Here is a 72,089-nt window from a genome sequence, read left to right as displayed (position 1 = left end):
TATTTAGAAAATATGGGCCTTTGTACGAGTCAAAGACTGAAGTTATGAAGAAAAGTAGACGCGCTAAAGTAGTTTTCAAGAGAACTTCTGATGCTGAAACAGCTTTCAGCAATACGGGGAAATGTAGCATTTTTGGGACTGCCCTTGTTAGTTACCGCCTCAAGTTCTTGCCTCCAACTAAAGTTTCTTTGCGTCAGACCAGGAGATGCAGAAAAGAAGTGAATCTCGAGAATGAACTGCTACTTGATGCCTAAAGATTAAGGTTTTGAATTGCAGCCTTCTCAGCCAACTTGAAGAGAAACCAGTATGTACTACTTTCGCTTTAAGTGATGTATGTTTTCACCTCATATTGATAGTTTAACTTGGTAGAGTTAACTTGCAAATAAATAGGACTTGGCTGATACTTTCTTCATAGACATGGTAGTAAAGATACTTGGAATTAGTTTGTACATGGTAGTTTATCTGTCAAAGGGCATATTGGAGTGAAATCATGTCCTCATTTACTGCCTTTCGGATTTTGTAGGACAATATTTATGTTGTATTACTACATCGTGGATTGTTGCCTAAGGTAATGGATTTTCTTAACTAATTTTTTCTGTAGTGTAGTAATTATACTAAAAGAAAATTTTCGTTGAGAAGAAAGATCAGAGTCCAATGATCATAGTTTTCTTTTGTTAAGTTTAAAGTAGATTTCTCCAAGAATGGATTAGATTTGCCTTCTTATGAGCAAAACTAACTAGAACAAACCGACAAACTTTGTAGAATAAAATTGAGCTTGCCTAGAAACTTGACTAAGAGGAAGAGATAAAAAACTTAAGATTAAATCCACATTATCGTCAGACCTAACAAGAACCAACAGAAATGGGTAGATTCAAACTGAACTTGAGTGTAAACTCAATGGAGAGGAAGAGAGATTAGAAACTTAAGAAACTAGAGTTATTAGTGGAGTTCGTCGCCTAATTCCTTGCCCAAATAAATTTATGACCGTTTTCCTTTCCTCCAATGTAGTAGTGAAAGTATGGGTCGAACCATAGAGAACCCTTGATTTCTCTATTAAATTACCTATAATATAAAAAAAAAAAAATTAGAAGAGGGGAGTTTTTGGTGATTGTGCAAAGGTAAATTACATCAAATAAATTAAGAAAGTTTTTAAAGAATACAAAGTCGGGGAAAGAAATGGATTTGGTCGTGATTCTAATCATTGGATACTTATGATTTGAACCTTCTTTGCAATAAACACACGACTATTCATTGAATGCTCAAAGTATTAATTTAATTGAAGGAAATTCAATCAACCTAAACTTTTTAAAGAAATTTGGAGCTCAATTTATAGTTGGCAGACAGAGGCTTAGCGTCGCGACTCTATGGATATCGTTGCTACACTGCATGAATCTTTCATTAACCAACTTTACTCACGTCGCTCAGCACTTTGTGTTTTCTGTCGCCACCTAATGTGCACATGGGAACAAACTGCTGCATGCCTGTTTTTAGGGCAGTGTCACAACCCTATGCTGCCATATTTTCAGAGCATTTTTGTAATTTTCGTATTCTCTTTGTTTTTGCTCCAAATTGACTTGGTTTTGCTCCATGTTTGAATTATCACTAGATTTTGCCTCCTGTGCTGTTGGAACCTCTAAAATAACAATTTAAAACACATTTACTAGCAAAAATGACCTTGAGCTAAGATGAATAAAACGGTGCTTTTTGAGAGTACCAATCAGCTTGAAAGAGAATTTTACAACTTATGTATTCATTGTGTAGGCATTTGAACAATTACGACTCTCTTGAAAGTAGGTTACAAATAATCACCGGTCGCATTTGATAAAATCACGAAGCAAGGAACAAATACCTAATGGTGATATCCTTGTTTTTTTCCTTGTATATGAATTTATTTGGTGGCGTGAGGTATTCTAAGTTTATAAACACCATCTGCAGGAAGAACGGTAGAAATTGTGTTAGTCTAAAGCAAGTATATGTTCTCATAAATGTCATCCATGAAAACAATGATATTTTGTTGATGAGATGAAACATGGGGGTAATTCCTATCCAATTAGTTATGAGATCAGATAAACTATCACTACAAAGGAGGATTCAATTTACACCAAGAGCTAAAAAGGTTGTGGATGGGAGCAAAACGTGGCGGTCTTATTCTCTATCTGAACCACACGTGAGATTTGTTCAAATTGTGGTGGACAATAGGTAGATTAGCGAAAAACTCAGCCAAAGATGACCACTTGTTTTTTATTGACCTATTTGAAGATTTTGAACGTGAGTTTTCATGGATGACATTTATCAGAACATATAACAACATGTTTTTCTCCCTTTCTGGATCAGTATGATGCTGTGATATTGCTCTCATTAACGCTTGAATTTTTTAACTTTTATATTTTAGTTTCCATTCCATTCCATTTCTTGAAACATTACTAATGTAAGCCCTGATTGACATCAAACCATCGGGTCCAAACAAAATATATGCCTCTCAGTTCACATTGTTGGGAATGCTATTTTCTTACCAAGGCTGACGACTGGAGATGATAAGCCACAATTCCAATTCTCTCAAAAATCCGATAATGACTAAGTGTTAGGGGTAAGCGTTTTATTTCTTCGATTTGCCTAAGATGATGATTGGCGATATGGTAAAATTTTGAGTTTGTTTGAAATATATTAACTGCCTTCGACAAATTCCACAAAAACAATGTTGACTTTCTCAGATTCATTGATGATAACCAGCTCTAATCTCAGTTGTATCCTTTGCGTTTGAAACAACACCATCCAAAAGCACCTAATGATTTTTTTTTTCCTTGAGTAGAAAACCACGTTGCTTCAGTACTTAATAAAAATTGCAACCATTGATTTTGCTGAGCAACCTACTACAACCAACATGAATAATGCCTTAATTTCGGCCAAATTCGATAGGGATGGGAAAATGGTTGTAGCAATCCAGTTGGCCTGGAACTTAAGACTTGTTTCGCTAGCATATTGGCTCACATATATATTCATATCATTCTTCATTTAAAGGCTACAAGCCAGCCTTTGTACAACTAAACAATAAACAGTCCTTAGAATTAATTTTGTTTAAAACTCGCGATAAAACAACAGACAATAACACAGTGAGCTTTAAATAAATTCCAACAATAAAGTAATAAACCAAGAACAAAGGAAATTATGCTGTATGAAAAATTATTCTCAAACGTACCCAACAACAAATTCAACAACCTTGCCATAGGACCAAGCTCGTTGTTGAACGTCGATGCAATAGACACTGTAGAATCAACTTGACAGTTGTTGCCTTAGGTTCTACTCACAACTTGATTCATTGTTGGCCTATTTGTAGGATCTGAACCAGTACAAGCAATTACCATATCTACTGCTCTCTTGACAGAGTTAACATTACAGAGTTAACATTACAACTTTCTCTTATTTATGGGTTCGATCATAGAGCAGATATCTCCTTGATTAATGTTGAAATTGTAGCCACCTAATTTTGTCCGATCTTATTTAAAATTAATTCAATTGCTAAATTAATTTTTTCTTTATTTGGCTATTTTTTTTTTTAATTTTGGGATTAACCAACTTTTGTAAAAAGAATATGTTATTTCATTACTCTTCAAGTTTTGTGGATAGTTTGGTTAGAATAACTAAACAATTTCGTTAGGGTAACTGAGTTAGATGGAGAATTACTCAAACTTTTTGAAATTAGTTTTGTTAATAAAGGCTCTATGTCATTTTAAGATGTATGTCCAAGTTGGTATTATTTCAAATTCGAAAAAATCCCACCATTTTGAATTTTTAGCCATTTGAAGAAATGATTTTGACTATAAATAATTTTTTCTTCTTCCTCCATATCGCAACATAAACATAACCTCCATAGCTTTATTTCTCTTAACCTTCATATCTTCTTAAAAAAACCAAAAGATTTACAACATCTATTTTATCTTCTCTTACAATGCTAAGAATCCAACGCACAAAAAACTCTAACTTAGTTGGAGGTGTATAGTAGGGCTTTGGTCCTAATGATCTACACCTCAAACAACAAGTAAATTTATTGTGTTGAGATTTCAATCTTTTTTCTTTTCTTTTTTTCCTCATCTTCGTTTTATTTTGTTTATTTTCCTTCAAAGTTCTTTATTTTTTTTCTTATTCTTACTATTCTCATTATTTTATTTATTTTTCTTTGTCCTCCCATAAAAAAATACAAAAAAAAAAATAAAATTAAATGATTAAATATTTGTTTATTATTCTTGTTCTCATTTCTCTACTTTACTTTCTCTTATAATTATTTATTTATCGTCTCGTCAGCTTCACTTTTCTAGTTATTTATTTATTTATTACATATTTCTTTATACCTTTATGTTTATCTCTTTTTTTATTTATTAGTATGTCTTTCCTTTGTTAATTTATTCTTAAGTTCTATTCTCTATATATTGTATCTTTACTTTTCTTTTCAATTAGCATTTTTATTCTTTTTTCTTCTTCTTTTTATAGCATTATTTATTACTTATTTAATATTTTCTCATATTGGTTATTGTTTATTTAATATGTTCTTATCTTTTATATGTTATTTAATATATATTATTTTTTCCTTTTTTTGTGGTCAATTTAATATGTTATTGCTAATGTTTTTTAAAATTTATTAGCATTTAAAATTATTTTTCTTTAAAAAACCATCCGACGATGGAATCTAAGTAATTTGGGAGTCCGATTTTTAGAATTCCTGAGGTGAGAAAATCAATTTTTTGGAAGTTCGAGATCGATCTTCAATATGTTTTTATTAAAATCTCAATATGTTATTTTATATTTGCATAATTTATTATGATGCTTCTTTACTCTTGTTTCTACTTTATCTAATTTTCCCAATGAGCTTCTTTTATTTCATATTTAAAATTTTCAACTTTTTTTTATTAAAATTTCAATGTTTTAAAATTCTTCTAATTAAAATTCTCCAAGTTTTAAAATCTTTCTCAAGACTCCTCTTATTAAAATCCATTTAAAAATTTTTTCTTTTAAAGTTAAAACTTTTTATGTCTTCTCAAACGTTCAAAATTTAATTTATGATTTAATAAGGTTTTCTAATCAATCTTTTCTAATAACTTATACCGTTTTCCCTAAACAAAATTATATGACGAAATCTAGGAATTTTGAGAATCCGATTTTCTAGAATTCTTGAGGCGAGGGATCACATCTTTGGGAGTCTAAGATTTGATCCCCCAAAGATGTGATCCCAAGAAAAAATGACTTAAATTAATGTTTTAAAAAAAAAAATCTTTATTAGAAGGCTATTCTTACGATGGACTTTAAAAAATTGTACTAATTTCTCACTTTCTTGAGGTGAGAAAATTTTATTCAATATAGTCTAATTGATGGAATGCTCTCAACTTATTTTATGAGATCATTATTTCAAATTGGAGTAATGAGGGGTAAAATAAGACATTAGTTTTAAAAGAAATTAAATAATATTTTCAATTCAAAATTTGAAATTTGGCCACCGTTTTCTAAACGGGTGTTGTGAGGTGCTAACACCTTCATCACGCACAAATGACTCTTGAACTCAACTCTAGTTTTCGCAGACCATTTTTTTAATGATTTTATTTAGAAAGTATTACTATATTTCGATGTTCAATATCACTGTAAAAAAGATTAGTGGTGACTTCTATTTTGTTTTAAAACTAAACCAATTTGGAGATGTCGGTCGCTTTGCATCATCTCGGACACGTGGCGACAAAAATTGACCAATTTAATTATGATTTCTTTCACTACTTCTTACTAACAGAGATCTTCCAGAGTTCCACAAAAACACTTCCAAAGGCTATAAATATCTTCGGCAATTTCTGATATATAATACCTACAATTAAAAACCAACAAAATGCTGTCAAATAATGCAATTCGATATTTTTAATCTTGTTTTATAAAGACCAATTGGAAGAACTTATTAAGCATCAAGATAGCCCAGGAGTGTGCCAAGATTCTTAACAATAAAACACCAAACACACTAACTAATGGCTAGAAACAAAGACAACACTCTGCTAGTTATATGTTTATAGAGCCAAAATAGCATAAAATAGTCACAAGATGATAAAGAAAGCAATAACAAACAACCATAAGAGCATATACCAGCCCTTCACAGTGAGCTGGGAATTTCAAGAGCCTATAGTAGCCTTTATACCAAAGACAACAAAAGATGACCTAACCACAAAAAGACCTAAATGATTTTATATATAGCCTTCCTTAAATTCTACTCCCGCAGGCCCCACAGCACGACCTACAACAATCTTCTTTTTCATCACCCATTTCTTTACAATAACTAATCATTAAGTTACTTTTTTACCCCTCCTTTTATAAGTATTAATTATAGGAGATCTTACAATACCCCTTGGCTCTAAATTCACCTTGTCCTCAAGATGAAATGTAGGAAATTGCTGATTCATTTGAAAAACTAATTCCCATGTTACTTCAACCTTGGGTAGTCCTTTCCATTTCACCGACCATTTATTAGCACCTAGCTCTTTCTTCCATCTGATCCCGAGCATGGTTTTTAGCCATAAATGGAGCTCAAACTCCTTCGCCAATATGGGGTGTTAATGTTGCACTCCTTGCCGCTTCTTGCACTCTTTGTTGCTTCCTACACTTCAGCTTTAGCTGCAAAATGAGGAACACATCATCGATGGCAACTTCTGATGGTAATTCCAAACGATAGGCCACTTCCTCAATTTCTTCTTTGATTCTATAGGACCCATAGTATCTCGATGCCAACTTCTCACACTTCTTCCTAGCCAAAGAACGTTACCTATATGGTCTCAACTTCGTGTATACTTCATCTCCCACTTTGAATTTGAGCTCTCTTCTTTTTAGACCAACAATTTTTCTATCCTATTTTGAGCTGTGCACAAATTCTCCTTTAGACTTTAGAGCATTAAGGGCTAGGTCTCTCTCTTTTAACATGGATTTTACCTCGCTATTTGAAGTCTATTGATATTCGTATGATAGTAAAGGACGGGGTGGTTTGCCATAAACCATTTGGAAAGGGGTTGTCTTTGTCGAAGCATGAAAAGTGGTGTTGTACCACAAGACTGCCCAAGGAATGAATCTATACCATCTATTTGGCTACTCATTGCAAAAAACATCTTAGATAGGTCTCCAAGCATTTATTCACTCTCTCGGATTATCCATTAGTTTGGGATGGAAAGTCGTGCTCCTCTTTAAGATTGTTCCCAACATAGCTAATATATAGTTCCCTAAAAATTGCTTAGGAAGATCTTGTCACGATATGAGATAATGGACTTAGGGATGCCATGTTTCCCATTAACTTCATCAATGAACACTTTGCCAACTTGTTTAGCTGAAAATGGATGTTTGAGAGTGATGAAGTAGGCATATTTGCTTAGTCGATCAACCACCACCATGATGACATTCACCCTACCAGCTAAGGATAGTCCCTCTATAATGTCCAATCTTTTAGTATTTTCTCCGGAATTGGGAGAGGTAAAGCTTCAAACTTATTTCTTTGACAAATATCACACTGTTCAACATACCTTTTAATGTCATTTTTCATGCCCTACCGGTGTAGTTCCCCATTCATCCTTTTGTAAGTTCTTAGGAAACTCGAATGGCTCCTTAAAATGGAATCATGGAAGGTACGTAGTAGGTTTGGTATTAAGAAGGAAGTTTTTGAGATAACAACCCTTCCATTGTACAACAATCTCCTATTCTTCCATTGATATCGATCTTCCTCTTCCGGATTCTCCTTCAATCTCTCTATTATTTTTTGCAAATCCCCATCTTTCTCTACTTCATTTCCTATCACTTCCATATCAACTATCGCATGTGTGGTCATGGAATTCAACTCGAGCGGTTTTTCTAATTTGGACAAAGCATCAACGACCTTATTTTGTAATCCTGGTTGATATTGAATCTCGAAATCATATCCTAAAAGCTTAGTTAACCACTTCTAAAACTACGCCTGAACTTCCCTTTGTTCCAACAGGAACTTTAAGGTTTTTTAATCAGAAATAATGGTGAATTTCCTACCCAACAAATAATGCCTCCACTTCTGACCAACAAGTACTATGGCCATAAACTCTCTTTCATATATTGACTTGGTTTGTGCTCTTGAAGACAATTTCTGGCTGAAGGAGGCAATTGGATACCCATTCCGTGAAAGCAAAACCCCCAAACCAAAATATGATGCATCTGTCTCAATGACAAAGGGCAAAGACCAATCCGGTAAGGCTAAGACTGGTATGGTAGTCATGGCAGCTTTTAATTGTTCAAACGCTACTCCTATAAATCTTCTATAATAGCCCATCAAGTCTAAGAAACCCCTCAAACCTATCACATCTTTAGGTTGGGGCCAATTAACCATACTTTTGACCTTGTCCTTATCGACTTCTACCCCCTTGCTGGAAATTTGGTGTCTTAAATATTGAACCTTTGAGTGCCCTATCACACACTTCTTTTTGTTGGCAAATAATCAGTTATCTCCTAAAAACCGCAAACACCATTCCCAAATGTTTCTTATGCTCAATAAAATCAACACTATAAACAAGTATATCATAAAAATGACTAATACACATCGCCTTAAGAAAGGTTTAAATACCTGGTTCATAAGGGATTGAAAGGTGATCGGTGCATCAGTGAGGTCGAATGACATGACAAGGAACTTATAATGGCCTTCATGAGTCCTGAATGTGATCTTCTCAATGTCTTCTTCCTTCATTCTAATCTGGTGGTACCAAGATTTCAACAGCTTTGAGAAAACCTTGGCTCTATGTAGCTCATCCAACAATTCTTCAATTACAGGAATAGGAAATTTATCAAAGATGGTTACATGATTTAGCTTCTTGTAATCCACACAAACCTTCACCCTCCATCCTTTTTCTTCACTAATAAAACTGGGCTGGAACAGAGGTTGTGGCTAGGTCTAATCACACCAGCTTTAAGCATCTTAGTAACCAATTTCTCTATCTCTTCTTTCTGAGCATGACCATATTTGTAAGGTCTAACATTGATGGATTTTTGCTCAAGCAAGGTAAGGATGTGATGATCAATACTTCTCTTAGGGGAAAGTTCTTTCGGGACATTAAATATGTCATTATATCTTTTCAGCAATGCTTTGATCATAGGAAGATCTTCCTTATCACCCTTGATTCCTATTTCTTCATCATAGTCTTCTTCAGATTCAATCTCATAGTATTGCATCTCTAATAGAAACTCTTGGTCTTCTTCTTCCCATGTTTTTTTCTAAGGTTTCAGTGAACATTCAGCCTTAATGAGAGTAGGGTCTCGTTTGAGAACAACTTGTCTTTCCCTAACCCAAAATGTCATGGTTAAGAATGACCAATGAACCTTCATGGTGCCAGTGGAATTTAGCCACTGCATACCGAGGAACAAGTCCACACTGCCCAATTTAACTACCAGAAAATCTGCCACTATCCACAGCTTATTCAACTTAAGCTTTACTCTCTTGCACATCTCTTGTCCCTTACAACAAGTGCCATTACCAATTGTGACTCTAAAAGGAGTTACTTCTATCGAAAGTTTTCTCTATTCCACTATTTTCTAGTGTAAGAAATTATGAGTGGCTCCATTATCAATCAAAATCACCACTTCCTTATCTATCAGCACCCCCTTCAGCTTCATGGTACCCTTAGATGAGAGACTTATGATTGTTTTGAGCGCAATTTCAAAACCTTCCGCCACATCTAACTGTTTTAACTCAACTAATTCTCTCATATTTTCCTAACAGGGATCTTCTTCCTTAGTGCTCTCTTCCTCGTTAAGGATGAAAATCAATAGTTCCCTCTTCTCCTTAACCTTACATTTACGGCCATGAGAATATTTTTCATTACATCTGAAACATTATCCCTTGTCTAGCCTTACACGAAACTCTACATCTGACAACCTTTTTATGGGTGGTTCATTCTTTTGGTAGCTGCATTTGATTGGTACAATCACTTGCTTCATTTGAAATTCGGTTTTCTTGTGAGGTTATTTCTCATTCCCTCCCTTGCCTTTGCTGCTGGTGCATTCTCCACTCTTAGGTTCTAGCAACCTCAACTTTTCTCTCGCAAGCTTCAACTCTCGCAAACTCTCGCAAGCTTCAAGGCCATGTTACGGTCGTTCACTAATTGTGCTTCTTTCATACACTGCTCTCCAAGGTTTGTGGATGTCTATTAATAACTTTAGCTTAGAGTGCAGGTTCGAAACCAGTTACAAAAGCATCTCTACGAACACTTTCAGCCATGTGAGGTAAAAGAGCCAAGTAATTCACAAACTTCTTCACTTAATCATTATAAGAACCATCTTGTTGTATACAGATTAGCCTAGCTCCCAAACTCTTTTGCCTGGAATCTCTAAAAATTAAAACATTCTACTTTTGAAGTCTTCCCATGACTCGATCCTCTTTCTATTGGGACTCCATCTATACCAATCAACCTCATCTTGCCCAAAACTCACTACAGTCACCTTCACCTTTTCTGTTTCTGGTAGGTTGTTGATCTCAAAGAAGTGTTCAGCACCGTAAACCCATGATTCAGGGTTTTCACCTAAAAACATTGGCATTTCCAATTTCTTGTATTTGCTTCGGTCCACTGTCCCTTAGTTTTCTTCACTAGTACCATCTAACTCCTCCATTTTTCCTTTAAGTTTCATTACATGTACTAGATTCTTCTCTCTTTCGGTAGCTATGGGTTTCTCTCATTTCTTTCGCTAATCTATCCATGGACTTCTTCATTTTCAACACCATTTCTTTAAGTCCCAGGACTTCCTTCTTCGTCCCTTCCATTCTTTCTTCTATCAAACATTGAGCCATTAGATGAGTAGTAACCCCCAATTTCGAGCTCTAATACCAATTTGTCAAGATTCCTAATAATAAAACACCAAACACACGAACTAATGGTTAGAAACAAAGACAGCACTCTACTAATTATATATTTATAGAGCCAAAATAGCATAAAACAATCACAAGATGATAAAGAAAGCAATAACAAATAACCATAAAGGCATACTAGCTCTTCACAGTGAGCTGGGAATCCTAAGAGGCAACAATAGCCTTTACACCAAAGAAAACAAAAGATGACCTAACGACAAAAAGACCTAAATGATTCTATATATAGTCTTCCTCAAATTCCACTTTTGTGGGCCCCACAACACAATCCAAAGTAGTTTCTTTTTCGACACCCTTTTCTTTCCAATAACTAATCATTAAGTTACCTTTTTACCCCTTCTTTTATAGGTATTAATTATAGAACGTCTTCCAGAGTGCCAACCAATTTGGTAGTTACGTACATGAGTGGCATCTTCATCAATGGGGAAAGCTCTAGATAGGCCAAAATCAGTTAGTTTTGCTAGTAAATGTTCATCAAATAGAATGTTGCTTGGTTTGATATCTCTTGAATTAGTGGGGGGCTACAGCCATTATGTAAATATTCTAGAATGTTTCATCTACCTATTCATTTGTATCTCTTGAATTAGTGGGGGGCTACAACCATAACAACTAGTAATGTTCATCAAATAGAATGTTTCATCTACCTATTCATTTGTATCTCTTGAATTAGTGGGGGGCTACAACCATAACAACTAGTAAATGTTCATCAAATAGAATGTTTTATCTACCTATTCATTTGTTAAATTAATTGGTCAACTTTGGTTTTAAAGTGGGGTTTTATTTGCAATGAGTTATTTCTAACAAATTGGCAATTACAATATTTGTTTGCCACAAGTTGGGATTTGAATATGAAAATATTATATTTCTTAGCTTAATTAGTTCTATTCACGAAAGCTCACAATGTCAACCGAAGACATTGACAATGAACAAACAGTTGTCAATCCAATTTCATAATGCTTAAACTTGATAGATTATAGATTCATGATGACCAATCAACTATTGGCTCCTAGGCTCCTTTATTTGACCAATGAACCAATAGTTGCTGATTTGTTGGCACATGGCGGCAGACTACGTCAACCACGAGACTTTTTCACTGAAATATCACACTAGTTATTGATCTTCCAATGATGAGTTTTAGAATCACAATTTTGAAACCTATAAACATCGCTAAAAGGTTGCATGGAAGCAAAAGCCTACTTAGACTTTTCCATAGAATATGAAGTTCATCAAATATAACCGATTGAAATCCCTTGTTCAATATCTTTCATAAGAGCTCTGATATATACCATGAAATCTTTCGCTCATTTTAAGAACACGAGATACAAAAAAACTTCGATATCATGGAATCTTTCACTTAATATTTGGAAATTCTTCTCTCAACCTTAATTCAAAATTGTACATATAAGAAGAGGTAGTTTATAATACCCCATAGTTACAAGTAAAACAGAAAGAGCAAACATAAGAAACAACATACGGCCTTTTCTTTTAGGGGAAAAATCTTATATGAATTATAGATATAAGAAGTATCTCATATGTATAATTTCTCAATATACACAATTATATAAAGTTTGTCAACAGTTTTATACAGATAATAATTAGTAACTACATATAATTCTGCATATATATAAACACTAATTACAATCTTAAGTGTCAATGGTCCAATCCCACTGTTTAGTTAGTAAATCTGAACTCTAGATGTTAGTTTGTTAAACTATATAATTGATGAAACAAAACACTTCACATACATTGCAAATAATAGTTCCAATCTTGTCACATACAGAACAAAATGAAAATTCTTTTTTACATAATAATTGAAAGAAGAGAGAACAAATTATACAAGGTTTTTTATTTTTGTTATACAAAATAATCTATCTAGCCACAGGACCAAGCTCAGAATGGAATTTTGAGGAAATGGAAGTTGTAGAGTCCATTTGCGGAGCTCTATGATTTAACTCAAGGTTTAAACATTCTTTGAGTTCACCTACAACTTGACTCATTGTTGGTCTATTCATTGGATTAATGGCAGTGCAAGACATTCCTACGTCTACTGCTTTCCACACTGAGTTTGTATTGCATTCATCCTTGATTTTTGGGTCAATTATTGAATATATATCCCCTTGGTTAATGTTTGAATCAACCCATTGAATAATGTGACTTTTCTCACTTGTTTTCACTAGTACCGGTCTCCCTGTCACGAGTTCTAGAATCACAATTCCAAAGCTATAAACATCACTCTTCTCTGTTAATTTGTACGTTGTATAATACCTATAAATCAAAAAGGCAAATCAAAGTTAGTTATTGTTTTAACTTTGATTAAATTGACAATAGTTGTTATTTTTTCGTATTTAGTCAAGATCTATTTGAAATGACTCTCTTAAATAGGCATGAAATTGACTTACTCTGGATCAAGGTATCCCGGAGTTCCAACCACCTTAGTTGTTACATGGGTGGCACCTCCTTCCGTAGGAAAAGCTCTAGATAGGCCAAAATCAGAAAGTTTTGCTTGTAAATATTCATTCAATAAAATGTTGCTTGATTTAATGTCTCTATGAATAATTGGTGGCCTGCAACCATGGTGTAGATATTCCAATCCTACAAAGATTCAACATTTTCACGTTACGATGGATATAGACGTATACTCTTGATCGAGAAGTTAAAGTTTGAATGAAACACACACACACACACACACACACACACACACACACACACAAAGTTTGTCTACCTTGTGCTGAATCCAATGCTATTTGAAGTCTGTCTTCCCATCTTAAAACTTCTCCTCTTCCACCTGCATTTATAAATCAAAACATGGTATTGAAAATATGTTAAGGAGTACATTAACTGCAAAGTTATTTCTTATGGGATCTGGTTCATTAGCGTTGGTATGATTGAACTCGAAAAATCTTAACTGCATTAGAATTATCAACTGGTAATTAATTATATTACCTAAAAGAATTGATCCTAGATTTCCTTTGGCCATGTATTCATAGACAAGCCCCATTTTTGTCTCCCCTTCATTGCAATACCCAACAAGGTTTGTTAAGTTTCTATGATGAACTCTCAATAGAAGATCAACCTGTTTCATGATGAGTTAGCAATTTTTAATAGGAAAAAAGTTTGAAATAAGATTAGTGCGTAATTAAAGCTGATATAAACTATTTATAATGACCTCAGCTTGAAACTCTCTATATCCTTGAGCTGATTTTGGAGAGAGCATTTTGACAGCTACTTCAGTGTTACCCATGAGACCATAATAAACTTTACCAAACCCGCCTTCACCCAATAATTTGCTAAAGTTATTGGTAAATTTTAATATATCTGAATAGGAAAATTTGCGACTTGGTGATTGTAATGGCTGCTGATGATCATGTGAATGAAGTTCAACTTGCGAATTTATTGGTGAATGTGGATCCACTATGCTTGGACCTATAACACAATTACAAACCTTAACTAATAAGAAACATCATTACTGAAGTTTTCATATAGAAATAAGTAATCAGAAAATTTATCTATAATAATCTTGTTTCTCGTTTCTTTTTCGTTTTCTTTTTAATACAAAAAAATAGAATGATGTTTACGTCTTTCTTGTTATTGTTTTTGTCCTTTTCTACCACATGAATATAAACATGTTGGTTTTTTTTTCTTTTTTTGGTTTCTTGTTGCATTGGAAATAATTTCTTTGATAAAGGAGAGATGGGGCACTTAGGTGCACCCAAATATCTCAACTAGGATTAATTCACCTTTAGCACTTACATCATACACCATACATCCAAAAGGATCATTCTAATAGGCCCTAAATAGTGAAAGTGTATGCACGAAGGAATAAGAAGGGGAAGGGTAAAGTGAACTAACACTTAGGTTGTATTTCAGTTGGTCTATTGTGGGCCCTTAGGAATATTATTTGTTAGGAAGAGCATTAATTGTCTATTATATTACTATTTTCTCCTTTTGTTATATATATCGTTGATAGAGTTTGGGTAGGTCATATTTTGCTATTTTGGCTAGTAAGTATTCTTAGTAGAGAATTAAATTTGGAGAGATTGGGAAGCTCTTGAATCTTCCCCAACTCTTGATAAATAAAATTGAGGCCACATAATTTTGGTATAGAGACACTGTTTCTGTGGTAAGATGAAGGCCACAGTTATTGAGTTTAAGGAAAACTTGACGGGAGTAGCCGCAAGGATGACTGAGATAGAAGGAAGAGCAAAGGCTCAAATTCTACGGTCGGAGGAACCACGGGTGACATTTGAAAGTAAGATGGAAACATAGTTTGTAGAAGCCGAGGTTTGACAGACGATGGCAGAATAAAGATTGAGAATGATCTTTCAAAATTAAGCGAAGATGTGAAGTCATTAGTGCAAAGTATGGGAATGATGGGTAGTAGTCGTTGAAAGGATCGACATTTGAGTAAGAGGACTATCATTGACAAAGGGAAATGGATAATGATGAATCGAAACAAGGAGAAAAAGGTGAGCAAAACACTAACCTGGTTGCAGGCAAGGGAATCAGTATGCTTTATGCGTCGAATGACTGTGAGGTACTCTTCTTTTTTATATGAGATTATGGAAACTTGAGGTGCCAATATTTAAAGGAGAGGAAGGAGAAAGCATTGATGGATGGCGCTGCATTGTGTAGTACGCTATTTTATAGTGATTCGGTTGACGAAGAGAGACAAGTTAGATGCAACAGTCTTGTACTTGGAAGGGGAGGCACTGGATTAGTATTAATGGAAAGAGGACCAGACGACTATTGACAATAGGGCGGAGTTTAGACAACTTTACAGAAGAGATTCAAGCCAACCAACCAAGGGGGGATAAACACGCTCATATGATGAAATTATAGCGAAAACTCCCGTTCATGAATATCGCTGATGATTTGAACAGTTTTTGGTAGATCTAAAAAACATGAGTGACGCTGCACTAAATAGCAAGTTTGTGTGTGGGTTGAAGGAAGAAATCCAAAGTGACATTCAGAAATTAAACCTAGTGGGTTTAGAGGTTAAAATGATAATGACCCAAGTGATTAAGGATAATCATGTAGTCCAACTGAAGTGAATTTAAGGGACTGGTGAAAACTCTAATTTGGCTTCGAAGGCTTCCATTAGTGGACTTAGTGGGTCATTGAGTTAAATCAGTTCGAATGGGTCGGACCAAAAGCATCGGGTGCACGAACTATAAAAATTAACCCTTAGCCGCCATTCTGCTTCATCTTTGACCACTGTTATCTCTCATCGCAATTTTGGAGTAAAAAATTTAATGTCCCAAGCGTACTAATGAATGATTTATAATGAAATAAGAGCTAAGAAAGGCAAAGGTTTGTGCTTCCGATGTGATGAAAAATTTAACCCCATGCATCATTGTAAAAGGAAGGAGCTGAATATTATTGTTGTTCAAGAGAAGAAGATTTGAGCGAGGTTGAAGCTAAGGTTGAGGAGAGTGAGGGCACCACCATTGAAGAAGTTGCAATGAAAATAGAAAACTTATCCTTAAATTCATTGGCGGGTCTTAACTCTCCTAAGACGATAAATGTAAAAGGGAAAATAAGAAGGACATGAGGTAGTTGCAGTTCTAATTGATTAAGAGGCTACACACAACTTCATTTCAGAATAGGTTATCACGATGATAAAAATTTCAGGCGAAACTTTGGATGCGTGTGGGTTGTTCTTGGAATTGGTGTGTGTAAGAATAGGTATGTGTAAGAATGTACATCTCACTATTCCCAAGTTATCAATTAGTATTCATGACTTCCTTCCACCGCCTTATAGGAGTGCAGATGTAATCCTAGGGGTTACATGGCTAGAAACATTAGGGAAGGTCATGTTTGATTACAAACTGTCCGAGATGGAGTTTTTAGTAGGGGAATGGTTGATTATTTTGCAAAGAGAGTTTAGTGAGGACATAAGTCGCTTAAATCTATGATGAAGAACTTCAAGAAAGAGAATCAATGAGTATTAATTGAGTAAGTGCAGTCGAATAGTGGGGAGTAGCTGAATCAAGTGATGTGGTAGTGGTCGGATTGTATGAGTCAATTTCATCCAATAGTGAAAACAATCCTTCAATCTTTTATTCCTATGTTTGAGCCACATAATCAATTACCCACCCTACCATCCCGCTATCAAGATCATGTTATTGAATTGGCACTAGGGGTGGGGCTGGTAAATGTATGATTATATCGTTTCAACAATGCCAGAAGGATGAGATCAAGAAGTTGGTTAGTGAAATGTTTTTCTGGCAAGGTTTATCCAACCAAGCGCGATTACTTTCTCTAGTCTTGTGCTCCTTGTCAAGAAGAAAGACGGTAGTAGGGGTTTTTGTGTCAATTACCAAGCCCTGAACCAAACCACTATACTAGATAATTGTCTCATTTCAATTATTGGTGAATTATTAAATGAGTTGTTTGGTACCACACTATTTTCAAAATTTGATTTTAAATGATCAGGTTATCATCAACTTCTAATGTTCACAAACCACTTTTTGCACCCATGAAAGTCTTTATGAATTCCTTGTAATGTCATTGAATTGAAGAATGGCCCAACAACCGTTCAATCGATGATGAATGATATTCTCCAAGCCCCACCTACGCAAATTTGTGTTGGTCTTCTTTGAGGACATCTTAATATATAGCAGATCATTGGAGGAGCATTTGCAACAATTGGTAGTGGTGTTGGAAATGCTGGCGACACATCAGTTGGTGGAAAATTTTAAAAAGTGCCAATTTCCTATGTGTCGAATTGAGTACTTAGGCCACATTTCTTTGGAAGGAGTGGCAGCAGATCCGTCTAAAATAGAAGCCATGATCAAATGGCCAGCTCCTAAGAACGTGAACAAACTTCGGGGTTTCTTGGGCCTAATAGAGTTCTATTAGAAATTTGTGGCAAATTATGGCTCTATCACTTTACCATTGTCACAATTGCTCAAGAAGGGTAATTTTTAGTGGAATATTGAAACAAATGTTGCCTTTCAACAATTAAAAGGTGTTGTGATGTTAGCTTCGGTGTTGGGTATATATTCCTCATTTTTCACAACACAGTTTGTGTTAGAAACGGATGCATCGTGTGTGGGTTGTAGGAGTTGTGTTGATGCAACATGTGGTTGGAGGAGAATTCCAAAAGTGGATTGCCAAGCTATCAGGGTATAATTTTCTGGTTGAATACATGTAGGATTAGAAAATAATAGGCGACAGATGCACCGATATATATATTGCTAGTAGTGTTTGGGTAGGTCATCTTTTTGCTATTTTGCCTAGTAAATTTTCTCAATAAAGAATTAAAGGAGAGATTGGAAAGCTTTTGAATCTTCCTGAATCTTATAAATAAAATTGAAGTCTAGACCTATCACAATCTTGAAATTTTGAAATAAAAATGTAAAAATAAAATTATCTTAAAATAAAATTTTAAATAAAAAGCCACACAAAATACCATTTTTTGTTTAATTGTTTTGTTTTCAAATATACCAAAATAAAGCAAAATATTTACAAATTATACTAAAATTATAGAATCTATCAATGATAGACATTGATGAGTGAGACTTCTATCCATGTCTATCAATATCTATCATTGACCAATTTTAAAACTTTTTATATTTATAAATATTTTCAAACCGGAAGTATACGTATGAAAAAGAAAAGTTTTTGTGAAATTTCTTGTTTTCTGATGTAAATTAAAATAGAAAACAAAAATAGTTACCAAATACTTCCATTTCTCAAAATATTGAAACAAAAAATAAGAAACTAGAAACAATAACGTTATGAAATGAACGCTTGACTTACCTTTAGAGTTTCTTTTCTTTCTAATGAAGTAAATTGAAACTAAAACCAATACTAAAATGACCACAGCTCCACCGATCGCAGCTACGATAGGAACTACTATGTTATTCTTCTTCTTTTCACTTGGTGTCTCTTGTAGATGAGGGTTTCCATCAAAACTTGAAATTTAACATTCATGAAAAAAAAAAAAAAAGAGTTACTGAATTAATAAATTAGAATAAAAAATATTAAGGAATTTTAATTTATAATTAATAAAGCATGGATTTATAGGGTTTAACGAAAACCCTAAGGAAATTATACCTAAATGAAAGAGAACCTTCGTTCTTTTTCTCGATAAGTGCAGAAGGAATTTGTCCTGATAGGTTGTTTCCAGATAAGTTTCTGCACCAATTACCAAATTAATAAGAATAAAAGAAAAATCTTCTCAAGTATATATATATATATATATATATATATATATATATTATATATATATATATATATATATATATATATATCACATGGAATACAAAAGTCAACTTACAGAAAAGTCAACAGGGGCATTTTAGCAAGAAAATCAGGTACTGGTCCACTTAAGCTATTATTTGACAAATCCCTGAAATTATTGAGCAATTTATTTAATATCTTGTGAAGGCAACGAGTTTTTAAAACATATCCAATTCAAACAACTAAGTATTATTTTTGTACAGAAACTTGGAATAATGAGACTTAAAACGCCATGACATGACATAATTAGAAATAGATTATTATTTAAGATCAAGCAAATCTACATAATTAGAATAAATGAACATTATTCTTCTTTTAATTTTTCTCTCAAAATATAAGGTAGAAAATTTAAACAGCACTTACAAAAGAGCAAGGTTGGCAAGGTTTGATATGTTGGATGAAATTTCTCCACTTAATCCACTTGATGATAAATCTCTGGTAAAAATATTAAACACATATATCAACCCTAAACACTTCCATATAATATACATATAAAAGAATTAAGATACCAATTTCAACAAATTAATTAATAGAAAAATTAAATAAATGAAAATATATTATATTATATCATATTTATATATACTTACAGGCCAGTGATTGAAGGAGGATTTGAAGCATCATAACTGCAATTAAGACCTTCCCAAGCAAATGTTTTTGGGGCACATGGATCTCCTTGCCAGTCTTTTGTAATCCCATAAAATTTCTTTATGGATCCAATGGCATCAACTGCAAATTACACATTATTCTCATTCTTGGGTTATTTAAGTAAATATCTAAAGATGATAATTAGTTGCATGCATTTATGCATAAACAAATATAAAAAAAAGCTTACCATCTTGTTGTTGTGTGGTGAGTTGAAGGAAGTTGATGACTTTATAAATCTCAACAGCATTCAAAATGGGAGGAAGTGTAGAGCCTTGAGACATGATGAATTTAAAGTCATAAGTAGTACTAATTGGCAAAGGAACCAAGCTGCGAAGCACATATTCAGTAAGATATTCCAAATGAATATCATCTTTAGTCCAAAGATTATCATTAAGATAGATCTTGAATGATCTTGATTGATTGGCTTTCAACACTTGAATTTCAGCAAAATACAAATAAACATAGTATTGAGTTGAAGGATCAGAATCTCTCCAAAAGAATTCCATTGGGGCACTTGCATTTTTCACTGTGGAAGCTGTACTTAACACCTTAGAAGGTACTATGAAACCAGGTTCGTCTTGGTTGTTGATTGTAAGTGAAGTACTAAATGAACTCCAATTTGGAAGTGTCCCTGGCGGACTCCAAATACGATCATATATGTCGTCTGGAAACCTAAATAACCATAACAATATATAATAATACTTTCGTCATTCAATAACTTTCAAATTTGTGTTCAAACTTTCGATCTTTGTGTCTAGTAATTCGTTTAAAAGGATGCAATGTGAGGACTTTTCAACTTAGTACTATTATTGTTCAAACACGCTTAATTATTACCACGTTTTGATGGAATCTTGTGTATATCATTCTCATATATGATATATATATTTTATGGGTATTCTAAAATTAAACTACCTTTTATGGAGTTTTAGAAAAATTTTAAAACATTAGATGAAAATTGGGACAACTTAGAACAGTGTAAGATCTCCATCTCAATAACATTGGGGAGCAACACACTTGAAACACGCCATATCCTTGATCATGGTCTCAATTTCCATTAAAAATTTTAAAAAAGGAATTTTTACGGAACAGAATATTGCAACATTAAAACATAATAAGTATTTTAAGAAACCAAGAAAGTACAAAAATGAATGAGTATGTAAGTAGTGAAGTACTGACCGGATGTAAGTATCATTTGGAACACCAACATCCAACCTCAAGAAAGTAGTAAACGATCCACTGGCAGCTACATAAGTTGTATTTGGCAATGGCCTTAATTCAATAGATGAAATAAATGGCACTCCATTTCCTATATTCACTAAGCAAATTTGCACTTCATTTGATGTTGTGATATGAATTATCTCCTCATGATCAATAGTTTGTTCCTTTGGTAGATTCACCGTTATCCAAATATTTGGTCCAAAATAGAGATCAAACTGTGGAACACTATTCTTGCCATCATAATTTGCATACAAAAAACTTGCTCTAATCAAATATTTAGTCCCAATTTTTACTGGAATTTTGTAGCAATTCCTTATCCCTTCAGGAAAGCTTCTTAATGTCCACAGTTGTTTAAGAAGACTATCCAATCTATAATCTGTTGCCACAGTATTTACCATTCCTGTTTCCACCATATTTGAATCTGGAACATACTTTATACCCGTTGTTGCTGCTGTAAAGCTTGAATTTGCCCCACAATCAATACTGATGAACCCTATTGGATCACAAAAACAACATACAACAATAATATTAGAAGATTTAATTAAGGATCCAATATATAATATCTAAGTGAGCTTTTTATTTATTTGATATCCATAAGTATTGTCTTGATGACAGCTTATAACGTGCTTGACTAATCTCATGGAATCACAACCCACCTGTTCTTACAACATTTACATGCCAAGAAAACTTGTAGTAGGACTTTAAATCCTAGGCAGGTGGCGCCAACAGCGAAACTGTTCGAGCTTTAGAGGGCTTGAATATTCGAGGATTGAACCACGTGGTAATTAATAGCTCTTTATTAATAATGTTATGTTTTATATCTAGCACTAAGTGAACCCATGAACATCTTAGTTTATGAAGCTCAAACAAATCCATTTGATATGTTTCATTAGCTAGGCTTTGATATTCGTCACAAATTTAGCGTGAAGTGTCTACTCTCAGCCAAAAGTTAAAAAGTCAAAATTTTGTTGATGAACTCAAAAAAGAAAAAATATATATATAATTTAAGAATGATGAACTTTGTGAAAATCCACCATCTTAAAGACATATTATTGAGGGCTCCATATTTGAAAAAGATGGCAAGATGAGATCACATGCTGCTCTTTTTACTAATTGGCTTTGAGATATTATATAATGTGTTATTAGAGTTGATGAAGCCTAAACCGGTATTTGGTTCAAGAAAAAAAAAAGTGAAGAAATTGGAATCCCCACCCTTCATACTATTGAACTAAATAAAAAAGGAAAAATTCAAGATTTATGTGCTCTAAAACGACTCCCTCTTAAGAAAACATGTTAAAGATTTCAAAAGATGAAAAGAACTTAAAATTTTGATATATACCCAATTAATCATTCCTTTCCTAACAGATTAACTTCGAGATGGAACCATGTTTATCTTAAGCTCGTTAAAGAAAAATAAGGGTAATCACAAAGTTTATGATACAATAGTTAGAAACACAATGGATTGGTTGAAAACAAACAAAGAAAAAGAAATATAGAAAAGAAAATACAAACCGTTTTGGGAGGGTTGGGCATGAAGAAGATGCAAATGCAGAAGAGAAAAGGCAAGAAGGAAGGCGTTGAATGAAAACGTCCCCATTGGATTAATCTGATGAGTAGAATGTGAGTGAGGCATTTCGTCGAACAATTTATGCACTCTTAATCTTTTCCCTCAAATATGAATTGGTCAAACTAATTAAGAGTGAAAAAGAATTGAATGAGATGTGCATTTGAAATATTTTCAAAGTTATGAGGTAATCTAATACCACATGTTTTAGTTATATGTAATATTTTCCCAAGTCAACTATACACAAATTTCATTTGGCAGATAGTGTAATGTAAAATCATATGTATTTTCCGGGTGAGGCTCAACCTGCTGCCCACTTGGTTTTGAATGGTCAACCAAATTTTGATTTATATATACATATATTTGATGAATACATGCACCCCAGCTTTCCTAAGTACACACATTTGTTTTACCTTCATTTTCAAATAACAATCATTGGGACAATTCAATTAGTAGAGATATGAAGAGTTGTTTAATTAGTTGTTTTGTATTTATTCGGTGCGAGCGTAAATCTTTGTGCCTAAAACTACTTTGTCTTCTCTAGATAGTTAGGTTATATAACGACCCGAACTTTTAAATTAAGCTAAGATCATTACTTAAAAGATAAATGTTAAAGACATTTTTGATTTAAAAAAAAAAAGGCTAACTAAAATTTTTATAAAATAAATACTAAGGTGTTCAGAAAAGCGTAAGATTATCAAAATTAACAAAGATAGTTGAAAAGGTGACCCACGGGTTTTAACACTTTCTAGAAAATAGAAACGAATAAAGGTAATAAAATCTTGAGTAAAATGATTAAATTTAAAATACAAAAAAAAAAACGATAAATAAGTGTGGAAGCTGAACTAGGTCCCCATACGGCATGTCACGGATCCCTCATTGTCGCTTGCCAGCTTTTTAAGTCCTTTATCTCAGCCTAAAATGTTAAACATGAGAAAGAGTGGGTATATAAATATATTCAGTAAGGGACCTAGTACTAGTCCCACTAGGTAGTCTGTTAACTTTTCATTAGAAACATACAGTATCGTGTGTCCAATGGAGCACACCTGAGTGAGCGAGACCATACGAACACCCCTAAATCGTGTGAGTGATCCCATAGGAACACCCTTAGTCGTGCGAGTGATCGCAGGTACACACTCCATAAACATATCTGTGATACGAGGATACACCCCTAATCGTGCGAGTAGTCCCGTCGGAGCACCCTTAGTCGTGTGAGTGACTCCATATACACAAGATAACTACCCCCTAACCGTGTATGTGATCCGTAGGTATACCCCTAAATCGTGCGAGTGATCCCGTAGGAACACCCCTTGTCGTGCGAGTGACCTCATAGATAGGACCACGATACAGGTGGGGTAAGAAACTCATCATATAAAGTTAACAGACACACCATAGTCCAAAGCATGTAATATCATCATAAGCATCATAATACGACCTGAGTATTAATCTTAACGTTCTTATTCACGAGATTATATAGCACGTATCAAAATCAAACATAACATAACGAGCATCATCATCAACCATAACATCAGTTGTCATCATAAACACAATATCAATCATTGTCTACAACATCCTCTATGCATCTTAACTACCATAACTACGTAACCGTAAATACATGCGGTCTCTTAAATTCAGTAAAGGTCTAGTAGTAGAATCTCTTACCTAGAGATTAGTTACACTGATATTTTTCCTAACAGTCGCGGTTACACTTCCCAAGGAAAATCCTAAACACAAGTGGATCCAAAATCTAAAATAAATAAATAAGTAACAGTCGCCTAGGGACCAAATTCCAATTATCTCCACTTACCTAAAGTTGAAGACGAACCCAATTTATCCTTGGTTTAGGGAAATTCTACAGCACAACTCCCAACTGATCTACCACGAAAAATAATTCAGTTAAGTCCATAATTAAATTATTTATGGTCAAAAATAACCTTTGATGGGTATGACAAAAACCCAATCAAAAACTTACCAAAATTAATTGAAAGGACCAAAATAGGCTAGGCGGCTTGAAAGAGGCTTGGCGGCTCAAGGCTGAAGAGAAGGGCGGCTCAGATAGATGGCTTGCACGCAGAGGCGGCTTGCGTGCAGCTCAGATGAACGACTGGAGGGCGCGCTGGGTGTCACAATCGTAACTTCTCAACACGATCGTGCGGTACTTGTTTAGCTTGATCAACAAGTCAGTCGTTCGAAATTCGGAATCCGCGGATAAACTCGCGGTATGACGTAGCCTCCCTTCACGTTCTTGAGAAAATGGTTTTATAAAATGTGAGAGAGAAAATAAATTGTTGAAAACATCATAAAAGTGAGCATTGAAGACTGTCAGTTGTAAAGAAAAAGCTTAGTTTGCAAAGAGTGCGACAAGGCTTGGTGGGGGTGTGACTACTCATGTACCCCTATAGTACATATTGAGATTTTTGGTCTTGGCAGACTTGCATATGAAAAAGCCGAAATGTCCCACTGTGGCTCGACGACACGAAAAAGAAAGAATTAACCTAAACTACTTTCAAGACATAAAGATAAAGCAATTTAGGGGTGTTTGGGCATACAACCATAGACAAATAATACCTTGGACAAGTATGTTCTTGACACTGGGGATGCGGCTCACACGCCGCACGGCTGGAAACTCAACTGCAGCTGGGCGTGGGTTCGTGTACGTCTCGGAGCGAAATCGTGCGGCTGGAAGGCGCGGCTCACACCCACACGCTCGGCTTGGATGAAGCTCCGACCGGGACGACTTGGCTCGGACTGACCGAAACAGCCGTTTGCACAACGGCGGCTTGGCTCGGCGAACGACAGATGATCAGTGGACCGGTGGTGGCACGACAATCGTGACGGAGAGTGGACAATCGACGAGCGAAGGCGAGAAGATGGGTGACGTGAAACGTCGACGGCTTGCAGAGGCGAGAATCGGCTTGACGGTCGACTCTGTGGCAACCGACGGTCAGAGATGGGGCAGATGACGGAGATCGTGCGTGGCTGCTGGTGGTGAAGGAGGCGGCAACGTTTAGGGTTCTTTTTTTTTTCCTAAAGAGGAAGAAGATGATGGCACGTAATACGAGATATTTATAAGAATAATAATATCACCATTATTATTATTATTATTTCTCTATCATTTCCCAAATATCTTTCTTTTAAATTCTTTTCCAAAACAAACCTTCTCTCTCTTCATTTAAAACCCACTAATTTCCCTTTTACTCAAAAATTCCACCAATCACATCACTGTTTCTCCAAATAAAATATCAACATTATCTTTTACTAAATAATAATTATATTTTCTATCATATAATTATTATTTTAAATTTCATTCTCTCTCTACAAATATATATATATATATATATATATTTATTTATTTATTTTTCCTTTTTCCAAAACAATATCCTCACAAAACCATATTATCCACATAATATAATTATCCCAACTCCAAAGTTAATTAATTGCCAAATCACATATAGTTAATCAAATTTCTCCCAACTACAAATCTCACTAAAACAACTCCAATCAAAATCTCATTAGCACCCAAATTAATTCCAACACCAATTAGAATTAAACTTAAGATAATTAAAATAAATTGTCTTAGCTTGGGTTGTTACAGATTAGGTGATGCGATATTTTAGGATGTTTTATTGTTGTTCTAAGTGGCTTTAGGGACAATTCATCGCTTCAAGAGTATTTTCTCTTGACTTGTATATTTCTTTCGTATGTATGTTTAACAAGGATATGCACTGTGCAATATTTGTATTAAAGAAAAAAGTCTTCACACATAACTCTAATAATTAGCACGGTTTCTTAAGATATTGATGAAACGATCAAAGATTGAAATTCTCCAGTATTCTTTTTTAACATTAGATAAAAGAGATAAAACTTTGGTATGGACTAGTCTCATTTAATTTTTTTTCAACTCTAAACAAAAATGTTAAAATCTAACATTATTTGATTATATAAATCAACTTTATTTATGGCTTTGACTAATAATATCACACAAAGTATTATTAAACTCTAATTTTTCTGCTTTCTTTGTTCAATTTAAATAACAATCTACTAAAATGAAACTAGATAATTTAATGTCAAAGTTTGCTTAATCAATAATATCAGAATGACTTCCATAGGTTTGATCATCTATCTCATTCGTAGTTTTTATAAGAAAAAACAGATAATTTAAAATAAAGTTATCGTTTTTAAAATTAAAGTATATAAGATAAAAAAAATGTTATATCAATTATTTATATGTATCCATATTGTTTAATTGAATTTGATTAATAATGATTTTTTTAAGATTAATTTATAACAATATTATAGATGAATCATGAGTGTATTGGTGAGAATGTGGAGATAATATATATATATATATATATATATATATATATATATATATATATATATATATATATATATATATCTTGATGATTAGTTGTCTTTTTAGAATATAAAAATCCTTTAGCATGTTTGACTAGTTCTGTCCCATTCAACATCTCAAATAAATAACTAAACAAAAATAAATTAAAAAAAATTATTAAAAATTAAAATTCATTAAAAAAATATTTATAAATATAGTGAAATTTCAAATTTTATCAAAAATAAACTAAAAAGAATCTATTGATATAAAATTTATTTGAAAATGACTCTAAGCTAAATAGTAAATAATATGATGGATTTCATGGATGGAGAAATTATTATGGAATCATATAACAAGTCAGCTCAATTGGTTCATTGTGTATTTCCACGGCTGACCTAACTTTAGTATAAACATAATCATTTTTCCTTGAAAATCCTTCTTTTTTTTTTTTTAACAGAAAATAACTGGATTTGTAAATAATTATGTAAATAGGTACGAAGACACTCAAGTCTTAATTGTTAAAATCAATTCTTTCAAAAAAAAAAAAAATGTACATAAGCCAAAGTATTCGGATTAATAAAAAAAAAAATGAATCTATCGTAAGGGTCAAGCCAACTCGAATTTTTTGGATTGGGTTGGCAGGTGGTCTTTTTTTTTTCTTATCTCTTCGTAATTTATTTAGACAAATTTTTATATTATTTTTCAATATGCAGAGTAAACAAATTGTTATTGAAAGGGCAATGTGACATATATATACGTTGTAAAATTGTGTTGGACCGGGTCAACCCGACCCCTTACTTGCACAAACCAGCAACCCGACTTAACTTTTTTTCTTCTAATTTTCTAATCCAATACAACCCTTACGATTTGAGTTGGATAATTCGAATTGGTTGGATTACCGATTTTTTTAACACCCATGAAAGAGAAAAGGAATACTGAATGTCAATAAAAACGTGGACGCTCAATTTTTGCAAAATGTGGATGAAACAATATTCATGCACATCAATTGATATTTTTTAAAAACTATAAAGACTAAAAAGCTATTAGAAATACTTAAATTAAATCTATTATAATCAATATTAGGTCCATAGCGATATAAAGTCGATATTATTAATATTTAAATTTAATAATATAAATTTAAGTTATTCTTTAATATATCAAAATGAATCAAATTATTTACAAATTATAACAAAATTTTAGAATTTATCAATAATAGATACTACTATACTTTTGTCAGTGTCTATTAGTTTCTTTCATAGATAAAATTTAAGGAGATGTTTGGAGGAGAGAGTGATTTATGATAGAATTAGTGTTATGATAATTTTATAGTATTATAATATAACTAATATTATGATAGTATGTGTTTGGAAAAAAAATTATAATAGGTAGTGTTATGCTAGTAGACGTTTAGGAGAAGGATTATATAGTGGTTTTTGAGGAAGGATTATGACAGTAGTGTTATCATATTTTTTTTTCTAAAATATATAATGTAGATCTAATACACAAATTTCATAAATTTATTTTATTAAATAATTTTACTTATGGTATTCGTCCAATAAACTTAGCATCAATCATGATGTTTCATATTCTTTTTCATGCGTATATATTGCACATCGAATTAAAGAATCTTCCTAAATTGAACGTTCATATTAATATATAATTTAAGTTGTAATCTTGTGTTTTGCACTAATCTGTTTTTTCATGCATATATATTTATCATTAGATGCAATATTTTTTTTTTTTAAATCATTCTCCTTAATTTTCTTAATTATGTAGTTCATGCCATAAATTTGTTATTAAATCATTACTTATCACCATCTTTTTTTGCCCACACATATAATGGAAAATATGTAAACACAAACTGCTATTATTAAAATTGCTTACATATATAAGATTCTTAATCCATTAAATTTCAACCTATCTCGACATAATGCGGCATACTAGTTTAAGCATTCATTGCTACTATTCGTAACTTTGGTAATAAAACAATGCAAAAGACATTTCAAATACGTATTTCCACATTGCTCATCTTATTTGTGGCTAAGATATTTTTCTAAAAATGACTAAAAAGTATCAAAGTTTAATTGTTTGTGTTCTAAGCATCGTTTTTTTTTTTATTTTGTCACATGTCAGCACAAAAATGAGTACAAAAATCTACCTTACATCCAAACATTTTTTTTTTACCACATATTATCGGTAAGTATTTTTAACCTTTAAAAAAGTTTAATGAGTATTAATGTAACTTAAAAAATATTTATTAAACAAAATATAGTAAGTATTAACTTTTATAAACAACAATAAAATTCAAGATAATTTTCTATAATTTAGTTAGAAAACAAGACCTTTGTTAGCTAAAATTAAAATATTTGGATAAGATTGATAGGAACTCAAATATTGGTATATTGATTTTAGGTTTGAACTCAATTCAATAATTTAATCAACAAAAAAAGACTACTTAATTAAACATAATTCAATATGGAAATTTCTTGAACCATTCCTTTCATCTCTCACAATTGTTGAAGTTGAACTAAAAGAAGAATATATTAAAACAATATATAATATTTTATGGAATATGATACATGCTGCGAAATTAAGATCGGATTTTTACCCTAATTGCAACTAACTAATTAGTGATTAACATCCCAAAATTAAAAAGAAATTAGGGTTAATGAAAAACTCACCTTTAGAGCCTCCCGATCCTTGCAATCTCCTCCGAACTCAAGTCCGGACTACCACTAGTATTGACCCGCTATTCTCCAAACTTAGAATCGGGTTGTGGGACCCGTTCAATGAAGGTAATAAAGAGAGATAGATGGAAATTGGATAAGAAATTTTAGGGTTTGAGATTTGGGAGAGAGAAAAACTTTTAAGTTAAAGGGGTCTTTTCAAAATATAAAAAAAGGGCAAAGTATTTAGATTGTATAGAACAATTCCGAAAATGAAAAAAAGCCCATAAACCCACCGTGTAAAATACCAAAAATTCCCCGTCAACAATGCGTATAATATATTTGGTAACGCGATTTGGTACACTATCGTTTAGATTTGTCTACACGATCGTTTAGATTTGGCTACCCCAAATCTAAACCATTTTTTTTTCAAATTTTGGTATACGATCATTTAGATTTGGCTACACGATCGTTTAGATTTTGCTACACAATCTTTAGATTTGGGGTTCCAAATCTAAAAAAAAATTCAAATTTTGGTATATAATCATTTAGATTTAGCTACATGATTGTTTACATTTAGCTATACGATCGTTTACATTTGGCTACACGATCGTTTAGATTTGGCTACCCCAAATCTAAACGATTTTTTTTCAAAATTTGGTATAAAAGATTTTTTCAATATTCTTTATACACGATTTTTTAATTTTGGTTACTCTAATTTAAATTCCTAACTAATTTTTTCAAGATTCTTGATACACCATCTGCGTAAAAAAAGAAAAGAAGAAAGACGATCTTTTTCAATATTCTTTATACACAATCTTTTAGTTTTTGGTTACTCTAGTTTAAATGTCTAACCAATTTTTTCAAGATTCTTTATACACCATCTGTTTAAAAAAGAAAAGAAGAAAGATGATAAGAAAAAGAAGATACAGAGAAAGAATACAATAAAAAAAATGGCTAAATTGATGGATTTTGTTACACGGACCGTAAATATTTTAGTAGTTTGTTATATTTAGGAAAGTTTCCCTAAGTTAAATTTGTAAATTAAAAAAATAATTAATTGCCAAAAGTTTTTCTAAAATTAAATAGAAACATATTTATAATTATTGCATGTAATTAGTTGGTCAAATTTCAACACCTAGCAATCCACTAACCGGCCATTAGCGGAACTTAGTAGGCTAGGTGTTTACATTTTATGTAGCCACCTATCCTACTAAGTGTTAGTGAGATTATCTAACAAAATGTTGAATTTTTCCACTGAGTAGTCCAAAGGCAATATGGTCTTTTGACCAATTTAAGTCAAAAGTCAACATTTTGACTTTTCATCATTTTATACGTCTTGATTAATTTCAACCTCCCGAGCATGATCTGCATTCATTTTTTTAAAATTCAAATCATATTTAAATATAAAGTCAGTCAAAGTTTCACTTTTCAAAGTCAAAAGTCAACATTTTGACATTTTACAACTTTGATCGTTTCCATCAATTTCGAGCTTTCGAATATGAATATGTATTCATATTTTTAATATTTAAATCACATTTAAACATAAAACTTTTTCTCAAAGTTATAACCAATGACTATATCACGTATACTTGTCGGTTTCTCTCAGCTCTTTATCTAATTCGAACAATTCAAATTATTATAACATGTTTTTCTAAGTTAATTCCGTATAAGCTAATAAGGAAACCTAATGGACCTATAGATCATTAGCTCCAACGATCCGAGATTAACTGGTTAAATCCTTTTAGACCGAGCCAATCAACATTCGTTAACTAACAGGTCATACCACTAAAGTCCCGTAGTCGCACGCCCTCACTATAGATATATATCTGTTCATCTGATATCATGATCAGTAAGTTAATCCTTCACAGGTTGTTCGTAATCTCGACTGGGTCAAAATACCGTTTACTCGAGATTACATCTTGCTCTTTAAGTCCCACCGATCCACTATTGAACAATTGGTTTTTGGTCCATATAAACTGAATCCCTCTCGGACAATGAGAGGACGGGCCCCTTGTTCAAGACTTGAATTCAGTCGTTAAGGGAACAACCTATCCTCTAACTCTAAAGCAGGTAGAAGTGAATTTCGTCTTGCACCCTATGTTCCTAGCCATCGACCCGACCTTACCAGTGAAATGGGAGGCTTATTGGACCAATGTCGTTAAGCTGTCATCACCTACGCAAATCTAAAGATAATACCGTTTGAACAGAAGTTCATAATTAGCTCAGGATTAAAATTAAGTTACCTAGATCATCAAATATCGAAATAGTCAGTTTTTACAACCAACGGTACGATGTTATAACTTAAAAGTGACTATTTCATGGTTCCAGTCGTATGTAAACTCTTCACATCGGATGCCCCCACTTCCATGTCTCTACATGAACGATTTAGGATTATTTCGTTTGCAATAACTACAAAGCAGGCTGCATCTATAGTGTTATCAGAATAAGGCGTCTAATCTTATTCATATACTATAGATCGTTAAGGCTATAAACGCAAACTTGATCCACGTTTATGTCTCTACATAAAGTTCATGTCTACACTAGATAGTCTCGAGACCTTAGTTTATTGGATTTAATTAAGATTATAGTATTCTATTTTCACTAATAATTCTTCAGTACTTTATTGAATAGAATGTAATTAAACTACAAACTACGAGTTCTAGAACATAAAATCCAACCATTTTAATTTATTCTTTTTTGCAAAAAGAAAGAAAACTCCCTTGTTATAGATTAATTTAATTGAAAAAGAAAAAAAGAGTGATGAATTAAAAAGCTTTTTCAAATTTTTATTTTATATGGGAAAGGAGTCTGTATGGGTAAATCGAGTGTTATGGGGGATTATGGGTAGAAGTTTGTTTGGGAGATTATGGGTAAATCGACTCTAGGTTTCCATAACATGGATCCAAGGTTATCCAATCTCCCTTGATACTTACCTCAAACAGTCCTTGAGATTTTGCTATACTTGTAAATATTCCAAACATTTTTTTCTATTTACAATAATTTTTCTATAAGTTTCTTATTATTATTATTATTATTATTATTAACATGAATTTCTTCTCAAAACTAATTAGTTATGAAAATATAACTCATTTTCTTATAAATATTGTAGTAACCCTTGATCTTTCCTTTGTAGAATCTTCAACATACATTATATCCTTTTATTAATATATAATGAAAATGTTAATACGCATCACACTCTGATTTTAAATTTAAAGGCAGTTGGACAAAGTTTACACCTTGGCTAGATGAGGTATTGATACGAAGTTACAATGGAAGACACTTGTTTACGTATGAGATATTTTGGGTGAAACCAAAAACAAAGTCATTAAAGAAAATTATATGTGTGTGGGCCGGTGGTTCCAAACATAATATGGTATTATAGCAATGCCCTCAGAGATGCTAGACTACATGCCAAACAAAGTAGTCTAAAACCTCCAAAAGATGTAGTCATAATGGAGGGTGGTTGAAAATTAAGTATTTTTTAAATTTCTAGATAAGTTGTACAGGAATTAGGAGTTTATTAAATATATTTAAGTTTTATTTAGAATAAGAATTGAGTATATTAATGTATGCATGAGAAGTAATTAACTCAGCAACTTCATGTATTTGGTATGGAAGATATGAATTTAGATTTGTCCATTACAATTCTGTAAATAGAATTTGTGTTTTTATTACTTTAAACAAGTGTGTAGGGAAACAAAACACAAAAATGATTCGATTAAAATGTGAACCAAATTTGAGAAATCTTTAAATAAAAGTGATTTTGTTTCTTCTCAAATATTACTTTTTTTTTTTAATTTCTTAAAAGAAAATACTACTTTTTTTAATTTCTTAAAAGAAAATACGAACAAAATATGTCACCATCTAAAGAACAAAATATTTTGGAATGATAATATCCAATAGCATGTACATTGAAAGAACGAATTCAGAACATTATTCGTCTATGATTTAGTTTACTTATACAAGGTTGTATGTAAACCATCCTATCAATAAAAAAAATAAATGAATGACCTTTTAACAAATAAATACAAATAAAAAATTGGTTCTAGTTCTAGCTAGCTAGTTGAGAGATTAATAAAAAGAATGGTATATGTGACGATGATTTTTTTCATGTACAAAATTTAAGGAACCTCCGTATGATACATAAGAAATTACCTGACAATGCAATGATGGTTAGTTATCTACCTTGCTTCTGGATGAAACAGAGAAACATGATCTTCAACTACGGATTCAGGTTGATGATTGTTGTTGCTCTGAGCTAACTCCATTTTCAAACATTCATTCAAATCGATCACAACTTGGCTCATGGTTGGCCTATTTGTAGGCACAGGAGACGCACACGACATTGCTATTTCAACCGCTTTCCAAATGGTGTTCACCTCGAAATCTTCTTTCAATTTTGGATCGATGATGGAACTGATATCACCTTGAGAAACCATTGAATCGACCCATTGATAGATATGAGTTACATTGTCTTGAGTCTTTGTCAAAACTGGTCTCCCAGTTATAATTTCTAGAAGAACAATTCCAAAGCCATAAACGTCGCTTTTTTCATTTAATCTATAAGATGTGTAGTATCTGAAAGCAAATAGAAAGTTGAGAGACTTAGAAAGATAGTTTGGAGTTGTTTGATAGTTGTTAGGAAAGCATTTGAATATAAACTAGTAAGAGTAAGATCTTTTAAACATTTAGCTAGACGGATTTGAACTTACTCAGGGTCAAGGTAACCAGGAGTGCCGACGACATTGGTTGTGACATGAGTGGCACTATCGTCGACAGGAAAAATTCTCGACAAGCCAAAATCAGATACTTTTGCCCGAAAGTTGTCATCCAACAAGATGTTGGAAGATTTTACATCTCTATGTACAATGGCTGGCTTTATACCAGAATGCAAGTATTGCAATCCTAAATCACAAAGAAATCAGAGAACAATAAGAATCTGAGAGAAGCGGGCATTCACCAAACAAATCTGAGCATACTGAGGTTAATATTATTAACTAACCTTGTGCTGCATCAACTGCTATATGAAGTCTGTCTACCCAGTTCAATAAAGCTGACTTGCCATCTGCATGGCATTCATATCAAAAGTAAGAATTTATTACGAAGGTTCAAAATACGTTAAATTACAAGTGTAATCTCCAAATTTTATGTCCGTGTTAATAGGTAAATAAACTTTTAAAGTATCTAATAGATCAATAAACTTTTAAAATATCTAATAGATCAATAAACTTTTAATATTGAGGATAACAAGTCGTCTCATGCAAATTATGTTTTTTAAAACTAATGAATCTATCGATATGAATTTCACCTATTTGGCAAAACTTCTGGGACCAAAATTGGAATTTAACCCTCCAATCATTCTTTTCTTAAGGTTTAGTCATTTACATAACAAGAAAACAGCATAATCAGCAAAATATATTTTACAGAAAAATGACCAAAACCAGACCTGACATGAGAGATCCTAGGTTCCCTCTGCCCATGTACTCGTAGATAAGTCCTTTGTAGGCTGGCGTATTGCAATACCCAACGAGTCCAGTCAGGTTTCTATGGTGAACCCTCATAAGAAGTTCAACCTGCAATTATTTGAATTCTGGGTGTCAAATGAGAAAACTTCTAGTATTGATGAATGAATTTCTAAACATTGAAGGTTAACTTGCAATTATTTAAACGTGGTTTGTCCAAATTAATTTTGATTGATTAAAAACATTGTTACATAGTTATTTTGAATGACAATCCCAAAACATAGTTGTTGTCAAAGTTCCAAACCTCTGCTTGAAATTGTTGATACCCTTGAACTGATCGAGGAGACAGCATTTTGACAGCTACTTCAGCGTTCTCTATTTTCCCATAGTAAACTCTTCCAAAGCCACCTTCTCCAAGCATACGCTCGAAATTGTTTGTCATTCTTAGGACATCCGAGTATGAATAACATCTCTTGGTCGTGTCCCAATTTTGAGATATATCAACAGTTTGTTTCACGTCTCCCAGTTCAGTTCCTAAATTGATAGCGCAATCGCTTAGATATTTGTGAAGTGGAAATGGCAAGAAAATCAGTTTAAGGCCGTAAATTCATTGAAAACCGTAACATATGATCACACCTTTTGATTTTCTTCTTTTTGTCCTCCAAAAGATAGCCGCTGCAATTAAGAACGAAAGCAGAAAAAATCCAACAACTGATGCTACTACAGGAACAACAATATTTCTTTTGCGTGGAGCCGTAGCAAACAAATTTGGATTGTCACCAAATCTATCAGAAGAAGAAACAGGCAACAAAGAGGAAATCAACACCTCACTTGAATGAAACATGCTATTTGATCAAAAATTCGTCTTTAGTATTCTGAGATTTATGTTTTTTCTCAGTTTCCTTGACCTCTCTATCAGAAACATTAGAATTCTTTATAAAAAAATCTAGAAGAAATAATCAGATTTTAGTATTCATAAGTTCATCTTTTAAAAATATTGGTAGAAAGTTAATGACAAAACTAATGACAAAACTAAAAAATAAAGGGGGAGTAGACTTTATACGCTTAATTTTCAAAAACTAAAAACCAAATCTTATTTAGACAATGTCTTGAATAAACTGTTTTCAGCCATTCATAACAGACCAAGAAATTATGTTAATTCTTTCCTGAAGTTTTGGAGAACTAGACCTTAATGTCAGAGAGCCATTATTGGACTTCTCTACGAGCTGGGCCGGAATTAGTCCTGAAAGCTTGTTTCTTTCCAAGATTCTGCAATAGAAAGATACAGAGGATGAGCAATCATTCAAGCCAAGGTAAAAAAAAATTCCGTCTAACTACTTTTGTGTAACTTACAGCACTCGCAAGAATGGCAATTGAGCGAGAAAATCAGGCACTGGTCCACTCAAACTATTGTTTGATAGATCTCTAAAACATAAACCAAAAATTAAGTATCAGCACCGATACATTAGTTAAAAATACTTAGTTGTTGTAAGGAACTGATAGTTATACTTACAGAGTCTCCAGCATTTTAAGATTTTCTATCTCTCGAGGTATTTCCCCTGTCAGTCCACTTGAGGATAAATTCCTAATTGAAAGTTAAGCCATTTCAGTATGAAAACCATACAAATGAAGTTCCAAGAAACGAGAATAGAAGAAACTTACAAGGATATGATTCTGGGAGGCTCAAAATTCAGAAAGCTACAGTTGAGTCCTTGCCAAATGAACTCCCTTGGGGCACAGGGATCTCCTTGCCAGTTTCTTTTAACTCCATAAATCGCCTTGATGTTTTCAATGGCGACAACTGAAAAGTTTAAAAAATGCTGTTTAGATCATGCGTATTCTATACAGACTCCTAATTGAAATGGATGGTTTGATTTTCTTGTCCCAACCCATTTTTTTCTAGCTTAAATATATTTTTTAGGCTTTAATGTTTGAATTTTTTTTTGTAGTATTTTCTTTACAAAAACTATTATAATTTTCAGCTCAAAAACTTTTTTTTCTTTTTTGGACTATGTCCCTGATGGAAGAAAAAAAGTTCCAATGCAATTCTTGATGCTTTACATTAATAATTTTCAGTTCATTCCTTCCTAATTTTTGGTGAAATGTTCAAATTACTTCAATTCAAAGCACAAACATGTCAATAATTAAATTATGTTCGCTTTCATCAAATGTTAAAATTAATTGTGGATGAACAATAAGACATAGTCCCAAGTTAATAATTAAAATCTTAGAACCAAAAAACGAAAGAAAAAAAAAACATTTAATTTCTTCCATTTTTCTCTCCGTTTTATAACTTTTTCTTTCTATTTCTTTTATTATTCAAATGATATTTTTTTCTAACATTTTGCCATAATTTTCAGAAGTTATTTGGGGTTGTTCAATTTTAGTATCTATACTCAGATTTTTAATTTTAATCATGTATTTTACTTTTAAAATTGTAACGCCCAACAATTCGATATCTCTTTTGGGTTTTGTCCATTGTCATTAATGTTAAGTGGGGTTATGGAAATTTTAGATTTATTGGAAGAACCTTACCATTTGGATTTTCTTGAGTAATTAAAGTTGGGAATCCTCATTTGTTTAGGATAATAAGAATCATTTTTCCATTTATTTATTTATCTTATTATTTTAATTTTATTTTGTTGGAAATAATTAGGGAAGCCCATATTAAACAAAAAATTGGTTGTTTTGGTGAGATTTGGAGAGAGAGAGAGAGGGGTTGTTTTGGGTTTTTAAAAGGAAAGAAAAGAGTCATTTTTTTTATAAAAGGGCCTTGGGACTCGTGCGTAAAGAGGGAGAGAAAGAAAAAAAAAAAAAAAAAAAAAAAAAGGAATTTTTTTGGAAACCCTAGCCGCCGCACGCCGCCGCCGCCGCCGCCGCCGCGTACCCGAGCCGCCAAGCCCTCCTCCTTCTGTTCGTCAGCTCAGCCGGATCGTTGCAGCCGCCAGCCGTCGCGTGAAGCCTCGTTCTGCTGCGTCGTCGAGCAGCTCAGCCGAGTCGTTCGCAGCCGCCAGCCGTCGCATGAAGCCGCGTTCTGCTGCGTCGTCGAGCAGCTCAGCCGGATCGTGCGCAGCCGCCAGCCATCGCGTGAAGCCGCGTCCTGCCGAGTCGCCGAGCAGCAGCAGTTGACGATCGTCAGCCGCGCGCCTCCAGCCGTCGAAGCCGAACCCACGTTTCGGCCGACGCCCGAACCCGAAACCGATCCGCGCCCGCTCGCCCGAAACCGACCCGCGCCCGCTCGCCCGAAACCGAACCCGCTCCACGCTCGCGCACGCCCGCTCCGAGTCGTAAGCCGAGCCCGCGCGCGCCCATCCCACGCCACGAGCCGCGCCGGTCTGCACCACAAGCCGCGCCGCGCCGCGCTTCTGCGTAGCCGAGCCGCGTCTCCCTCCTGCTGCAAGCCGAGCCGCACGCGTAATCCCTGTGCCGAGCCGAGCCGCGCCTGCGCCAAGCCGAGCCGGTCCCTGTCCTCTTCCAGCCGAGCCGCCAGGACTAATTTGGCTCCTTCCACCTAATTTTTGGTAATTAAATCAATTATTTTGGCATTATCCAGTAAGATTCAATATTTTGGGCACTAGTTAATTTAATTTGGAATTAAATTAGATCATTTTTCCTTAAGGGACGTCTTGGACCAAGTAACTGCTGCAGCGGGGGATTTCTTCAGTAGGGGCTTGAGCACTGCAATCTCCTTCTAGGGTAAGTCATTTCGAATGAGTTTTGAACCGTTAATCGTGGGCGACCTAATTACGAATTTTGGCATATTAAACAGTTAGGACCTCGTCGCTTGGAAAGCGTACTGCCTCGCGGTTAGGACTCGTCAAGTAAATCTCCAGGTAAGAGATTCTACTACTAGCTCCACGCTTAGAAATATGAGATGATGTATACTCCAATTTTGCATGTTGGGGATTGGACGGTACGATGCCTGAAATCAATGTTAGTATGATGTAAATGACGGTATGGTTATACTATAGCCTGTTATGTGTGGCGAGAGCTGTTATAGCTATACGACGAATGTCGAGACGGAGAGGGCAGAGATGATTTATATGATATGTTATATGCTGATGCCATGTGTATGTATACTGCACTTAGGGTACCTGTTAGCTTGATCTGTTAGAGTCGTACCTGCATGGGTGTCCTTCGGGATCACCACCTATTGAGGACTGTGTGGTCCGACGGGACGCCAGTCTAGCATGGATATAGATATGACTCGAGTGACTCGACGGGGTCCTCGCATCCCGACTGTCCTAGGTGTCCCTCGGGGCACCGAAGACCAGAGTTACGTTCCTACGGGAGCGCATGATTGCACGTGTTCGGGAACGTGCCAGAGATTGGGTACCAGTTATCAGGACTCTAACAGGAAGTTAACAGGCACCTAGTGGGACTAGTAGTGGGTCCCTTACTGAGTATTTTTATACTCACTCTCTTCGTTTTATGTTTTCAGGTAGAGGACGGGGCAAGGGCAAGGGCAAGCTGGCGAGCGACCCGAAGTGAGACCGTGGAGGGCCATAGGGACTACCGCTTCCGCTTATTCTTATTTCAGATTTTCGCATTTGAATTTGAGTACTTTTCATCACTTACCATCTTTTATGTAGATAGGGCCCGAGTAGGATTTCAGATTGCTTTTACATTTCTGCATGACTACCTTGTTTGAATTTTATAAATAAAATTTCTTAAACCGTATGCGTTTTGAAATTTTTTCATGACTTAAACCACTTGTTCTATATTGGTAATGACTTCGATTCAGTATAAGGAGTCGGGTCGTTACAAAAATTGACTAAATATTAAATAATAAATTCCATGCAAAGTATGCAAAATAATAAATAACAAATTCTATGCAAGATATTATCATTAAACTAAACTTGGTTGTGAGACAGAATCTTTTAAAACTAACTAAATTAAAACAAATTTCCAAGACATTACCTTCATCCTAAAACTCTCCTAAAGTTTTTATTTTACTTTCAAACTAATAAAAGCTCTCCTAAAGTTTTTATTTTACTTTCAAACTACTAAAATACTAAAAGGATGTTTGGAGTAAATGTGAATTATTTTAGTTCTAAATTATTATAGTTGAGTTATAATAATTTGTATTTGGAACGTAGATTATTTTAGTTTGGTTATAATAGTATTTGTTTGTGGTGTTTTAGTTTGAAAAAAAATAGTAAACAAAGTAGAAAAAAATTAATGTCAAATAGTAGTAAACAGTAAATATCAAATAATATTTACTGTAGCTAGGAATAGTTATTATAGGCTTGTGTGACTCTCGCCCCAAACGGCCCTAAGAGACTATTAGCGGTCACGATTATGCTAAACACTACAACAACCACATAAACCACCTACAATAATTTAGGCCTCAAATACATGCTATTATAGTTCAAACTAAAAATATTCTACACTCAAATGCAAACTATTATAAGTTTATATCTCGATTATTATGAGTTTGCTCGAGAAGATAATATTAATTGTTATCGCCTCTATTATTATTGTGTGTCATCTAATGTCCACTCAATTACTACTCACCTTATCCAACTTCCCACTTAATGCAAGCTACAGTTTCCCTTTGTTAAGAAGGATCAAAACTGATAAATGATCGATATTCAAAGGGCATTTTAATAAATATCTGAAAGTCAGAGCACCAAAATGAAACTTAAACCCAAAATGCAGAGCAATGAGAAATGCGTAAAGTTGATAGAAGTTCATACCATCTTCCCCACTGGTCTCTGATTGCGAGAAATTAAGAACTCGATAAACCTCAAGAGCATTGAGAATGGGTGGAAGAGTTGAATTGGGAGTTCTAACGAAGGAGATCTGGTAGTTCCCGCCGGTCAGAGGCGCGGTACTGAAAAACACCAATTCCTCTAAATACCTGGGAGAAAGCGATTCATTATGCCACCGTTTTCCGTTCAGAAATACGTCGAACTCTCTAGATTCATTCGCTCCAAGCACCTTTAGCTCCGCAAAATACATGTACACGAAAAACGCCGTCGTCAAATCCGGCGGCTGCCAAAAGAACGCCATCGGAGCGCTTTCGTTACTCGGTGTCGCCGCTGTGTTCATAACCGCCGGAGCCGGCTGGAAGAAGAGTGGATCGTCGACGGAAACTTTCTCCGAAGTGTTTATAGTTGTCCATCCTCGAATAGGAACTGGTGGATCCCAGATTCGATCGTAGACATCGTCTTTATACCTTCGCACAATTTTAAAAACAGTAATTGCTTAAATTCAAAATTCAATTTCATATCAAGAATTCAAACTGATAAATCAAAATTGAAAAAGGAACCTGATAGTTTGATTATCAAGGGTGCCGTAGTCAAGGCGTACGAAACTAGCTACTGTCAAAGATCCAGTCTCGTATACAGTGTCTTCCAGAGGCCTTAATTCCAAAGCAGAAATGAACGGAGTTCCAGTTCCATTATTCACAACACAGATTTGCACATCACTTGATGAAACTATATGCACAATCTCCTTCCTCACTGTGAAATCTCCTTTAAATGCAACCGAGTCCCAAAAATTCGCTCCAAAATACAGATTAAATTCAGGCAGATTCCTTCTACCATCGTAATTTCCGTACCGAAACACAGCTCGAATCAAATACTTCGTCCCGTTCCTCACTTTCAATTTGTAGCAATTTCTAATTCCTTCCGGAAAGCTCCTCAGACTCCACAACGGCTGTTTCAAGCCACTGTTTATGTTATCAGCGGAAACGTTGTTGATTTCACCGGAATTAATGAAGGACGCATCGGATTCGTAGATTATTCCGGTGTTTGGCTCTGTGTATGTGGAATTCGCCGGAAGCCCACAATCTAAACTGATGAAACCTGAGCATCGAAATGGTGAAATTGCAAGAATTCAGCGAAGAATTAATTGGCGGAAATCAAATTTGAATGTGAATTGATTGAGGGTTAATTTAATTAGTTACATACCTGAAGGATTCTGGGCAGAGACGAAACGAAAGAGAGCGAAACTGGAAAGAAGAATGAGGAGGAAGAATCGGAGAGCTGCCATTAACGAATCACTGAAGAATTAGCGATATGTTTATTGACAAAATTGATTACCCAGACGAGAACGTTCCTGCTTTCAGCTTCGTTCTTCAGCTTGTCAAAATCGGTGGCGTCTCCGAGGAAAATATATATATATATTGATAAATATAGATGGGCGCGAAATTTTCAACACAAAAGAATATTTGTGTTACAAATGTTATCGAAAATAAATTTTGTTCTCTAATTGTCATCTCACGACTTAGCTCAATTGACACGTGATATATTATTTTAATTTAAATAAACTTAAAAATAAAAAATATTTATATTATAATATTATGAAAAATATAAGGTCTCGAATTCAAATCTCCACTCTTATATAATAACAAACTTTTAAAATAAATAAAGTTTATTAAAAGAAAATAACTTTTTTCCAAGCAAACTAAGCCATGATAGCATGACCTTTTATAGTATCTATCATTCAAAAGTTTTACCATAAAAATAAGCTGACATGCTTGAATTTTAAATGTTTATTTAATACTTTATTCTTTTTTCTAAAATATCTTATTTGAAAAATAAACACTTGAAAAAAGAAATATGGGATGAATTACCTAATTCAAGAATAATGAAGAAATTAAAATTTTAATAATGTAAATGCACCAAATTCATAGCTTAAAAGCAAGCCATTTTCTTTTTTAATAAAAAGATTAAAATTAAAAAATTAAAATTAACAAAACCCATAAATATAAAAATTATAAATAAGAAAAATATGGATATAGAGTGAAGGGAGAGCTTAGAGGATAAAATTAGGGTTATGATAACGTTTCACCAAACAAGAGTAATTGGACCCAACCCTCCCCTTTATTACTCTTCCCTCAACATGCCTTTGGTATTTAAAATTAGTTGATACTGTTGATTTGTGTTTAGTTTGAAAGAGAAAAGAAAAGAAAAAAAGGGAAAAAAATTGATTTTTATACTCTTTTCTATAATTTTTTTAAAAAAAACATAAGTAGTTATTTTAAAAAACAAAATTTCTAAAAGTGTTTATAAATATTAAATAATATTATAATTTATTTATAATAAACCACCGTAGACTTTTATTTGTGTCTACTGTGATAAAGAAAGACACAGATAATATTATCTATCTTGGTCTACCATATTAAACCAATAGATTATAATATTTTTCTATATTTTGTAAATATTTATATTCATTTTGTTTTATTTAAAAATAATAAAAAAAATATAAGTTTTGTATTTTTAAATATTTTTTTTAACCGAATTTGATAAAAAAAAAAAGTTTTAAATGATAGAGTGAGGATTAATTTAAGATCATTTTCAAATATTACACATTTAAAAAATTTATAGATGAAAATAAAAATAAGTAAAAACAAAAATAATAATTTGGATGAAGTAACAAGATTTTAAAAGCACTTTTTATCTTTAAAAGTTTTAAAAGATAAGGACTTGCTACTTTTTATATTTGATAAACACAATTATGGAGTGAAGATCAATTAATATGAAACCACCAATTATACCAAGATGGTAATTGATATTAAAAAGTAGCACTTACTATTGTTTATTTAGTGGTTGGATGCTTTAATATTTGATGTAACTTCTAACCTTTAGCCTTTAAAATGTTTTCATTACGTGGTTGAGATGATGTGGATAGTCTATTAAATAAACGTTGTTTAATTAGGGGTGTCTCTCTTGTTAGATAATGACAACTAGCACTACACAAGTAGACATATATATACGTACTATACTAGTGCGAGGCAGGTGGACTTAGTTAATATTTAGTAGCTCTCTAGTTAATTCAATTAACCAACTATCATCTAATTTGTCTACATATGTACCATTATTCATTATTTTGTTGCTAGTTTTAATACTAATAGCCTAAATAAAATACTAGGATACGTCAACTTACGTTTGTATTTTTATATCTAAGGGAACATTTTCAAAATATAGCAAAATGAATCAAGATATTTACAAAATGTAACAAATGTTTCATATTCTATAATAGTAAATAGATACTTATAGACTTCTATCGATGTTTATTACTGATAAATCTGAAATTTTGCTATATCTTGATTTAGAGAATCAAATATGTTTTGTAAGAATATTTTTTAAAAAAATTTGAATATGTTTGAAGTTTTATAGGATTTTTTTTTTTCTAAAAATATCCATTATTGTTCTTTGAAAAAAAGCTAAATTAAAGCAAAATAGTAATTTATGTCTATAATATGGTAGAATTAAAGGTACTAATTAATACTTTTGGTTGAGTTCGTTTAATGTAACATTAAGGTTGAATTATAAGTTTAGTGTATTCAAAGTTTTAAAATTGTAACTAAATATTAATATGCATCTTTTAAAAATTATATAACAGATGTGTACGTTTATAATTTTAGGTTAACTTTAGTGTATGTTTAAAATATCATATATATTCATTCACTTTAATATTTAATCTATAGAATTAATTTTTTGTAAAGCAAATCTAAGTATGTGTTATTTTTATGCATGTCTTTATATGTTATACTAAAAAAGAAAAAGGATGATTCCTTTTTGTTATAATCCTTCTGGTTTTGTTTCATCCTGACGTTAATGTTAATTTTAATAATTAAGTTAATGAAATTTATTAAACATAATATTTTAAAATATTTTATGGTACACTTATAGATCTCTTCTTTGTTGAAGTAGATTATAGACTAAGTTGTTTGCTTTTAAAGGTGTGGAAAAAAGAAGTTACCCCACTCTTACACTAATAAACAAAATGGTAGACTCTCAAAGTCAACACGAGCGTTGGAGCCAAATCTTTTGTCAAAAGTTATAGCTTAGGAAAACTATGGTTTTCCTTTTTCTTTTCTTTTTTTTTTTTCCTTTTCTTGAAAAACAAACTTAATCTTAAATAGAGAAAATTATATTTTTCTTCCTTTTTAAGTTAATATATATAGATGAAAATAATGTAAGTGAAGTTTAATGATGGAAGGAAAATAGTGTTAAGTGCAGGTTCAATAAAGGATTGTCATGTGGTACTTCAGAAAACAAAATAAAAGTTATGTATGATTATTATTATTTTGGAAAGAAAGAGTAGAGGGCAGTTGATTAAATATATTGTAGATTGTAGTGGCGCACCACCGGCGATTTTATAGATTAGTAAAAATAATATGAAAAAAGGAAAAGTAAAGAGTGGAGTTGAATTTAGTATTATTTTAGTTTTTATACATATATATATATATATATAATATAAAGTAAATCAAATTGAAGGACGTTCGAACCCTGAGGTTATGCTAAATCCTTCAATTGTGTTGTAATAATAAGACTTAGATTTGAATTACACTTAATTAATTAATTAAAAATAAGAAAACTGCACTGGATGATAATTAATTTGAGTTTAGTCACACACTTTTGCTATTTTAAAGATATGACAATAATAATAATAATAATAATAATAATAATAATAAACCCAACTCAAATGATACACTTAATACACCTAATTACACTTGATACATCATAAATATACTTGATATATCCGATATACATATTTATTTACATAAATGTCAAAAATGACAATATTATAAAGGATTATAATGTAATGACCACTAGTAGAGAAAAAGGCCTATAGTGACAGTTAAATGCTGTCATTAAAGGTTTTCGTGACAGTTTTTTGCAGTCATTGATGCGTCAATCATGGAAAGTATTTTATGACAGTTTTATAAAACTGTCACGAAATGTGGTTTTAATGACATAGAATAAATGTCACGAATTAAATATTTTATGACAGATTATAACTGTCATCATTTATTTTCGATGACAGTTAATAACTATCATTGTTTATATTTTATGACAACTAATAACTGTAATAATTTACATTTTATGACAAAGAATAGCTGTCATTGTTAACATTGTATGACAGATATTAAATGTCATTATTTATCATTTATGACACTTTTTAACTATTATCATTTTACTTACCATGACTTTAGTTAACTGTCAAGAAAACTTTTTCGATGACAGTTTTATTTTTCAATTTAAATATCATAGTTATGTTTTTAGTCACTATTTTGAACTGCCCTCTTTTTTATTGAATCCTGTGTATTTCTTGTCTCTCTCCCATTACACATACCATCACATATGGAAAGAAACGGTGAACGCTTTAATAAAAAGAAACATACACTTTCTAATATTGCTTTAATTGTTGATACAAATGTGTTTTGGTACAAACAAACTATTTAAATAACTACATTTAAACAAAAAAAGTTCCTACCTAACCTACAAAAAAGCCTATACATCAATGAATTGGCGTAAATATGGCTTCATTGCTCCAATGGATTGTGGCAAAACTAGTAAGAAAAGAAAAGAAAAAAAAATGATTCAACAAGACAACACATTCACCCACATAAACACATCATATTCACTTCAACAACACACTTCAACAACACATCACATACATACTTCAAGAATAATAACTTCTAAGCTTGATAGTAATTTATTCTTTTCTATAACTTCTAAGCTTGGTATTGGAAATGTAGAGGGTATTCAAATGGAAAGTCTTACATATGCGGGTCACAAAATTATGCTACTGTTTAAGTACACAATGTACAAAATTCATCCATATGAAAAAGAAGAAAAACATAATCGCAAACACCAAATTCAGCCCACAAACTTAGATAAATTCATTACGGAACTTCACAAAAATGCCAAAACCAACAGAGAATAACAAAACTCAAAGCTAAAACACTAACAAGCATATCAATGGCTAAAAAAAAAATTGATCAAACGATGCACTAGTACAAAGTACAAAAGGAGAGAAAAACAACCTTTTGAATGAAAATGGATTTTGAAATGCTGGGATTTGAAGTAGAAGGCTGAGAACAACTTTTAGCGCCTGACAAGTAAAATAGAGTGTCTCATCTTAACAAAAAGTGTATTCAAGTTACCGATACTAAATCAATGGAGATTTTCCTTATTTAATCAAAGTCTAAGATTGAGTTTTAATCAACAACATATGCAAGTATATAATTTGATGAACTTCAAAAACTGCATTTTACTAAGTTCTAAGATAACCTTACCTCATTGATATTGAACATGGCAGCTGTATTTTCCTCCAGCACTGTATTTTCCATGGCAGCTCGAACACAAAAATATGTGACAAAATATCTTATCCTAAGCACAATGTATGTGTTTCCCTACAAACTCAGCCCACTCAGACCTTATACAATCAATGTCATCCTGTGTGTAAACACGGGGTGAATCTTTCATCTGTGGACAATAAAGTAGTTCTAAATGAGTTTCATTCACAAAAAAGTATATATGCACGCTAGTTTTATAACTGTTATGCTTACTAGGTGTATGATAGAAGTACTCGTTGACAATATGATGTCACGCATGAACCATATCACGTAATAACCACATTCTACTACTCCTGGTTGCTTAGAACAATAGAGATACACATACAAATGACTTGACCTATGTTAGAAATATGAATTAATTTACAACCCATAGCAACATAGATATTCACATACCTTCACGACCATTCAATTTAGTTTTTTCTTCTTCATTATGTTGAACGGCCTACAAAAGAATATCAGAGTTTGAACTACTTAAACTATTGTCTCATTAAGAAAAAAGGAAGTAATGGTAAAAGTAAGTATGACATACCTTTAAACTACTTCGGATACATCTGGGTCAATAAGGTTTTTCAAAGGGTCTATCCAAAAGGCAGCACCCTTCGATCGGTTTATTACAACCAAAGTCCAATGATTCCTAAATAAATGTGTGAAATAATAAGACTGCATCTTATACTACTGTAAGCACAATTCGAATCCTTTACTTTAGGTTATCGACATATCCAGAATTGTAAGGAATCAGTAAGAGTTGATCGTAATCTATTCCAAGTAATTGTGCAATCAATAATTCAGCTTGTTCTGCTTTAGAACTCTCACAACTAATCGACCCAGCATCAACGAACTTGTATAGATTCAAAGTTCTTGATGATTCCATACATGTGTATAGATACCTACGAGTGCATTACAAAGACATTGAAAGAAGATAAATTTCAAACAAACTTACTAAAAAGTAACATTATAATAACATATCTTACATTAGTACGTATCAAGGCAAGCAATAGCTATTGGTCGCATAGATGAGAAATCCTTCAACGACTCTATCATTATGCAACATTTTCTTTAGACCCCAAATATGTCATATGGTGTGGTGATTTGAATTGTTGACCCCAAATGTTCAACCATTCGTAGTAAGAATCGTAGTGCAACTGGAGCATTTTTAATTGGTGTGGGTGCGAATGTGGTCATATCCTTAGTAAATTCCTCATAGTCTATCTACAAAAGATATTGCAATTAGGGTTAATACAAAATGCAACATGTATATCCTTCAATAGAAAATTCATTATCTTTATATTGTCAGTAATGACAAGATGTCGTGGCCACAATATATGTGAACCAACTTTCTAGGACATTTTGTACATCCCTTGCTCTGATGGAATGGGAATTGCACAATCCCCATCCACCACGGTATCTACTGTGACTTTAACATTGTCACCTTCTACATTTGAATCAAATAGGGTCCCCCATGCAACGACATAATCTTTCGTTTCAAACGCCAACTTGCACGGGGTTTCAACCTATTTAGAAGACTTTGTCAAATATGTATACCTCACAAAAGTTTAATTACTAAATGAAGTTAAATTTTTGATTCACTAACCTTCATTTTCTCTAACGTCACACCTTCTACCTGCTCATCGTCCTTCGCTATGTTCACCTTTACAAATCCAAGTCAATGGTAAGGACAGTATACACATAGAACATGTAACCTTATGGATTAAGGGTCTTTACAAAAACATACCTTTATTTCTTCATTCAATTCAACAACATCCTTTATGTCTTTCTGTGATTCTAAATCATTTGATAGATCTTTAAAATCGTTAACATTTTCACCCCTTCCATGGATGATTTTTCTTTACAACCCATACGTGGTTCTTCTTTTAAGTCGCCTAGGCAATCATCCTTTTCTTTCATTTTCAATAATTCGTCCTCCAACTCTTTTATTCTTTTCGTCATTCGATCGTGTTCTTCAGAAGTGGCCTTCCATCCTCTTTTTCTTTTGTTTTTGGTTGTGTTGCGGTATGGAAGTACTTTTTCTTCGTGACATACTCCCCCACACCACAAACTATTCCAGGATGATTCTTACCACCCAAAGCCCTTGTTAGAATATCCTCTTCACCGAAAGCATTAGTTGTCTGATTGAAGTAGTCTGCTCTCCACATATTGGACAAGTCTTAAAACCTTTGACACTACACCCACATAAATTACCGTATGCAAGGAAATCATTAATAGTCCACAATAAGACGGCTCACAAAGTGAAATATTCTTTTTTATATGCATCATAACACCGAACCCCTTCTTCCCATAAAATTTTGAGGTCATCAATCAAGGATGCTAAATAAGTGTTGATATCGTAGCCCGGTTGCTTTGGACCTGATATAACATTGTCAACATCAAATGTTTCCTTCTCATACACAACCATGGAGGAAGATTGTATATTGTAGTAATAGCTAGCCAACAACTATAGTTCAACGATAAATCTCCAAATGGGTTAATTCCATTAGTCGACAAACCCAAACGGAAATTTCTTGGTCCTGACCCAAAGGTTGGCCACATGTGATCTATCAACCTCCATGATAGAGTGTCAACCGAATGTCTCATAATACCATCGACTTTTCTATCCATCATATGCCAACGCAAGTTTCTAGCATTTTCTAAGTTCTTAAACATTCTTATAAATCTTGGAACTATTGGAAAATACCACATCTGCTTGGCAGCCACTCCACTGTTTTCACTTGTTGAGTTTTTATTGATCTTCCACCTTGACAAACCACACTTAGGACACTTTGTCGAGTTTGCATACTCTTTTCTATACAAACAACAATCATTAGGACATGTATCAATTTTTTGGTAACCCAATCCTAAGACACCTAGTGTTTTCTTTGCTTCGTATAAAGAAGTTGGTATTTCGTTGTTGTCCATAATAAGTGATCTCCTACCTGACAACTTCGTGAATTTCTTACATCTTGGGTATAAGGGTTTCTTTGCATCATCAAACATAGTATCAAATGTATTGGATCTATTACAAGATTGTTCATGAGCAGATTGAAACATGTTTACTGTATTAAACAAATCGTCGTGTTCATATTTTTTCTCGACTGTATTTTTCATTCTATTACTACCAGTCTCTGAGTTCAAATCTTCACCATGCCAGAACCATATCTTGTAACTTTTATCAATTCCATTGGCATACAAATGATACCAAACTATTGAGACATCCTTAAGTAAACTATTCCCGCATTTCAAACATGGAGATCTTATCGAATTAGAACCTTTGGCATGAGACAAACGAAATTGAATAAAACTTTCGACTCCTACATCATATTCTCTAGACATTCTATTTTTCATCATCCATGATTTGTCCATTCTGTAGATGTCACAAACACCAAATCTTCTATAATTGCCCTCTAAACAAACCTGGTTACAAAAGATATGGATAACAACTCAAGGAAATGAATCAGTAACTACATCTTATTATACACATATTTCATATAGAACCCACTAGAAAATAGAAGAACACGCAAAATAATGATTGGATTAATAATAAGGTTGCATTAAAAGGAATTTAGTGATTTTCCAAAGAAAATATAAGCATGGTAAAGTAATACTCATTCTATTTAAAGAAGGATCAAATTGAAAAATTTTAAACAAGGGCAAATTGTATATTTTTAATTTTTTGTATTATTTATTTGTCGTTTTTGTAAAATAAATTGTATACTCAAATATATATAACTCTAAAACATCTATTTATATAGTAATAAAAAATCAAACTTATTAAAAAACTAAAGCAATATAACACATACATATTTCTTTTTACACCATATATGTGACATTTTTTCTAATAGGCAACATATCAAATTAATGTAAATTCTATATATTCTAAACTAAATTTAATTTCAATAACGACACAATGATTGTACTTAGAATTATTTTCATTTAAGCCAATTGTAAAAAGGATAATCCTATTCTTAACCAAAACCACCCATATATGAACTATTCTCACTAGTAAAAAAAGGGCCTACAACTTACATAAAAATGATATTGGACGCTTAAATCTTTGGACCAAATTCATAAATATAATAAATGATAGTGATAATGAGACCCGTGGTTGGTTGATTAGAGCAAGGTAAGTTAGTAAAGTCATTCGAACAAAAGATCTGAAATCAATTGTACTTAAAAAGAAAAGATAGGACGAAGAATAAATATACTTAAATACCAACTCCCCTTTCTCTCATCATATGGATGGTTATCTCAACGTATCAATGTTAAGCAATCCTACTGTCTTTTTGCATCTCAATGGTCAAATATTGCATACAAAATAGACACTTTGAAGGACATTGACAATTTGCATCTCAATGGTCAAATATTGCATACAAACAACAATTAAAGGACACATCGACAATTTGTAGTGAAGAAGCAAATATACCTAAATACCAACTCCCCTTTCTCTCATCATATGGATGGTTATATGAACCCATCAATGTTAAGCAATCCTACTGTATTTTTGCATCTCAATGATAAAATATTACACAAAAACTAGACACTTTGGAGGACATTGACAATTTGTATCTCAATGGTCAAATATGGTCAAATATTGCATACCAACAAGGATTAAAGGACACATTAACAATTTGTAGTGAAGAAACAAATATACGTAAATACCAACTCCCTTTCTCTCATCATATGCATAGTTATCTCAACCTATCGATGTTAAACAATCCTACTGTATTTTTGCATCTCAATGGTCAAATATTGCATACAAACTACACACTATGACATGATCAGTGACCATATGCTAACGTTAAATGGACAACAATTTGTGAGGAGGAGTGTGCGGAGTTGAGAACTCATCGGTTGAAGTGTGGGCGTTGTTAGAAGATTGGGCGAAGGTGGAACAGTGGGCCGATGACGAACCGTAGGCGGAAGACAGACGGTCGGTTGTATGCTATTATCAAACTGTATGATTTGTTTGAAAAAGCAAACAGGGAACGCTAAGAGTTTCATTTCATAGAATAATTTTAAATGGCTAAAGAATCACATTAGAAAGCAAAAGAAGCAAGGTCAATGATATATTGAAGTTGTAACCCATAACTCAATTGTTGGATTAGAAAACAGTTGTTTTCTTAACTTTATCATTTCTTCCCTCTTAATTCCAAAATGTAAAAAGAAGATGAAATCATCTTTAATTCATTGTCTAAGTAACTGTCGCTCAATACACGAATGACGTGAATTTTAACTTAATTAACATAGGATATACAAAAATTTTATGGTATTACCATTTTGTTCCTTGAAGGTATCTCTAGTTTTACTATGGCAACACAAATATTTATGAAAAACAACGTGCAATTTCTTAAGAAGATCAAACTTGAAAGTTTGGTATTAACAATCAAGTATCAATTACAATTTAAATAATCCAGAAAGAGCATATAGGCAACATAGTATGTGAATACCTTGAAGCTGGTTAAGGTTAAGATCTAATTCGGTCAAGAGCATTGACCTATCTCGTAAGAGAGCTTCTGGAAGTGACCTCGAAAACTTGTTTCTTCCAAGTATTACCGTTTGTAGAGAGACCACAAAATTGAAGTTCGGTATGATGCAAACAAATTGATTGTTACTAGCATAAAAAACCTCTAAGCTATCAAAATACCGCATCCCATCATGAGGAAGTCTGACTGTGTGGGCGGAAGAGAAATATGGCAAAAGATTGGGTAGAGGTGGAACAGTGGGCCAATAACGAACCGTGGGCGGAAGTTTGACTAGGTAGGTGGAAGAGAAATTGGGACTAGGCTGGGCGTGGAACTCCAACCGTGGGCGGAATTACAACCGTGTGTGGAAGGACGACTGGCGAAAGATTGGGCTGGGCGCGGGAAAGGAGGACTGTTGGTGGAAGATTGGGCTGGGGATCGAAACTCCGACCATGGGCGAAAGACAAATCGTGGCGGAAGAGAAATCGGGGCTGGCGCGCGGAATTCTGACCGGGGGCGGAAGACAAATCAGGCTGGAAGTGCGTGAGTCGGACGTAGAAGATGGAAGGAGACAGGCGACCGCGCAAATGGGAGGGGTTGAGAAATTAGGGATTTTATGTTTTAATCAATTAATTTAATAAATTTGAGGATTTTTTATTTTAATAAATTCTAAATCCTTTTATGACACCAAATAACTGTCACGGAAAAGAATTTCCGAAAACGTCTTTTCCCGCCAAAAAAGTGCATTTTCACATATTATAACAATTTTTCTTTTCTCCTCTCAAATTCTCTTCTTTAGAAGTGTCATGGAAAGTCATTTTTCTTGTAGTGGACACTTAAGTAAATATGCTTAATGACATATTGGTGAATAAAGCAATGTGACATTTTTGTAAATGAGTTGATATATTTTCAACTTTAAAACATAAAAAACGTGAAATGCCTTTTAGACGAGCGTTTAAGGCAAATAGTGAGTTATTATAGTCCTAGGTTATTATAGTTGGGGCATAATAGTTTGTGTTTGACGGTAGATTATTTTAGTTTGAGTCGTAGTAGTATGCCTTTAAGACTTATATTTTTACAACAAATTTATATTTTTCTTTTCTCAAATATAATATTTTAACAAAATTCAAAATATTTTGCCATAAATCCAAATATTTGATGTATCAAATGTATATCAAATATATATAATTGGTGTATTAAGTAAAGTAAATCACGTGGATGGAGCTTTTTTACTATTTTTGCAAAAGTAAATAAATTTGTGGAAGGAGTGTCCCAGTACATTTTAACTTTAGACATGAAAAAATTAGTGTCCAGAACATTTTAATTTTAGACATGAACGTATTAATTGGTTACCTTGTTTGGTAAATTAATACTAATTAAGTAGCTTTGTTTTAGATATAATAACTCAAATAATAAAACGTACTATTAACTTCACATTTTTTTTATAGTGTGGAGTTGTGTTAACATGTGCTTACTTATTTCTTTGTGTTAACATGTACTTATTTGTTTGTTCGTTATAAAGTGTAAGGAAATAGTTCTTTGTTTCCAAAAAGTAATTAATACCATATGACTTTTTTTTAGAAAATTATGGTATATAGTTTAGTTATGAGATATTTTTTTTCAATTTAAGGAAAATTTCATATTAGGGTCTAAAAAGACCGACAAAAAAATCAACCATCCAAGTTAGATAAGTTAATAAAATTCAATAACCATAAATAAAAGTTAGATTTATTTAAAAGATGAGAGAGATTAATACGAACCAAAAAGTCAAAATTTAATCACATGAATAAGTTGAAGAGATGCAATAATTGAAAGTTGAAAAATTGTTTAGACAAATCCAAAAGTTATAAAATTAAATGTTTAAAAAATTATATATTCATATAATGTTATGTATTTTATAATAATTGAAAGGATATAAAGTTAAATGCTATGATCTTTTATTTAATATCTTAATTAGTATAAATAAAATTATAATTTTGATATTCATAAAAAGGATTAGGATGAATGATATTTGAAAATAGGTAGAGTTTTGTTAATGTGTTTTTGTGATAGTATTAAATTTTCAAATTTTTAATAAAAAAAAGACATAAAATTAAAAGTTAGAAAATATTATTAAACATAAAATTTAACGGATGAAACTACATAAAAAATGAAAAAAAAAATAATGTTTAACAACAAAGGGACAATAGACAAATTTAGAAAAGAATAAATATTGTTTTTAAACATGTGTGAAAGCAATAGTACTGAGAATTATATTAAATAATGAAGGATTGGGTGAATGGAATGTGATGAGAAATTTGTTTTAGAAAGAAAAGAAGAAAAGTATGTGATGAAAATCCAATTTCAAACTTTAATCATTATTATATTTATAAGGCAGGGAGACAACGTCAACATGTCCACGTCATCTTAAAGGAAAGAAAAAGGAAAAGTTGAAGCTCCAAAAAGGGGAAAGAAGAGGTCAATTCAATATGACCCACGGCTGCATTGACGGTCAAAGGTATGGGGCTCAGTCAGTCTCACCAAACAACGCGTTTTTTGTCCTTTTCTTGTTTTATTACCTAAATACTAAAGTAATGACGTCCTTTCCTTCGGGTAACGCGTATTTTTAAAAACACAAATAACTCAAGACCAAACAAGTTGAATGCAAATGTAACCATTTCTGTTTTTGCTTCTTGCTTTTTCTCCTTTTCTTTTTTTTTTCTTTAATTATGTTTTTAGGTTTTTGTTTATTAATTAAAAAAAAAAAGTCAGTTACTATCTTTTGGAACTTTTTTTAAAAAATAACAAAATATTAAGGGTGTGTTTGGAGTGAGGTTTTAAGGGGAAAAGGATTAGGAAATTGGGCCAAACCGTGTTTGGCCCAAGGATTATGATAAATGGAGATTAAGGTTATCATGATCTTTAAATAAACCTATCTTATTCTCTATTTTACTTTCTTACAACCCTACATTACCCTATCCAACTAACACAATCCAAATTCTATTATTATTTTTTAAATGACTACAATCATAACCTTTCTCCCAAACACATATTATTATAACACTACTATCATAATCCCTCCTCCAAACACATATTATCATAACACTACCTTTTGTATTCTTTCCCCCAAACACATATTACTATAACACTACCAATAATAATCTTTCCTCCAAAAACATATTATCATAACACTAGGATTATCCTAGGATTATTAATAATTCTTTTCCCTCGTAACTCTTTCCTTCCCCCGAACGCACCTTAAGGTCCTGTTAGGAGTTAGGGTTATCACTGTGGGCTTAGACTATCCCAACCCTAACCCCCGTTTGGTTCAAAGATTATGGAAACCCTGGTTTTAGGGTTTCCATAATCCTGTTTTATCCATTTCTTCTTCCAAATTGAGTATGCCAAAAACCCTCTCTTCAAGCCGTGTTTCTACCTCCTTTCAACGTGTGTTTCCGCCTCCATTCAACACGTGTTTCTACCTCCTTTCAGTTATCTTCTTCTTTCACTTCCTTGATTATTCTCTCTATTCTATTCTATTTTCAATTTCAGTCGATTCCTTGTAATTTCCTTGCATTATTTTTTCTGAAAACCCCTTTTAATATCTACCCTTCAACCCGTGTTTCTTCTTCTTCGGCTTCTGATTTCTGGGCTTTATTCTTCTCCCTATTCTCTTCCATTTTCGATTTTCGTCAATTCCTTGAACGGAAGTTTAGCCGATAAAGAATTTTTGGCCGAAAAACTATATCCCCGTTTCCATCAAAAAGGGGTTTCCTACAATGATCCCAACGCCGATCTACATCTCTCTCATTCATCTCTCTCACTATGCGAAAACGAAAGTGGGTTTGTTGAAGGCGGCCCTCCATAGGCGCTGCCTCCAAATCCCTTTCGGTTTTCTCTTTTTTGCGTGTTCTCTGTGAACATGCATGTGCCTTTTCCCCTTGAAGCAAGTCTTCCTTGCGCTCGATGTAACCCACTTGCCACTTAGTGTTAAACTTGTCATTTCAGCTTGTCGTTCACTAATGTAGAACAGGTGCTTCTTGGTCTTCGCTGGCAATTGGTCTAAATCGAGCATGGTAGGGAGGTATTCTTCTGTTTGAATCCTATATTTTTTCAAACAAGCCAATGATGAGTACCTGTATGCACATACATCTAAATCCATGTTATATTTCATACATTTTGTGGTTGATTTTCACTCACTGATTTCGCTACTTTGGGATTACCTGATTTATTTCAACTGATTTCTTGTGTATTCCATACATTGATTTCGTTTCTACTTTGGTGTAGTCATTTCGGTACATTTCCATTCACTGATGCATATAGGCTATTCTCCTGTATTGATTTTAGTTTATATCAAATGCGATTCATGTTTTATTTATGCATATTTACAAACTTATTTTTTTATATTGTTTCGTTTGTGTGAAATATATCATTTATTTGGTCTGAAATGTATTAATTCTCGTGCCTTCTTCACTGTGATGAAATTTTTTTTCAGTGTGTATTTTACTCGCTAATATATTTGGGAAAATAACCATTTTTGGTGCTGATTGTTCTGTCCCTTCAACATATTGTCTTATATTTTCGTGGTGTACTTTTTTTTTGTAGCTTCCAATATCTACCTTTGACTATGGTTGGACTTATCTGTTAGCCTGATTTTGTAGAGATTCTCTTTGTCTTTTCTTGGTGTTGTTGTAACGACCCAACTCTTTATACTAAGCTGAGGTCGTTACTAAAAAGAAACGATGACAAGGACACTTTTTGGAACGAGGGAAGAATAAATTTTTCATTAAAAACGGAATATTAAAACACTGAAACATAAACGCGGAAGCAAAACTGAGTCCCTATATGGCATGTCACGGATCCTTCTTTGTCGCTCGCCAGCTTTCCTCTACCTTTACCTTCGCCTGAAATGTTAAACATAGAAAGAGTGAGTATAAACATATACTCAGTAAGGGACCTACTACTAGTCCCGCTAGGTGTCTGTTAACTTCCCATTAGAGTCCTGAAAATGGTACCCAATCTCTGGCACGTTCCCGAACACGTGCAACATGCGCTCCCGTAGGAACGAAAATCTGGTCTTCGGTGTCCCGAGGGAGCACCTAGGACATGCTGGTCTGTAGTGAACCCGAGGGTAACACTAAGACAATCGGGATGCGAGGACCCCGTCGAATCACTCGAATCATATCTATATCCATGCTAGACTGGCGTCCCGTCGAACCACACAGTCCTAAATAGGTGGTGATCCCGAAGGACACCCATGCAGGTACGACTCTAATAGACAAAGTTAACAGAACACCCTATCCATAGCATGTAGCATAACATAACATCATAACATGGCATGAGTATTAATCTTAACGTCCTTAATCATGTGATTAATATATCATGCATTAACAATCATCAACAGTCATCAACAGCATACTACCGGTCATTAACATAACATCGGTCATCATCATCAATCATCAACATAATAATCTCAGTCATCATCATCAACATCAACTATCATCATAATCTCAGTATAATCATTATCATCAAATTATGCATTTTAGCTACCATCAATGCATAATCATAATTACATGCGGTCTCTTGAATTCAGTTCGAAGGTCTAGTAGGAGAATCTCTTACCTGGAGATTTTAGCCAAACAAAGGTACTCCCTAGTTGACAGTAAAATTCTCCAATTAACTTGATCCTAATCATAAAAGGAACACTTAGTATCTTAATTAATGAAATTAGCAATTGGCTAACATCCAAAATTTTCCCAAATTAATTAACTTTCTAAAAAAAAGGAGGTTGAAACCAATTCAACCTTGATTGGGAAAAATCCAAGATTTAAATCTTAAAATGTTTAGCCAATTGAACCTTTAAAGAAATCTCAAATAGATACAAAATTAAATTAATAAAATATTAATTTAATTTCTTTGGCTTACCAAGGTTATTCAAATGAAGGTTGGAAAAATCCTCTTATCCTTGATGAAAAATTCATCACTTTAAATCCTCAAGCTTCCAAAGAGACCAATCTTAACTTCAACTGAGGCGGTGACAGCAGAGGGTTATCTTAGAGAAGAAGATGAAGAACCTTTTTCTTTTTCCTTTATTTTCCAACTTAAGCATTCCAATCTATTTATAGACCCAAATAATAACAATAATAATAATAATTATTATTTCCTTTTCCTTTTCCTTTTAGGATATATATATATATATATATATCATAATAACAATAATATTTATTATTATTATTTTCTTTTCCTTTTCCTTTTAGGATATATATATAATACCAAAAATATACATATATCTTTATTCCCATTATCTTTCCTAAATCAATGCCTTAATCTTAGGCATTTATAACCATTAGTAATAATAATAATACTTCTTTATTATTATTATTTTTCTCTCACCAAAATCTACAATAAATATATATTTATTTAAACCATTATTCTCTCTTATAAATATATATCTTTTTCGTCCAATCAAAACCAATCATCTCTCTCTTCATGAATTATTTTCTTTTCCAAATAAATATAATTATATTCCATAATATAATTAACTACACTTTTCCAAATTATTAATTAAATATATATATATCCATATATATATATACTCAATTAATTACAATTCCACCAAAACTAACTTTTCCCTCCAAAATCTCAAATTAACTTAAGTCCTCAATTTATTTAAATCAATCAAATCTTTTCCAATAAATCACTCATAATTTCCAACATGAATTATCTTAACCCAACCATAACAACTTCACTCCAGAATCAAGATTTATCTTTCTGCAGAATAATTAATTATCATCCACAATAACTAATTATTATTTATCTTTCTTCAAAATAATTAATTATCTTCCACAATAATTAATTATTATTTATCTTTCTCCAAAGTAATTAATTATCTTCCACAATAATTAACTATTATTTATCTTTCTCCAAAATAATTAATTATCTCCCACAATAATTAATTATTGTTTATTTTTCTCCAAAGTAATTATCCTTTTACAAATAATTATATTTTCCCAAAATATAATTATTTTACTTTTTCTCCTTTAATAAATATTCTTTCCCCAAAATACAACTATCTTTTCCTTAAATAATTATATTTCAACAAATATAATTATCTTTTCCTTTGACATAATAATTATATATATATTTCCACATATACATATAATTATTGAATCTCTAACAAACTTTCCACCCGACAATTTAATTAAATAACCTCCATAATTATTTAATTAAATTCAACTCCAACAACACTAAAAATCCACAACTTTACTTAATCTTCTTAACCTACCATTTAAACAAAAACTTAACAAACACCACATGCCAAAACCTTTAATTAATTAAATATTCATCCAAGAAATATTTAATTAATTTCAATTCCCACCTAAATCAAATAATTCTCATTAAATGGATTTAAAATAACGCCCAATAAATTATCTTAATTTTTGGGGCGTTACAATCTTCCCTCCTTTAACAACTTTCGTCCTCGAAAGTTCTAATCTTTGAACAGCTTGGGATACTTGGCTCTCACGTCTTAATTAATAACAAATTCTACCAAATTCCAAAATCTTTAATTAAATATACACACCCATGTATATATATTTAATTAATCTAACACAAAACACCAAATATATTCCTTAACTTTGAAGTCCACTTAATGTAATACCCATAATAAGTTCCTTACATTTATTGGGTGTTACAATCTTCCCTCGCTAAGAAACTTTCGTCCTCGAAAGTTTTAGTTCTTGAACAATTTCGAGTATCGAGCTCTCTTGTCATACTCTTGTTCCTAAGTAGCATTGTCAACTTGGTAACTTTGCCATAATATTTTCCTAAGTGCAACTCTCATGTTGCGCAATGCTTTACTTCACTTGACAAAATATTACTTTTCTCAAACACTTTTCTTTCCTTTACACTTATCCAAGTAAAACTTAATTCATAAACCTTCAAAAACTACGTTCTATTTTCCAACTTCAAACTTCGACCAAAAAGGTATTCTCCACCATTTAGCAATCTTTAGAAGTCACTAATTTCTCTTTTCTTGTTTGATAAAGTTCAAACTCATGTCCAACTATTGCTTTCTTTAATGACATCAACTTAACTAGTTATTCAAAAGAAATTCGTTATTTCATCACTTGTACTTTAAACTAGATGTAACTTATCCTTCATGGTAAACTCAAAACAATTTCTTGAAATCTCACCAAAATAACTATGCACTAAAGTTTACTTTGTTCCTTCTCCAGCAACTCAATTCTAAACACCGTCAAATGTGTTTGATATACTTGAACTTAACCATGCCTTTAGTTTCCTTTAAAACCACCAACATAACTAATGTCTTAGATATCCAGTCACAAAGCAGTTCATCACGCTGAACACGTCCAACTCTTTTGCCTACTCAATCACCCCTTTGAGCACCTCTACGTGGCAACATTTTTCCTAAACTTCAACACCAAAACCATCACCATTTAAATCATAACATTCATGCAGTTCTAGTTTAATACAGGCAAGGTCACGTGCATATTCATAATCATGTATCATAAAATACATACCTGGCGAGTGACGAAGGACCGTAATAGCCATAGGGACAAAATCAAAGACTCACATCGTAAGTTAGTCTACAGAACCTAAAAGCTGACGCTCTGATACCAACTGTAACGACCCAACTCTTTATACTAAGCTGAGGTCGTTACTAAAAAGAAACGATGACAAGGACACTTTTTGGAACGAGGGAAGAATAAATTTTTCATTAAAAACGGAATATTAAAACACTGAAACATAAACGCGGAAGCAAAACTGAGTCCCTATATGGCATGTCACGGATCCTTCTTTGTCGCTCGCCAGCTTTCCTCTACCTTTACCTTCGCCTGAAATGTTAAACATAGAAAGAGTGAGTATAAACATATACTCAGTAAGGGACCTACTACTAGTCCCGCTAGGTGTCTGTTAACTTCCCATTAGAGTCCTGAAAATGGTACCCAATCTCTGGCACGTTCCCGAACACGTGCAACATGCGCTCCCGTAGGAACGAAAATCTGGTCTTCGGTGTCCCGAGGGAGCACCTAGGACATGCTGGTCTGTAGTGAACCCGAGGGTAACACTAAGACAATCGGGATGCGAGGACCCCGTCGAATCACTCGAATCATATCTATATCCATGCTAGACTGGCGTCCCGTCGAACCACACAGTCCTAAATAGGTGGTGATCCCGAAGGACACCCATGCAGGTACGACTCTAATAGACAAAGTTAACAGAACACCCTATCCATAGCATGTAGCATAACATAACATCATAACATGGCATGAGTATTAATCTTAACGTCCTTAATCATGTGATTAATATATCATGCATTAACAATCATCAACAGTCATCAACAGCATACTACCGGTCATTAACATAACATCGGTCATCATCATCAATCATCAACATAATAATCTCAGTCATCATCATCAACATCAACTATCATCATAATCTCAGTATAATCATTATCATCAAATTATGCATTTTAGCTACCATCAATGCATAATCATAATTACATGCGGTCTCTTGAATTCAGTTCGAAGGTCTAGTAGGAGAATCTCTTACCTGGAGATTTTAGCCAAACAAAGGTACTCCCTAGTTGACAGTAAAATTCTCCAATTAACTTGATCCTAATCATAAAAGGAACACTTAGTATCTTAATTAATGAAATTAGCAATTGGCTAACATCCAAAATTTTCCCAAATTAATTAACTTTCTAAAAAAAAGGAGGTTGAAACCAATTCAACCTTGATTGGGAAAAATCCAAGATTTAAATCTTAAAATGTTTAGCCAATTGAACCTTTAAAGAAATCTCAAATAGATACAAAATTAAATTAATAAAATATTAATTTAATTTCTTTGGCTTACCAAGGTTATTCAAATGAAGGTTGGAAAAATCCTCTTATCCTTGATGAAAAATTCATCACTTTAAATCCTCAAGCTTCCAAAGAGACCAATCTTAACTTCAACTGAGGCGGTGACAGCAGAGGGTTATCTTAGAGAAGAAGATGAAGAACCTTTTTCTTTTTCCTTTATTTTCCAACTTAAGCATTCCAATCTATTTATAGACCCAAATAATAACAATAATAATAATAATTATTATTTCCTTTTCCTTTTCCTTTTAGGATATATATATATATATATATATCATAATAACAATAATATTTATTATTATTATTTTCTTTTCCTTTTCCTTTTAGGATATATATATAATACCAAAAATATACATATATCTTTATTCCCATTATCTTTCCTAAATCAATGCCTTAATCTTAGGCATTTATAACCATTAGTAATAATAATAATACTTCTTTATTATTATTATTTTTCTCTCACCAAAATCTACAATAAATATATATTTATTTAAACCATTATTCTCTCTTATAAATATATATCTTTTTCGTCCAATCAAAACCAATCATCTCTCTCTTCATGAATTATTTTCTTTTCCAAATAAATATAATTATATTCCATAATATAATTAACTACACTTTTCCAAATTATTAATTAAATATATATATATCCATATATATATATACTCAATTAATTACAATTCCACCAAAACTAACTTTTCCCTCCAAAATCTCAAATTAACTTAAGTCCTCAATTTATTTAAATCAATCAAATCTTTTCCAATAAATCACTCATAATTTCCAACATGAATTATCTTAACCCAACCATAACAACTTCACTCCAGAATCAAGATTTATCTTTCTGCAGAATAATTAATTATCATCCACAATAACTAATTATTATTTATCTTTCTTCAAAATAATTAATTATCTTCCACAATAATTAATTATTATTTATCTTTCTCCAAAGTAATTAATTATCTTCCACAATAATTAACTATTATTTATCTTTCTCCAAAATAATTAATTATCTCCCACAATAATTAATTATTGTTTATTTTTCTCCAAAGTAATTATCCTTTTACAAATAATTATATTTTCCCAAAATATAATTATTTTACTTTTTCTCCTTTAATAAATATTCTTTCCCCAAAATACAACTATCTTTTCCTTAAATAATTATATTTCAACAAATATAATTATCTTTTCCTTTGACATAATAATTATATATATATTTCCACATATACATATAATTATTGAATCTCTAACAAACTTTCCACCCGACAATTTAATTAAATAACCTCCATAATTATTTAATTAAATTCAACTCCAACAACACTAAAAATCCACAACTTTACTTAATCTTCTTAACCTACCATTTAAACAAAAACTTAACAAACACCACATGCCAAAACCTTTAATTAATTAAATATTCATCCAAGAAATATTTAATTAATTTCAATTCCCACCTAAATCAAATAATTCTCATTAAATGGATTTAAAATAACGCCCAATAAATTATCTTAATTTTTGGGGCGTTACAGTTGTCATTTATGTGAATATTTACTCTCCATCTCCCCCTATATAAACCTTATCTCCTCTTATCATTTACCACCTCTATTTCTCATTTGTTGCCTTCTTCCTTTGTTTTGGAAATTTGTCTTTTGTAGGTAAATGCTTCTAAACTTTCCATATTTTTTTCTATAATGTTTGTTTCTACCTTGTTTTCTCACCTATATTTCTGCCTTGTTTTCTCACCTATGTTTTTGCGTTGTTTTCTCACCTATGTTTCTGCTTTGTTTTTTCACCTATGTTTCTGTCTTCTTTTCTCACCTATGTTTTTGCCTTGTTTTCTCACGTATGTTTCTACCTTATTTTCTCACATATGTTTCTGCCTTGTTTTCTCACCTACATTCTATATTTCATTTTTCGTACTCACGTATGTTCTTGCCTTCTTTTTTAAGTTCATTCCATATATTTACATATTTCCTTCTACCATTTTTCTGTGTTTTGTACTTATTGTTATTCATTTTCTTTCATGGCTTGCGTGCATTCTGTACCCTTTCATTTGGCTGGTCATATGCTTTCTTTGTTTTTCATCCCTCGTAATTGATGTTTCCATAACAATGAAATATGATTCAACTTATTGAACTAATTTCTAAACTCTGAGGCTACTTAACACGTGTTTTCAAAAATGATTTTTACGTTTCAATGTTGTTGGTTTTAACCTACATGTTAGAATCTTAATTCCGGGTTCTTGCTTCTAAGTACAAGGTATGCAATCCTTCCTTTTCTGCTCTATTTTTCTTCAATTATGCTGCATTTAAAAAAATTGTCATGTTTTCAACATTTCTTGTATCGTAACTTTTTTTTCTTTGCAGAATGTCTGCAGTCATCCCATCCTTGTAAGAGGTATTAGATTAGCCATTTGTAGATTCAATGTTCATATTGTATTGCTTTTTTTTTTTTCATTACTATTAAAATTATGTACTTTATTTCCATTTTTAGACTACAAACTATCAGTTTTGTAATTAATTTTTTTCATGGACATTTCATCGTTTTAATGAATTTCTTATTATTTTGTTTCATTTTACGTTTGAAATTTGTGTTTATTTTTTACATTCACATGCAATACATTTTCTTTCCAAAATTACCATACCAATCTCTACATTTTCATTAGTAGAACTCACTTTATTCTAACCAATTATTTGACAACTTTTTTTTTTTAAAAAAAAATTCCTACTACCGTATCATAACAATAATAGGCTATAATGTGAATTCCATTCATTCTAAGTAATACAAATGAGAACTTCACATTTTTTTTAAGTTAACAAAGTTTTAAATGGTTGTTTTTAAAATATGCCACTAAGTTTGGATAGTCATTAAATTAAGTATATTTAAGAGGTAATTTATTACATATTTAAGAGCATTCTTAAATTTGTTTAACTAATTGTCATAAGTTTTGATGAATATCAAACATTGGCTGTTAAAAACATAGTGGAGTAGTAATTGTAGCACATACTATTTTTAAAAGACCTCATTCACTATCACACATAGAATTGTAGTTACAATTTTAAAAAATTTAACCGTTACACGTCTTTTAAAAAGAATGTTTGAAATAAGTTATTTGTCTTATGTTACAATAAATGACTAACTAGAAGCAAACAATTTTCATATGTTTCTACAATTTTGCTTTTTGATAAGCTTTCAATAAATGTTACAAAATTTTTAAGCTTTGAATCAAATTATATTTATTATTTCAAACATGACACGTAACACATAAGTGCATTATTTTAGAATTTGTCTTTATGTGCAACAGGGATTTTTTTGTTCATTAGGGATCTTTTGACAATGTATATAGATAGTGTACTAATAGACTTAGTAAATATTTTTTAGGAAATTCTAGGAACTTTGAAATTGATCAACAAACCATTCTTGGAGTTCTAACTGCGTTCACACTGGCACAACATCAGATACTCCAAACGTTGGAGCTACTAATGAAAGATAATAAGCGTCTTCCACAAACCCTGTACAGTACTAGGCATATAATTAGGTAGCTTGCGTACTCTCGCATGATACACGAGTTTGATCTTGTGTGTCGACAAAGCACACGCATGGACAAACGAATATTTGCAATTCTATGCCATTTACTTAGGACTGTAGCTGGTCTTTCGTTGACAAAGATTGTTGATGTTGAGGAAATGGTTGTGATGTTCTTGCAAGTCCTTACCCATGACGTGAAGAATCACATAATTCAACGAGAATTTGTACGGTCGGGTGAGACAGTATCTCGACATTTTAACCTCGTCTTATTGGCTATGTGCTACGACTCCACTACGAGTTGATAAAGAAACCTATACCGATAACAAACTACAATGATTAAGTTGGAAGTGCTTCGAGGTGGGCATAGTACAAGTGGTTTGTATGTGACCTATCAGTATCTGCCACTAATGTAAGCGTGTTTGTTTAAACCTACAAAATTACCTTGGGGTGTTGGACGGGACATACATAAAGGTCAACGTGCCTACAACTAATCGCCCTACATTCAGAACGTGTAAGGGAAAAATTGCCACAAATGTACTGAGCGTTTGCAACACGAAAGGGGATTTCGTATACGTTCTCCCCGATTGGGAAAGATCTGCAGTCGACTCGTGGATTCTACAGAATGCCCTTGCACGATAAAACAGACTCCAAGTGCCAAATGGTATTCACAATTTTTCATCAAACCACGTCGTTTTGTACTTACATATTCAAAGCACATAAAACATTGATTTTTGTAACAAGATATTATTATATGTGCAATGTGGGTTATCCAAACTTTGAGGGATTTCTCATCCTATACAGAGGCCAACAGCGTACCACTTGCAAGAGTGGCGTGGTGCTTGAAATGCCCAACCAATGCAAAGGAGTACTTCAACATGAAGCACTCTTCGACAAGAAATGTGATTGAGTGTGCCTTTGGTGTTCTGAAGGGTTGTTCGACAATACTTCATGGAAAGTCGTACTATCCCCTCCAAGTCCAGTGTCGCATCATCCTAGCATGTTGCTTGTTGCACAATTTTGTAAACACAGAAAAGACAAATTGTGACGACATTGACGACGTGAACGAGGGCGACTCCGCGTACGCCACGACCATTGTTGCATAAGACATTCAGTGCATTGAGATCACAAACGAGTGGTCTCAGTGGCACGATGAATTAGCTGAAGCGATGTTTCACAAAGTGACAGTTGCGTAATGCTTAGGTAAAACGATTTTAAAATTAGAACCCATCGGTTCTATGCCAATTTAAATTATATGTCATAATATTGTTTTGTAGTCATTTCTGTCTTGTAAATGTGGAATTTTGAAATTACTAACCCATTTTATGTATTTTTTGTCATTTGTCATTCTCAGTATGACAACCTCATCTCGTGCCCCGAAGCATGTATGGACTAAGAAGGAGGAGGACACTCTTATAGAGTGTTCAGTGGAGTTGATGTCCACTAGAGAATGAAAATCTGACAATGGTACATTCCAGCTAGGTTACCTTGGCCTAACTGGTACGCATGATGGCTAAAAAATTCCTGGATGTCGTGTGTCCACGCAACCACTATAATCGACTGCAGAATAAAGACACTTAAGAGGACATTCCAGGCCATCGCAGAAATGCAGGGGCCAGCGTGCAATGCGTTCGGCTGAAACAATGACACTAAATGCATAATTACGGCGAAGAAAGTATTTGATAACTAGGTTAGGGTAAGGAAAATAATATAAACGTCGCACTACTTGTGCAGTGTACATTTACTTCACAATTTTCCTATTAGTACTTTTAAGTGGTTCTATTTTTTATGCAGTCGCATCCTGCAGTGACTGGACTCCTTAATAAACTCTTTTCGTATTACGACGAACTTGCATATATGTTCGAACGCGATAGGGTGAGGGGTCGTTTCGCTGAGACATTCGCCGACGTCAGGTCTAACAAGCCTGTCGGGTATGAGGGATTTGACATGCCGAATGGGAACGAGGAGTTCTCATCAGTGTACAACTAAGGGATTGACATGTCCAAGAGGATGTACGCGCATCATGACCTTCTCACACGTCAGAGAGTAGGATTGGATTGAGTGGATCAAAGAGGAAGAGGGGAAGCCAGCGAGAGGGCGAGCTTGAAGTTATACATATGACCCTCGAGAGTACGAATGATCAACTCAGGACGATTGCAAGTGGCCTGCACGCGCCTTTGCCAATGATAACCATGTGTGCGAAGAATTCTTACACTATTGCGTGAGATGCCGGAACTAATCAGCTTGGATAGGGCGTTGTTGCAAAGGCACCTGTTGTCTCGTATGGACGACATGTAGGGTTTTGTACAGATGCCTGATCATGAGAGGGAGACCTTTTACACAGTTTTCCTACGAGACATCTTCAGATAGTTTATGTCCTTACTTCACTGACTTGCTTGTTATTTTCTTACTTCACTTGGAATATGTTGTTGACTGTTATTTGTTTTCCTATTTTAGAAAACTTTTTTTTCATATGTACAATACCTGTTCATGCACATGTTTTCTTTTTCTCCCTTTACCCTTCAATTCGGTTGACAAAGTTTCTTTCAAATTAAGGCAAATAGTAACAATTTGAGCAATATGACATTCAAGTGCTACGTAATAAGTAATTTAATTAATGAATATAAATATGGACGCATGCATTAGACCACGTAATTAAATATGTTAAAACCAAATGTATGACGCTATCACTAATTACAAATACGCAAAAATTAGTTTGTATTTGTAAAAAAATGACTTGGAATAAAATTAGTACAATTTTTTAACAAATTATTTTGAAATTGGATAACTGTGTATGCTAATTTAATAACATTAGACATAGAAAAAAAAATTTGAAATAAGAGGGGTTCGACTCTTTCTTAAAAAAAAAAGGAATAATAATTTCTTTCGTATATCTACAATGTGAATTAAAAGAACTACTAAACAAAAAAAATATACATAATCCAATCCACATAATCTTTCCCTCAAACACATCTTATCATAAAATCCCCATAAACCTATCCCCATAACCCTTTCCTCACTCTTACACTAATAAACAAAATGGTAGACTCTCAGGGTGCGTTTGGGGGAGGAAAATAGTTATGAGGGAAAAAGATTATGAGAATGCTAGTGTTATTGTAATATGTGTTTGGGAGAAGGAATATGAAAAGTAGTATTATGATACTATGTGTCTAGGAGATTATAATAATAGTGTTATAATAATATATGTTTGAGGAAAGAGTTATGATTGTAGTAATTTAAGAAACAATAATAGAATTTTGAGTGAGATATTTGGATAGGGTAATGTAAGGTTGTAAGAAAGGAAAAAAAGAGGAGAAGAAGGGTTACTCTCCTAATTCCCATGGTTTGACTCAATTTCCTAACTTTTTTCTCCTTAAAATCCCACCCCAAATCTTTTGTTATATTTTGTAAATAATTTTATTTTTTTCGTCTATAATAATTCGATCTTTTTTTAACATATTTAAAACCAAAAGCTTCTTCTTCTTCTCCTTCTTTTTTTTTTTTTTTTTCATTTTCAGCTTTTCTTCCTAATTTTTAAAAAAGAGAGTATTGTAAAAGGTAAATTTGGTGAAAATATTTACAAAATATAGCAAAATTTTATATATTTTGGTTTATTTTGATATATTTAAAATATTTTTTTTTGTTTTAAAAGCAAACATAAGGTGAATTAATAATCCAATACACTCATTTTTAAAAACTAGAAATAAAAAGTAAAAATAAAAAAAAAATGAATGAGCTTCCAAAGAAAGACTTGAAGTGATTAAAAGTTTTGAATGGGGGCAAATCAAGAATCTAACAATTTGAAAAGAAGTTTTTGTTCCGGATGAACTTGAGCATTTTTTTTTGTAACATTCACATTCTTAAGGGATCTGATCATGCGAGCTAGTGTGCTCATTTCATACATGTCCTACTCATTTTAAAACTATATATTTAAGTGTTTCGTCATTATTTTAAATGTTCATCCTATGGCAAGTAATGAATAGGAAAGTAACATTATAAAATTTGAAATATAAAAAAAAGAAATGAGCTTTATTTGACTGAATATTCTATCCATGAGCCCGAAAATGAAATAAAGACTGTTCTATTTTGTCAATTTGGCAAAATATAGGCTTACTGACCACTTTTTGTTTTACTTTAGTGTTGGAATACTTTGAATCTATTATAAATATTTTAAAATGATCAAGTATCGAAAACTTGCTACCCAATCAACAAGTCAAGGTTCAAGGGCGAAGCACCGTGAGGGGGATTTAGGGGCAACTCTCTAAAACTAGAGTTTTGTTTAGTGTATTTGTTTTTTTTTTTATTGCATAATTTACCTTTTGAAGCCATGAGAGGTGGTGATAGGTATGTCTATCTATGTCTCTATTACGATCTAACACCGTTGAAAATTAAAATTTTGTTATATTTTTAATAGTTTTACTGCTTAAAACAATTTTCCTATCCTAATTCAAATATTGTATTATAAGTTATTTTTATATAAAAAATATTATTTAGATCTTAAGATGTTCTTTTATTATAAATTATTGATAAAAAGTTATAGAAAAACTTGTCACGAAAATATTGAATCAGGAAAAAAAGAAAGTAGCCTAAACATGAATATAAAGTAAACATAACTAAGTGAGATCTGATGCTTGTGGTATCAAATTTCAAAATTAGATATTCGATTTTTCATCAGATACATTTTTAAGAGGAAAAAAAATTCAACATAAGGTAAAATTAAGGGGTCTTTTCAAAAATATAAAAAAGCGACAAAGTATTTACACTGTATAGAACAATTTCGAAAATGGAAAAACTCAAAGGTCCATCGTGTAAAATACCAAAAAATGCCCCGTCAACAATGCGCGTAATATATTTGGTAACGCGATTTGGTACACGATCGTTTAGATTTGACTATTGTTTGGTACACGATCGTTTAAATTTGTTTTTTTAATTCTATCGTTTAATTTGGTTACACGATCGTTTAATTAATTTGGTTACACAATCATTTAGATTTGTCTACACGATCGTTTAGATTTGGAATCATTTTTTTTAAAATTTGGTACACGATCGTTTAGATTTGACTACACGATCGTTTAGATTTGGCTACACGATCGTTTAGATTTGGCTACACGATCGTTTAGATTTGGCAACACGATCGTTTAGATTTAGCTCCCAAAATCTAAACGATTCTTTTTTTCAAAATTTGGTATAAACGATTTTTTTCAATATTCTTTATGTACAATCTTTTAGTTTTGGTTACCCTAATTTAAATGCCTAACCAATTTTTTCAAATTCTTTATACACCATCATTTAGATTTGGCTACCTAATCTAAACGTAAAAAAGAAAAGAAGAAAGACGATACAGTGCATGAAGTGAATGAAAAAAAAAAAAAAAGAAGAAAGAGGAAGAAAAATATGCACTAGAAAGAAATAGATTTGGTTACCCAAATTTAAAAAAAAAAAAAGATGAAAGAATTCGCATGAAGAGTACAGAGGAAGACAATAAAAAACTCGTCGAGACGAGAAAATGATGGGAGGGTAAATCTGGAATATTTAAAAAATGGCTAAATTTATAGGATTTGTTACACGAGCCGTAAATATTTCAGTACTTTGATATATTTAGGAAAGTTTCCTTAAAATTAATTATAAATAAGTAAACAAATTATTACACGCTACAGACAAAATATGATATAACAGAATTTCTTTTCTTATTTGCTCATGCCAACATAAACTGTGATTTGTTATGAAAATAAAGAACAATAAACAACCAAAGAAAAGAATAGAGAAGAAAGGAAGAAGAGAAGACAATTGAACTCAATTGTGGTGTGTATACAAATGATCTCTACAACATCTATTTATAGAGTTGTGAGAATAATGGTTACAAAACCAAACATAAATAGGGGATAAGAAAGTTATGGAAATTGATGGGGAGGTTATTGGATGAATTTGTAACCTAAGGAGGTTGTGGACATCTAATAATATTTGACTTTAATGTAAAATATTCATAACACTCCCCCTTTAGATGTCCATATTATATAAAATAAATGTCTCGTTACAACCTTACTAGGAAAAAACCCGGTGGAAAAAAAAAATCCTAGTGAAGGAAAAAGAGTACATCATTTTATATATTTTAATAATTGTCTCATTAAAAA

The 72,089-nt window shown here is 32.7% G+C and overlaps 3 protein-coding genes and 1 long non-coding RNA gene across 12 annotated transcripts in view; 2 read left to right on the top strand and 2 right to left on the bottom strand.

Annotated features, from left to right (window-relative positions):
• Window positions 1-589, top strand: part of LOC103489995 (PWWP domain-containing protein 5-like) — a 3,527-nt gene extending 2,938 nt beyond the window's left edge. For all 8 annotated transcript variants that reach the window (XM_051084370.1, XM_051084371.1, XM_051084368.1 and 5 more), the window contains one exon: window positions 1-589. This exon is cut by the window's left edge. In XM_051084370.1, the coding sequence (XP_050940327.1) occupies window positions 1-254 (254 nt within the window). In that variant the 3' untranslated portion in view covers window positions 255-589.
• Window positions 590-12,601: 12,012 nt separating this feature from the next.
• LOC103489994 (LRR receptor-like serine/threonine-protein kinase IOS1) lies at window positions 12,602-22,747 on the bottom strand. Its single transcript, XM_008449355.2, has 13 exons — window positions 22,505-22,747; window positions 20,951-21,485; window positions 19,962-20,446; window positions 19,717-19,855; window positions 19,493-19,564; window positions 19,167-19,238; window positions 18,944-19,024; window positions 18,647-18,801; window positions 14,049-14,305; window positions 13,826-13,955; window positions 13,605-13,667; window positions 13,282-13,474; window positions 12,602-13,147 (listed from the first exon to the last, which is right to left on the bottom strand). Exons 1-13 carry the CDS (start codon window positions 22,623-22,625, stop codon window positions 12,751-12,753), a joined length of 2,700 nt encoding a protein of 899 aa, XP_008447577.2. The 5' UTR covers window positions 22,626-22,747; the 3' UTR covers window positions 12,602-12,750.
• Window positions 22,748-33,440: 10,693 nt separating this feature from the next.
• On the bottom strand, window positions 33,441-42,159 carry LOC103489993 (putative leucine-rich repeat receptor-like protein kinase At2g19210). Its single transcript, XM_008449354.3, has 13 exons — window positions 41,941-42,159; window positions 41,298-41,835; window positions 40,723-41,204; window positions 36,686-36,824; window positions 36,537-36,608; window positions 36,377-36,448; window positions 36,212-36,292; window positions 35,660-35,808; window positions 35,328-35,557; window positions 35,008-35,134; window positions 34,564-34,626; window positions 34,274-34,466; window positions 33,441-34,139 (listed from the first exon to the last, which is right to left on the bottom strand). Exons 1-13 carry the CDS (start codon window positions 42,020-42,022, stop codon window positions 33,743-33,745), a joined length of 2,625 nt encoding a protein of 874 aa, XP_008447576.2. The 5' UTR covers window positions 42,023-42,159; the 3' UTR covers window positions 33,441-33,742.
• Window positions 42,160-65,745: 23,586 nt separating this feature from the next.
• LOC103489992 (uncharacterized) lies at window positions 65,746-68,354 on the top strand. 2 transcript variants are annotated; one of them, XR_007820536.1, is made up of 4 exons: window positions 65,746-66,622; window positions 66,763-67,161; window positions 67,313-67,654; window positions 67,753-68,354. It is a non-coding gene; the product is annotated as an uncharacterized LOC103489992 (long non-coding RNA). The 2 variants fall into 2 exon arrangements; XR_007820535.1 differs by having other exon boundaries at window positions 65,746-67,161.
• Window positions 68,355-72,089: the final 3,735 nt, after the last annotated feature.

Source organism: Cucumis melo, chromosome 4 (genome assembly GCF_025177605.1).
Source record: "Cucumis melo cultivar AY chromosome 4, USDA_Cmelo_AY_1.0, whole genome shotgun sequence".
Lineage (NCBI taxonomy): Eukaryota > Viridiplantae > Streptophyta > Magnoliopsida > Cucurbitales > Cucurbitaceae > Cucumis > Cucumis melo.
Note: the sequence above shows the minus strand (reverse complement) of the source record. Positions and strands in the feature narration are given on the sequence as shown.

Coding starts and splice junctions, on each gene's coding strand:
- LOC103489994 (XM_008449355.2), bottom strand. CDS start 22,625: ATGCCTCACTCACATTCTACTCATCAGATTAATCCAATGGGGACGTTT. Junction 19,565..19,716: donor CCTCCTTCAATCACTGGCCT/GTAAGTATATAT, acceptor TATTTTTACCAG/AGATTTATCATCAAGTGGAT. Junction 13,956..14,048: donor ATAGAGAGTTTCAAGCTGAG/GTCATTATAAAT, acceptor ATCATGAAACAG/GTTGATCTTCTATTGAGAGT.
- LOC103489993 (XM_008449354.3), bottom strand. CDS start 42,022: ATGGCAGCTCTCCGATTCTTCCTCCTCATTCTTCTTTCCAGTTTCGCT. Junction 36,293..36,376: donor TTGCCATTCTTGCGAGTGCT/GTAAGTTACACA, acceptor TTTCTATTGCAG/AATCTTGGAAAGAAACAAGC. Junction 35,809..36,211: donor AATGGCTCTCTGACATTAAG/GTCTAGTTCTCC, acceptor TTCTTCTGATAG/ATTTGGTGACAATCCAAATT.